This window comes from Biomphalaria glabrata, chromosome 11, assembly GCF_947242115.1.
Source record: "Biomphalaria glabrata chromosome 11, xgBioGlab47.1, whole genome shotgun sequence".
NCBI lineage: Eukaryota > Metazoa > Mollusca > Gastropoda > Planorbidae > Biomphalaria > Biomphalaria glabrata.
Window position 1 is genome coordinate 26934934 of NC_074721.1, and position 72089 is coordinate 27007022.

The 72089-nt window shown below is 35.3% G+C and overlaps 2 protein-coding genes and 1 long non-coding RNA gene across 7 annotated transcripts in view; 2 read left to right on the forward strand and 1 right to left on the reverse strand.

The window, feature by feature from the left end:
- Positions 1 to 11880: 11880 nt before the first annotated feature.
- Positions 11881 to 35548, forward strand: LOC106065548 (uncharacterized). 5 transcript variants are annotated; one of them, XM_056045743.1, is made up of 6 exons: positions 11881 to 12959; positions 30779 to 30839; positions 30955 to 30996; positions 32983 to 33060; positions 33963 to 34195; positions 35324 to 35548. In XM_056045743.1, exons 2-6 carry the CDS (start codon positions 30833 to 30835, stop codon positions 35444 to 35446), a joined length of 483 nt encoding a protein of 160 aa, XP_055901718.1. In that variant the 5' UTR covers positions 11881 to 12959; positions 30779 to 30832; the 3' UTR covers positions 35447 to 35548. The 5 variants fall into 5 exon arrangements, with proteins under 5 accessions (XP_055901718.1, XP_055901720.1, XP_055901719.1 ...); XM_056045744.1 differs by lacking the exon at positions 11881 to 12959 and adding an exon at positions 12967 to 13553; XM_056045742.1 differs by lacking the exon at positions 11881 to 12959 and adding an exon at positions 26576 to 27687.
- A 12497-nt stretch (positions 35549 to 48045) lies between these two features.
- Positions 48046 to 56100, forward strand: LOC129929014 (uncharacterized). The gene is made up of 2 exons (XR_008780453.1): positions 48046 to 50408; positions 55638 to 56100. It is a non-coding gene; the product is annotated as an uncharacterized LOC129929014 (long non-coding RNA).
- A 9493-nt stretch (positions 56101 to 65593) lies between these two features.
- Positions 65594 to 72089, reverse strand: part of LOC106065546 (uncharacterized) — a 6886-nt gene continuing 390 nt past the window's right edge. Inside the window, exons 2-9 of the mRNA XM_056045741.1 lie at positions 70731 to 70793; positions 70528 to 70590; positions 70333 to 70395; positions 69677 to 69739; positions 66791 to 66853; positions 66418 to 66480; positions 66227 to 66289; positions 65594 to 66107 (exon numbers count right to left, since the gene is read on the reverse strand). Of these exons, the coding sequence (XP_055901716.1) occupies positions 65977 to 66107; positions 66227 to 66289; positions 66418 to 66480; positions 66791 to 66853; positions 69677 to 69739; positions 70333 to 70395; positions 70528 to 70590; positions 70731 to 70746 (525 nt within the window). The 5' untranslated portion in view covers positions 70747 to 70793 and the 3' untranslated portion in view covers positions 65594 to 65976. The remainder of the gene's footprint in view (positions 66108 to 66226; positions 66290 to 66417; positions 66481 to 66790; positions 66854 to 69676; positions 69740 to 70332; positions 70396 to 70527; positions 70591 to 70730; positions 70794 to 72089) is intronic.

Below are 72089 nucleotides of genomic sequence, written 5' to 3' on the forward strand. Positions count from 1 at the left end.
TTATCTTGAACGTCAGCGGGTTTTTCCGATTGTAGACCATAATCTTTAAGAGTATAATAAATACTTTTTCATTCAAGAACATTTTACGAACCGTCTTCCAAGTCTACATGTATAAGCCAATCATTAGAATTGTATTATATACTCTTAGATGTATACATTCTCTTCACCAGGATTTTTGTTTCCTGGGGGAGGGAGAAATGGGGCGGATAACAAATTTTCCATTTTGTTCAAATAAATTCATTAGTTATTAAAACTAATGAGTAATCTCTCTTAAAAAAAAAGACATCTTCAAAAGGGGGAATTGTTTAATTAAAAAACAACAACAATTGTATTAGTTGTTCAAAAAGGTAAATATGTACCAACTATTTAGAGACATCAATTTAATCATATAGCGAACTCATCTAGCGCCGGTTTTTGTTCTCAAAGATAAGAGACTTTAGTTTGGAATGAACAAAAACTTTTCCCATTAATCCAGTATTAAATATATATTAAAGGTAGACAATCCCAAGATTTCATGATGTGTTGGAAAAACCTGGATCGTGAGAAGTTTCTTCCTTCAAAGATGAACATTTCAACATATGTAACATTTGAACATTTCAACAGATGTAACACTTGAACATTTTAACAGATGTAACACCTGAACATTTCAACAGCTGTAACATTTAAACATTTAAACAGATGTAACACCTGAACATTTCAAAAGATGTAACACCTGAACATTTCAACAGATGTAACACCTGAACATTTCAACAGCTGTAACATTTAAACATTTCAACAGATGTAACACCTGAACATTTCAACAGATGTAACACTTAACATTTCAACAGATGTAACACCTGAACATTTCAACAGATGTAACACCTGAACATTTCAACAGATGTAACACCTGAACATTTCAACAGATGTAACACCTGAACATTTTAACAGATGTAACACTTGAACATTTTAACAGATGTAACACTTGAACATTTCAACAGATGTAACATTTGAACATTTTAACAGCTGTAACATTTAAACATTTCAACAGATGTAACACCTGAACATTTCATCAGATGTAACACTTGAACATTTCCACAGATGTAACACTTAATATTTCAACAGATGTAACACCTGAACATTTTAACAGATGTAACAGTTGAACATTTTAACAGATGTAACACCTGAACATTTTAACAGATGTAACACTTGAACATTTCCACAGATGTAACACCTGAACATTTTAACAGATGTAACACTTGAACATTTCCACAGATGTAACACTTGAACATTTCCACAGATGTAACACTTCAACATTTCAACAGATGTAACACTTGAACATTTCCACAGATGTAACACCTGAACATTTCAACAGATGTAACACTATACGGACACTAAAGATCTCTAGCTTGAGGACTTTATTGTTTTTGTTTTTTTTTCTCTTTTAGCGAGTTAATGTGGATTGTTTGCCTAATGCCAAAGTTATCGGTCTTTGGAAATGCAATCTGACATAAATACTGAATAAAAGAAAATGTAAAGACCTACAGCGACTGCAGCTATTTGTTTAAAGTACTTATTGAACAAAAACATCGAATCAATAGAATAAACATAATCTTCTCTATTTACCATGATATGAATGAATCACTAGTACGCTGGAACTGTCTTCTGTCTGCCTCTCTCCCCTCTTAGTGTAGGATCGATCTCAGCCTTTAGCTCAAAAATATTTTTTTGTTTAAGAATCAATTTCTCTTGAATTCTGCCTACAGCTGTTTTTTTTTTACGTTTTCCCTGACAATAAAAGCCTGAACTTTGTACCCCTTGGGGGACTGACTTGCATTCACTAACCTCTCGCATCATTGCATGCTTCACTTGGGTGGAATTGTGAGGAGTCCAGAGTAGTCACACAAGGTTTGGAGCTATAAATAGCACTTATTTAATGTATGTACAAGGAGAAATTAGACAGCTCAGTGCTTATACATTGCATGACTATCTAGTTATAGCACGGCCTTATGTTGAATGTCGAAGTAGCCTTAATGGAGTTTTAGAGAAATATTTCATTATATATTTCAATAAGTACAATATTCAGGTGCTCAAAATGTTTCTGTGCATTGAATGTAAAAAAAAAAGTTGCTGATATACACTCTATGTCTCATTGTATTAATATGTATAATGTTAGGCGCTTCCGTGTTGTCCAATGCAAATAAACCAGATGGAGGTAACACTCAATGTAATACGTAATACAATAACACCAGCGAAAGGCCGAAAATCAATATATGATAGTTTACATTGATACTGAATGTCAAACAAGTTGAATACCAATGAAGGGAACCGTCGAATGCCAGATACTTCTATACGTTTATAAAAGGTTTCCGATCTGTAATGCGTCCTGTTAGTAGTCTGTTGACGTCGGCTGATATTTCGTTCTGTACAAAACCTATTCTTGTTTTGACTAGTCACGTCATTGTCTCAACGTCCCCTATTAGCGAAACAAATCATTAGTTCCTAGTCGTGACATAACAACCAGTACTGATTCTAATACATAAGTATAACTTAACAATGTCCCACGGAACTCTGGTAGTTCTAATGGGGTTATTTCATTCCAGAGAGAGATAGTTTGTCTAACGACACAACACCACTTACCTACATTTCTTTTCAACAACTTGTTGGACATCCTTTACAACAGAGTAAGAACATTTTTTTTTATTTAAATAAAGAATCTTACAATTTGACAAAAGTTTTGGAAATGACTGTCATGGATTCATTTTGCTGTCTTTATGGCCTTCGAAAGAGGAAAAACCGCTATTGGTTTTGTGTTATCTGTCTGTCCTTCCGTTCACTAAATATATATAATAAAATAAACAAGAATACCATTTAAAATACTTTTTTGAAAAAATACAATACCTCCTTTATACTGCTTAAAGAGCTACTGTTTATCTATTAAATATAATGTATGTGACAACAATGTGACATTTTGAGATCTAGACCTAGAAGACGATGTGCCAAATGTTCCTGAACATTAATTTGTTCAAATGAACGTTTACGTTGAATCCGTTCGAGGCCAATATTTTCTTGTTCTCCAGACAAATTTAAATTTATTTCTTTTTTAACTTTGGCAAATGATAAAGGTCAAACTTAGAGTTTTCATCATGTGGCCAACTAGCTAGTAATTGTTTTCTCAACGATATACTTTAACTGTCATATTTCTAGAATAATCGTTAGAGCCGTTTTTGAGATCAGTATCCGTCCACCAAGGTTTTTAAAGTTTCTACTAAGTTTTGAATTAAATAGAAGTGTTGTAATGAATAAAGTAATAAAATTCCGATTTCAAGATATTTTGTGTGTTTCTTAAATTAAATATGTTAGACATGTTTCAGACAAATTTGAAGTTAATTACAGGGATTATATTATCTTTTTCTGTCTGTCAAGTCAAAATCTTGTACACATGTTTTGTCTAGTTTGCCAGTCTCGAATCAGGTTGAAACTTGACATAATTCATCATTGTCGATGCCAATTAAAAAAATAACCAATTAGTTTATAAATCATAATGTTTTATACCATAAAATGTATTTTGCTAATGGGAGATAAGACTTGTTGTAATGAGAGAAATGGCAGCAGGGAATGAGACTGATGTCAACATCCTAGATAGCAGAAACATGAAAGACCATTTAATAACATTATTTAGGACAGGTTTACACTGGTCTATACTTTCAAAACAGTAATAACAACATTAATATATCTCCAAACATCGGTACCAAGCTGTCACCTGGTTTAACAAACCCCAATTTGCAAGAAAAGACAATTAAAATTAAGAAGAAAAACATTGAAAAAATACATTTTAAAAACATAATATAAAACTTAAAATGTTTTTAAAAAATATTTTTTTTTAGTTCAAACCGGGTATCGAACCTGTGATTTAGATACTGTCAGCTGCTTGATCGAAATGATTCCGCCAGCAGGTAATGCATACTTATGCGATTATTCATTGGCATTTTGATTAAATATGGACTTCTAGAACTAAAACTAGACCTAGACTTCTAATTTAGAAATAGTCGACCCACGGCGTAGCATACGCCGCTATTCTGCAAGGTCGGCCTTAGGCCATTGCAACTTATGCGACCGCAGTGGGCCCGTACTTCCGTAGGACCCGCGCTAATTCTAGGTGTACATTATTAAATTACACCATTTTATAACTTATAACAGATTTCCCGCGGCCTCTTAATTTACCAGGAGCTCCTGGAAATCTCCTGAAAATGCAAAATATATGAAAAAGTCCTGGAAATTATTAAAATCTTTTGAAAACTCATTAAATTATCCTGAAATATATAGACAAAAATATTGTCATTTTTGGGTGTCATTCAGTATGGAAAACGCCATTCCTAAGTGCGATAAAAAAATGGCATTATGCAATACCCGAAATTAAGGAATCTGGTGAAATAAGCTTCTCAAGCCTCAAACTAATGAAGAATTACTTGAGGTCAACGATTCTAGAAGATTGAAACGTTTGGTAATTCTTGCTATTTAGCTTGATCTATGAAGGAAAAATAATTCTTATGATATACTGTATTGTCGCGATCTATTATGTGCTAGATGTCATGTTAAATATGAACTTGATATAAACTGCACAATCAATGATCGTGATTGCCGAGGATCTAGACATCGTCAGTTGATAAGATGATCATAAGAAGTCGCTAGTTGATAAGATGATCGTCTAGAAGTTGCCAGTTGATAAGAGGATCATCTAGAAGTTGCTAGTCGATAAGACGATCTAAGTATGTCATTATTATATTCAATGAAGAAACTTCTCCTCATCAAATACAAATACTTTAATTCAGAACTTGGAAAAGCTATTCACAATAATTACAATGATATACTGTGATAGAATAAAACACAAATTATATTTCTACTAGTTTAAATAATCTACACAATAATATGATCATGTCATCTTCCTTTGAGTTGCAACACGAGACTGGCGGTAATATCTAGAATCTTTCAGACCTTTGGGCGTTTACCATGTGACTAACATATTTTTGTCGCTTGGTTAATCAATTGACCAATAAAATACAGATTATCGTACAATAATTAATATTTCTAACCAATCACATTTATTCCAAAACAGAAGGTTGCTGCATGCTTGAAATCCCCCGAGCTAGCTGAAATCTTGCCGACAAACCTAGGGCTAAATATAGACTAAGCGTACGTGACATGTATGACTTCGCTACACGCAAGGCTTGTAAAGTAATTCTGTATGTAGTAAAGAATGAATAAAATGCAAAGAAGATTTTATTTTCTAATACAAACTCTTAATTTTCAATTATTATCCGTATTCTTACCCAAGCTGGGCCCAGCGAAATCTGTTTCGCATTGGGTCCCACAATGGTTAAGTCCGGCCATGCTATTTAGTGGAGGGTGAATACAGAGTAGATTTCTTGTCCTCTTTCCATGACTTCTTGGTCACAATGGTTAAGGCCGGCCCTGCTATTTAGTGATGGGTGAATACTACATGTTCTCCACCCCCCCCTTTTTTTTTCGCCTCTAAAAATACGTGGGGTAACTCTAGTCCGTCCGACTTGAAGAAATAAAAGAGTGATCTTTCCATTACTTGGTGTTAAGACTCTTGAGCCATGAACGGAATTATATATATATATATTCTAGATCTAGTTGAAATCTATATTAGATTTAGGTAAAAATATAAGAGAAACATATAAACTACAATATAATTGAAACAAATTTAATTTACTCAGTTGTCGCATATTAACGGTACACTAATAATTACTAAGTCTTTTTTTTTATAAATTATTGAATACTTCCAATGATAGGCCTTTAAATCTAGACTTAGAAGAGGATACGCACAATTTTCCTGAAGATTCATTTATTAAACTCTTAAATCAACAACACATAGATTATGAAATTCCCAAACGCGATAGTTCTTTCAAGAACGCGATAGCGCGAGCACGTTGCCCTGCCTCATCGTGGCGCTTGCGTGGAAACGGCCATTAGAGGAAGTGGCTAGGCTAAATGGGTAGCAACACAGGACTCCCGTGGGGATGCCCACGGGTAGACGAGAGTCCACTCATTGCACGGGCGGAGTTGTAAAAAAGTCCCCACGAACACGTCCCACATCCATGCGCTGTTCCTCAAAGGGACCGTTACATAAATGGCCGGTCCCGCACAGCTAGCTTGGTACAACGAAGGAAAATGGCGGAGGCTCCCGGTGCCCTCGGCCTTAGGCCATGTGCAGCCAAGCATGCGTCGGGGGCCAAAGGCATTGGAAACAGCAATGTTTTACATTAGGCATTGACTTGGGTCTCTCTCAAACAGAACTGTGTTCTTACAGTTTTTTTTTTTTTTTTTTTTTTTTTACTGTTTGGCGTCCAAACAGGTTTTTTTTTTTTCAAACTTAGGGCTCGAAGAGCCTTCGGCTCAGCCCTTGGACATCAACAAGAACGCGATAGTCCTTTCAAAACCAATGTTGCGGATAGATATAAGATTATTACTCAAACGAAATTTACATTTATTATTTTTAATTGGAACAAATTAAAACGGTCCAACTAGAGTTTTCCCAATACGGCCAACGAGCTAATAATTCATTTCTCAAACTGTTACATTTTTAGGAGAATTGTTTTTTAGATCAGCGTCCATTCAGGTTTCAGGTTCCTGAAGGTATAATGAGAGATTGTCTAGACTCGTTTTTCACACCGCCAGAAAGTCCGCCGTCAGTGTGGCGAAAACTGTCGCCCAGTACCCAGACGATATCATTAAAGTGTTCTCAGATGGTTCCATGAGAGAGAACCTAGGCCAGTAAACTTCTGGGTTTGGTGTGGTGGTTCGATTCCCTAGCTCAACTGAAATCGATGAAATTCTGGGTCCGTGTTCTGGCAAGAGCAATTACGTAGCAGAAATGGTAGCAATTCAAAATGCAGGACAGGACATTGAAGTACGACTAAAAGAGAAAAAGGCACATCCTAGACCAATTGTGTTATTCACAGACTACTCCTTGTCTTGCCTACAGGCCATTGAAAGCTCAGCCGACACACTCCCGTAACCACTGGCAAAAACACTGGCGTGTGCGGGACGCCTCCAAGAAAAACACAAAATCGGACGACACTGCAGTACATACCAGGACATGTAGGCGTGGAAGGCAATACGAAGGCTGCCTTATTAGCCAAGCTCGGCACAAAACTGGACCCTGTGGACGAGCCACAGACATTTGAGCAGGCTAGGGCAATTGTGGACGAGTGGACGAGAAAAAGTGGTGTAAAAGCTGGGAAAACGGTACCACGGGCAGGGAGGTATGGTAAAACCTAAAAGGGCTCTCTAAATCGGAAGAGTGGTGTCGGCTGAACAGGGAGGAACAGGTGACAATCGCTAAGTACAGAACAGGACACTGTCCAATTGGTGCCTATTTTACTAAATTTAAACCAAATTTCGATTCACGCTGCAGACACTGCCAGGACGATGTCGAAACGGTTAACCACATCCTTTACGAGTGCGCAACACTACACCCCAAAAAAATCACCATTTGAGTGAAAACGAAACTGGAACGCATGACGAGTTGGTCCTGTACGGAGACATGACGAGTTGGTCCTGTACGGAGACATGACGAGTTGGTCCTGTACGGAGACATGACGAGTTGGTCCTGTACGGAGACATGACGAGTTGGTCCTGTACGGAGACATGGCGAGTTGGTCCTGTACGGAGACATGACGAGTTGGTCCTGTACGGAGACATGGCGAGTTGGTCCTGTACGGAGACATGACGAGTTGGTCCTGTACGGAGACATGACGAGTTGGTCCTGTACGGAGACATGACGAGTTGGTCCTGTACGGAGACATGACGAGTTGGTCCTGTACGGAGACATGGCGAGTTGGTCCTGTACGGAGACATGACGAGTTGGTCCTGTACGGAGACATGGCGAGTTGGTCCTGTACGGAGACATGGGAACTCTGCAACGAACTGCCGCTTTACTTGTCCATGTTTTCAGAGAATAGATTTCTCAACACGGTGCCCAAGTGCGATGAGACTCACACGGTTCTTGAAGGTGTCGTGAAGTTCTGACGAGATGTATTGTACAAGTTGTTTAATAGCCTCCTTTGTGAGGCTGCTGGTTGTCTGTTGTGTGCCATTGTATTTATTTCCTATAGTTCTTCATTATTACAATAAAACTTTGCAGTCAGCTCTGCATAAACATATTTGTTTGTTATTTAAGGTTGTGCTTTGATCTTTTTTACCATAAGACTGTGATTATAATGTTCATGTCCGTCTATTTATATATTATGGAAAACTTTTTACTGAATTAAAAAAAAAAAACAATAAATATTCCAGTCGAGTGCATGAGTTCACACTAATCCGATTTAAATAAAGAAAATAAAATGTAAATTTAATTTTAAGATGAAAATTAGGCAATTATTTATAAGAGATATTCATGAACTGTCCAATTTCTGAGAAAATCGTTACAGCCGTTTTCCAAAAATGTGTCATGTTTCCAGTTTCCACGTAGTGTCCTTTTTGAGTCCATGACAAATGTGCAAGGTAATATTAGATCTTATAGATAATAAACTCAATTGGTCGTCTGTCCTAGCGGGTACTTCATAGAGTCACACCTACATTCATGGGCGTAGCCAGGATTTTTTTTCGGGGAGGGTTTTGGGGGGGGGGGATTTCCCCCCCCCTTACCTACCCCCCCCCGGCGGAAAAAAAATATATATGTGTGTGTGTGTGTACATAATTAATCTTTATTACATTCTGACCTTTTCGGAAGACGTTTATTGTTTATTGTATACTCCCCGCCCTTGTTAGCAAGGGGTTCTGGGGGAGTTCGCAGCGCTCCCCCAGCGCGGGGCGAAGCCCCGCCGCCCAGCACTATTTCTGGTATTGAAAGCCTACAAAATGCATATTCTGAGGTATCTACAGTGCATTATCTTGCTATTAAAAAGTTTTATTTCAAAAACTTAATGTGCTATTCTTACTGACTTAGACCCTCTCGCGCCGTTAGGCGCATTTTCCGGCAAGCTGTTTCCGCAACTCTTATTTTGCGTAATTCATTTTGTCGGAAAACATGTCCCTCAAAACCTCATGCGACGCTCTGTCACAACCTTACTAAGGATTCGACTCCCAGTTCGGCATATGATTTCTTTGATTTAGACCCGATCTCTATGACTGACTCCTAAAATCTGTCTTAGCCATCTTTGTTGAGACACATTTAATGATTTTCAATTTCGGCAGAAGACTATTCACACTTAATTAATGGAACCCAAGCCACTGGTAGAAATTTGTAACCTTTCTTGACTACGTTCTTGGAATTACATGCCTGTATTTCGCTTTAGAGTTTATATCGAAAAGGAAAGTTTTTTCGTCAAATCATCTGTTGAGGGGTTTTAAACTAAAAAATCTCTGGTTTTTTGTTTGTTTTGTTTTTAATTCAAAACCCGTTTAGCTACGATCATAGAATTTGGTGACTGTAGTTTGCTTTAAAATAATATTGAAAAGAGAGGTTTTCAACTCTAACGCTCTGTAGGGGAATTTTAAACTCAAAACCATCTGGAGGGGTTTTAAACTTTAAAGAAAAAGCCATCTGGAGGAGGGGGATTTAAACTCAAAACCCCTTTGGCTACGTTCATAGATTTTATAGTGTGTAATTTGCTTTTTTTTTATATTGAAGAGGTACTTTTTAGCTTCAAACCCCAACTGGAAGGGGGAGGGGGGTTAAACTCAAAACCCCTTTGGCTACGCTCATAGAATTTTTAGTGTGTAATGTGCTTTTTTTCTATTGAAGATGGGGTTATCGTAAATTTTGGATGGGTTTTTTAAATCAAAATCTTCCTCAACTGTGCTGTTGGAATTTGGGGATTGTTGTTTGCATTTTTTTGTTTTGTTTTATAGAAGAGGGGGATTTAACTGCAAAAACCTCTGGTAGGGGGTTTAAAATTCAAAACCCCCTGTAGGGGGTTTTAAACTCAAAGCCCCATGGTAGAGGGATTTGTATCTCAAAACCCCCTGATAGTGGTTTTTTAAATCTCAAAACCCCCTGGTAGGGGGATTTAAACTCAAAACTGCCTCGGCTGTGCTATGGTAAGTGATGATTTAGTATTAAAATCTCACCTAAAATAAACAAAATGAAAGCAAAATTCAGTCACTTAATTCCGTCCCCCCCCCTCCCCTGCGGGGGGGATTTCATTTCGGGGGGGGTTTGAACCCCAAGAACCCCCCCCTGGCTACGCCCATGCCTACATTACATTCACAGCTGTTACCTGAAAATAAACATATGGATATACTGCTAGATGTGTATGTTGACATACAAGGACAATTTGTGTGGAAATAATCTTTGATGGGTGAGGAATATCTTGTTACATACAGCTGTTTACATGATTTTGTCTGAATTAGTTGATATAGATTATCATGTCTCTTACAGAAAATATGTTAAAGAATATGGCTAATTAATGTTTATTTTTTAAGGAATTGAGATAAAGTGCTGTTTTAACAAATTCCATCCTTCAATGTGAATTCTGATTTGAGAAGCTGTTGTAATTTCTGACGCCAGAAAGTGGGGGAAAAAAAAGATACTATCTCTTGTTAGATCGACATGCAAAATTGATAAATTATGTTTTCTAATGGTAACATTATAACAAGCAAGTAATAATTTTACAGCTTTCAGTACAGGGGAAATAACTTTGAAAACACATACACGTTCATTGAAAATGTTATTGTCTCCCATTTTTGAAGAAATACAAATGTATTGTAAAACTGTTTACTTGCTTAGTGACAAATTATAAAAAGAAGAGAGATACAGAGAAAGAGAGACAGAAAGAGAATATTTAAAAGCGTTAATTCATAAGTAGCTCTTATCCAGTGGCGCACAATTTGTTTCTTCATGGGGGGGGGGGAGTAGAGACGGAGCAGTTAAGCCTTCATTGTGAGTAGCATCTTGCGATTATACAAAACATATTATTGGCCGCATCTTCGCTCTAACCTAGTGCAGTATAAGAATCTCTCTCTCTCTCTCTCAATCTATCTTTCTAATCCAGAAGAACAGGCTGTTCTAGCTCAGTTTAGAACATTTCCCAATTGGCGTGTACTTTGAGTGTTTCAGAGAGATTTTGTTACTCCCGAGACCAAGACGAATGTCAATGACTTTTCAACCGGGAAGGTTCTTACTGGAACCAAGTCTACAAGTAGTCTTAGGGTCTTGGTCATTCAAATGATTGAACCATGTTATACCTTCCTCATTCTCCAACACAAGATCTCTAACAAAGCCTACGACAGCACTAACACACGGACATAAAGAGAACTAACAGTTGACAAAAGCTATATATATATAGTAGACTTTTTTTACGTTTGTTCTAAAATACAGAAATATTCTATTTCCCCTACATCTGGGCACAAAGACGAGGTGTTGTTAATATTCAAAGTTGTAGATTGTTACTGAGTTTGTAAAGCTGTGTCCTGTTGAAGTTTAGGATTTCCTAACGTTATAACTGGCACTGATCCTGTGCGAAGGGAAAGACTATGACGGTTCGTAAATACTTGAATGGTCTCATCAAAGACTTTATCAGACATTAGATTTTCGTATTTACTGCCACTTAGTCGTGATTGTAAGTCATAAAGTTACACGTCTTACACGTCTTCACAGATTCGCACACGCTAAGCCTGTATTGAACTAACTTCACACAATTTAGGTGTGACCTATTTGAAAACCAGTTAAATTAAAAACCTATACTTATACCAGGTAGATAACAGATTTCTTTCTACATTTCTTTTATGTTTGTAGAGAGTCAGCAAACTTTCAGGGCAGTGAGTTCAAACCCACAATTAATGTATTCCAAGAAAACTCTATTTTTAAGTCTTACTCCCATAGATCTATTGATAAGGCTGCGTTTTTAGAGATCAATGACATTCTCTACCATTGATTAGAACAAGTACATGTGTTCTTGTAACGTTTCAATAAGGCTGTGACAATTATTTTAGTAGGAAATTCTGGTACTATACAAGTGAAAGTAAATGTTTACAATTAGTTATGCATCTATTAAGTAAGTTGAATAGAGTTTAAGTAATGAAAAGACGACATTACTGTCAATGGCAGACATTTCATAGGAGTATGAACTTTATAAGAACAATAAATATCTTCAACATTCAGAAAAATGATAAGACTCTTTGTTTTTTTAATTGATGAAACTTTTTTTTTCAAATGCCATTTCAATGCAGAAACTGATTTTACATTTATTTCAATTCTGGGATGGCTACTTCTTGTTTAACGTCTGCGGCTAAGTCTCAAGACTATAAAACATTGATCCAACTCGTACAGAGCGGCGCAGACGTGAACATCAAGGACAAAGAAGGGAATACATCTCTTTACATAATCTTAGTTCTTCTGAAAAATACAGCCATCAATGTACCAGCGGTCAAAACCTTATTAGAGAACGGTGCTACATTTGAAGAGTTCTCAAACAAGGATATAAGTGAATTCTTTATTAAATTACCTACCACAAATGAGTGTGACCTTTTTGAACTATCTCTTCATCAATGGAAGCAAAGAAAACTTTCTCCAGACGATGTGTACATACATCGCACTACTTTCACAGAGGGTAAGAGGGAGACAACTCAAGTCACTTTATTCAAATACTGCCTGTTAAAAAACAAGAGTTATGCAAGAGAATGTGTAGAGACAAACTTCCTGACCAAGACCGACACACTGTTCATTTTGGAAGAAAACGCTTCAAGAAAGATCTGCTCAAAAAGAAGTTTTTTGTATTCATTGCAAACATTAACCAGATGTGAACTATTCTTAATCTCTAGGCCTAAATTTCCGAGCAAGAAGGTAGATGTATTGACCTTGCCACAAGTATTACAGGATTCATTATCGATAGATTTTTTAATACGTAGATTCGAGCAACTAATTACACCATAAAATGTGTACCAACTTTCCAGACGACTGGATTCGTCACGCATGACCTGTGGACACGTGTTCTTACGACCTTTTTGGCAATCAGGTGAGAGGTGCTTATCTGATCTGACTATCAGTTTGTTTATTTTGACCTATGACGTAACGGATGCATCACATGTTTTCCGGTCAAATCCCTAGCGGCATATAAGTGTTCAGTTGCTGCATTTTCTGTAGAACCTTGAGTAGCGTCCATTCACAGATTCTATTTATTGTTCTCCAGTATTCCTTATTTGATTTATTTGGACTCCGCATGATTGCCCTAAGACTCCGACTGGTTCCTACTATTCCTGTTAGCACACCTTAATGCCGTACACATTCCTGTTCCTGTTTCTATTCCTGCTAATGACTCCAGCTACATCAGCGCTTGTTACAGCACCAGGAACAATAACAAACACTTAGTATACAATGGGAGTTTATTTTTAGCTTCTGCAGTCTTACCTTTTCATCGTTCGAGTTGAGCGACGTCCCCGCTACATTCCCCACCCTTCACGAGGGCAGCGACTGGACCATTCAAATCTCACTTGGGAGTTTTCCAAGCTGACTCCTACCAACGCTGATAGCCTAACGGACTTAAACTGTTTACAGCACTAAGGCTGAGAATAAGCATCTAATAGGAGAACTAATCACAGGAACATTTAGAGTTAAGTTTTAAAAACAATAAGGCAGTCATACCATATGTTCTATGATGATTCGAACTTTACACATATCTTATACATGGGCGTAGCCAGTTTTTTTTTTCGTGGTTTGGGGGGGGGGTATATACATGTGTGTGTGTGTATGTGATTTGTGTGTGCGTGAGTGCGTGCGTCTGTGTGTGTACGTAATTAATCTTTATTACATTCTGACCCTTCAATCTTTCGGAAGACGTTTATTGTACCCTAGAATAGGTTCTTCCTGGACTTCGTGAATAAATTGTAGACTCCTCGCAATTAACAGCAAAGAAGTCTGGAGTATTTTATTAGATTTTGTTTTTGTATTTGAAGATTATGGTTCAGTGTTTTATTTATAGTTGCTACCATGGGCGTAGCCACGATTTTGTTTCCGGGGATGTTTTTATGCGTGTGTGTGTGTGTGTCCGCAAGAGAGTATGTGTATGTGTACACACACACGTAATTAATCTTTATTACATTCTGACATTCATTCTTTAGGTACTTTAGGTTCATTCTTTAGGTTCTTCCTGGAGTTAATGGAAAAATTGTAAACTACCTGCTCTTGCCAGCAAGCACTATTTCCCGTATTGAAAGCCTACAAAATACATATTCTGAGTTATCTACAGTGCATTATCCTGCTATTAAAAAGTTTTATTTAAAAAACCTTATGTGCTATTCTTACTGACTTAAATCCTCCCGCGCCGTTCAGCGCATTTGGCGGCAAGATGCTTGCACAAAAGTCTGTCATTAGCTATGCCTGAAGCCTGTTCCCACCTGATCTGAGGATCTCAATGAAAGTGTGGCATCAAGTTGTTCTAGGATGTCCCTGTTTACGCTTTCCTCGTAATGGCCTCATGTCAACACAACTCTAATTATGCGTAATTAATTTTGTCGGAGAACATGTCAAGCAAACCTCAGGGGACGCTCTGTCACAACCTTACTAAGGGTCGACTCCCAGTTCTGCATGGGGTTTCCTTGATTGAGACCCGATCTCTATAACTGACTCCTAAAATCCGAATTAGCCATCTTTGTTGAGCCACATTTCGTCTTTTTTACATTTCTGCAGATGATGGAGCCCATAGACTTGTAAACATGGCTAAGATCTTGGAATTAGTTGACTGTAGTTAGTCTTAGATTTTATAGCGAAAAGGAACGTTTTATCGTCAAAATCATCTGTTGGGGGGTTTTAAAATTTTTTTAAAATTCAAAACCCCTAGCTACGCTCAAAGAATTTGGTGACTCAAAACCATCAGGAGGGGGGTTTAAACTTTTAAAAAAAGCCTTCTGGAGGAGGGGGTTTAAACTTAAAACCCCGTATGCTTTAGCTTCCAACCCCGCTGAAAGGGGGGGATGATTAAACTCAAAACCACTTTGGCTATGCTCATAGACTTTTGAGTGTGTAATTTGCTGTTTTATATTGAAGAGGTATTTTTTAGCTTAATGCCGGTGAAAAGGGGTTTAAACTCAAAATTAAGCTCATAGAATTTGGTGACTCAAAACCATCAGGAGGGGTTTTAAACTTTAAAAAAGCCTTCTGGAGGAGGGGGGGTTAAACTCAACCCTCCCCCTTGACTTTAGCTTCCAACCCCGCTGAAGGGGGGTTTAAACTCAAAACCACTTTGGCTACGCTCATATATTTTCGAATGATTAATTTGCTTTTAATTTTATTGTAGAGGTATTTTTTAGATTCAAATTTCGCTGAAGAGGCTTTTAAACTCAAAACCCCTTTGGCTACGCTCATAATATTTTGAGTGCGTAGTTTGTTACTTTTTTATATTGAAGAGGTATTTTTTTTAGCGCTAAACACCACTGAAAGGGGGTTTAAACCCAAAAACCCTTTGGCTACACTCATATAATTTTTTGAGTGTGTAGTTTTCTTTTTTATACTGAAGAGCTGGTTTTAAGCTCTAAACCCAGCTGGAGGGTAGTTTTAAACACAAAAAAAACCCTCTTGCCTACGCTCACAGAATCTGGTGACTGATATATGTATAGTCTTATATTGAAGAGAAGGGTAATTCGTAAATTTCGGAGGGGTTTTAAAATCAAAGGCTTCATTAGCTATGCTCTTGGAATTTGGGGATTGTCGTTTGCATTCTTTTTGTTTTGTTTTGTTTTATAGAAGAGGAGGATTTGACAGCAAAAACCCATGGTAGGGGGTTTTAAACTCAAAATCCACTTGGCTGCGCTGGGGCAAGTGATGCAGTAGTATATTACAATTTCACCTAAAATAAACAGAATCCATGCAAAAAATCAGTCACTAATTTCCGTCATTTTGGGGTAGGGGGGTGAACCCCTATCCCCCTTGGCTACACCCATGTCTTCATATATATATATATATATATATATTTATGTTACTTTAGGTTAATCATTTTCTCTTTTACATTTGTTGCATTAATTATTTTTAAAATAAAGCATTTCCTTTTTTTTTCCATTGTATGCTGCCTGTGTGTTTTGTTTCTAAACCTATAGGAACACAATCGAGTCGAAAACCATGTCCGCTTAGTAAGGCTTTGATATGACTAGACATCTGTAATTGTCTAGTAGAGTTGTGCTCCGCACTTGGAACCAACAAAAGAGAAGGAGAGCTCCATTCCACCGGCCTAAAATGGGGTCGAGTTCCTCCTTCTCGACATTCTGTCGGATGAGGGGGGGGGGTGAGAATCTGGGTTAAACCTTGATTTTGATTTCTTCCAATGGAAACGGATACTGCGGACTCCGGACTAGAGACGTGCGGGACACGCCATTTATATAACGGCTTCTTGAGGGATGGCGCCTGGACGTTGACAGATCGCTGCGGGAGCCCTTTTACATCCCTGCACAGTGCAATGAGGATGCTCTCGCAACCTCTTTGGCACTCCCTCAGGAGCCTTGTTTCGCTTGTCTTTGGCCTAGTCGTCCCCTGTCACCAGTGCGCCACTATTAGGCAGAGCAGCAAGCCCGGGTATGACTAGACAACAAACGTCTCTAACATTTTGTGAATATATTCTCACAGACGAGTTTCAAGCATATGTTAACATAAGAAAGATAACCAATATGGTGTATAATTTCCATAACAATCAACACGAGTTAACTTTGTGCTTACTAGTATTCGTTTTGGAATTGATTCATGTCTTGCCTGCGCCAATGAATCATTGTGCAAAGTTTATATTTCATCTGCAAAATAGGTGTTAGAGAACTAACGTGTCCACACTGTGACCAGACAGACAGACAGAGTTGATATAAGCTTTGTAAAAAGATTAAAAATTCCTCACAAAATGAAGTTGATGTATTAAACTGCTTAAAAATAACCGAGATGTTATATCGCTAGCGAATCCAGAACTTTTTAAAGGGGGGGGGGAAGTTGTCACATACTCGTTTGAGACTCACTGTGACATGAAGTGACTTTGTAATCATTTGACTATTTTGTGCTATTTTCAAGAGGAAAGTTATAGGTCTGTAACTGACCACGAAGTGAAAACCGCAGCTATTTTTTGGCCTCAGGGAAGTAAGGGCTTGACTTGACTTAATCCTGTGCACTCCCAGGGGAGCGTAGGGCCGCAACCACACCTCTCCACCGAAATCGGTTCTGAGCAGCTTTCTTCATCTGCTCCCATGTCATTCCAGTACCCTCAGCTTCACTGATGACTGACCTCTTCCATGTTTGCTTGGGTCTGCCCACTTTTCTCTTTCCTTGTGGGTTCCAGTCAAGTGCCTGCCTTGCAACATTGGTAGCTGGTTTTCGCAGGGTTTGTCATATCCAGCTCCATTTTCGTTTTGTGATGTCTTGGGCTATGGGCTTTTGTCTAGTTCTCTCCCACAAATCAATAGTAGTTATCTTTTCTGGCCACCTAATTCCTAATATCCGGCGTAGGTATCTGTTAACAAAGTTCTGGAGCTTTTCCATATTTGTTTTAGTAACTCTCCAAATTTCTGAACCGTATAGAAGGACAGACTTAACGTTTGTATTATAGATTCGTATCTTGTTGTGTAGAGATAATGCCTTAGAGGGCCAGATAGTTTGAAGAGTTGAAAAGGCAAACCTAGCTTTATTGATCCGAATTAGTATATCATCATCAGCTCCGCCGTCTTTACCAACTCTACTTCCCAGACAAGTGAAGTGGTCCATATCAAGGATGTTCTCTCCCTGTAGCATGATTGGGTTCTCTTGTCTGTTGTTGATCCTCATAACTTCAGTTTTCTTTTTGTTGATTAAAAGTCCAGTCTTTTTCGCTATTTCTGAGAGTCTGGTGAGTTTAGTCTGAACATTTTGTTGTGTATGGGAAAGGAGGCAAATGTCAACGGCGAAATCCAGGTCCTCTAAATGTTGTGTTAGTGTCCATTGTATGTCGCTTTTATTATCTAAAACTGTCTGTCTCATGACCCAATCAATCACCAGCAAAAATATCAAGGGCGAAAGCATACATCCCTGTCTTACTCCTGTTTTTACTTAAAAAGGGTTGGTCAGCTTACCCTTGTGTATTACTTGGCATGATGAGTCATCATATATAACTGTTTAATGATATTGGTGACTTTTGTTAGAATTCCGTAGTGATTCATCAGTCTCTAGATTACGTCTCTGTCAATACTGTCGAAAGCTTTCTCAAACAACAAAGGTCATATACAGAGGAGATTGCCACTCGATAGATTGTTCTATGATAATACGTAGTGTAGCAATGTGGTCAGTGCATGATTTTTCTTTACGTAATCCAGCCTTTTCTGGTCTTAGTCTTTTGTCTATGGTATCTTTTAGGCGTTCCAATATTATCCTAGTTAAGAACTTGCTGAGGGTTGACAGTAACATGATTCCTCGCCAGTTGTTGCATTGAGTTACGTCACCTTTTTTGGGTAATTTAATTAGGTAGCCCAGTTTCCAGATTTTATGGACATTTTCTTGCTCCCAAATTTTGCATAGCAGTGGATGCAGCATTTCAGCTGATATTTTGGGGTCTGCTTTTAAAGCCTCTACTGGTATACCATCTTGGCCTGGCGCTTTTCCCTTTTTTTTTGCATTCTTGATGGCCTTGATGATCTCCCCTTTAGTAGGAAGACCCGTGTTAACATCTATTTCTTCTGTTGTTGGGAGAATGTTCGGAATCATTCTGTCCAACATCACTGGTGATGATATTTCCTTGTTTGTCTTTCACTGGCTTGTTGGTGTTGGTATTTCTTCCTGCTAAGGTTCTTGTTATTTCGTACAACCTTTTCATGTCCTTTTGTTCTGCTGCCTTTTCTGCATCGACTGTCATTTCATGAAGGAAGCATTTTTTGTCATCTCTTGCATTCTTTCTTATAGACTTGTTTACTGCACCATACTGGGTTCTAAGATTAGCTTTTTGTTTTTCATTCTGGCATTGGTTTATCTTTTCTTTTAGCTCCTTCCGTTCCTAGATTTTGGCCCACGTCTCCGCAGACAGCCATTGCTTGTGTTGTTTCGTTTTCCTGCCTAGGACGTCTGTACATGTGCTTTTCCATATCTCTTGGAGAGTGAGGCAGTGCTGCTCAAAGGTTTCATCTGTCACTAGTCCAGCAAGTACTTCAAATTTATTTTTAACCTCACAATTAAAGAGTACCTTTTTTTTTAATCGCTCTTTAAGTACTGAGTGTTGAATTTGTAGTGTGGTCTGTCTGAAAAATCCTTAAAGGATTTAAGTTTGAACCTCACTGTTGCTATTAGCAGATGATGATCAGAAGCTACATCTGCTCCTCGTCTCACCCTAACATCAAGGAGACTTCTCCATTTCCGAGGTATGGCAAAATTGTCAATTTGGTTTTCCGTTTTACTATCAGGCGAGGTCCATGTTGTCTAGTGTATAGTTTTGTGTGGAAAGATGGTTCCTCCTAAGAAAAGATCATTGAATGCGCAGAAGTCAGCTAATAAGTCCCCATTTTCATTGCTTGTGCCTGCACCATGTTTACCCATCTAGAGCTCCTTTCCAGCATTGTTTGTACCTACTTTAGCGTTCATGTCACCCATAATAAGCTTGATATCATTTTTAGTGTTTTTTCTAGTACTGATTGTAGAGCGTTATAAAATTCTTTTTTCTCTTCTTCTGGTGCTGCATTTGTTGGTGCATAGCACTGGATGATGGTTGTTTTCCTTCCTTCCCCTTGCATTAAATCTGGCTGACATTAATAATACTCGTTTGAGACTCACTGTGACATGAAGTGACTTTGTAATCATTTGACTATCTTGTGCTATTTTCACGGGGAAAGTTATAGGTCTGTAACTGACCACGAGGTGAAAACCGCAGCTATTTTTTGGCCTCATGATAGTAAGGGGGTACTTGTAATTCTTTTCTGTGGTATGCACTTTGAGAAAGTTTATTTTGTTCTAAACATGGAAATGTACGTATATCTTAGGATATTGATGTGTACATTTGTGGCTAGATTGGACAGGATATATTTGCCTTCTAAAACTTGTCGTCTGCTGCACCTGCCTTTATTCATTATATTCAATGTGATAACGCATATATATATATATATATATATATATATATATATATATATATATATATATATATATATATATATATATATATATATATATATATATATATATATATATATATATATATTGTGATGGATGTTTATCCTGTACTGAAGGCAACTGTAGATGTTTGTTAGATTTCAATCAATTACTCAGCAAGCATTTGGGTTTCATGTTCGGGTGTATTCAATGTAGTTGAACAGCAGCACAAAGATAACACACATTGAATTTAACTTGTGAAAAGATGTGGTCAACTTTGACGAACAATGAATAATAAGTTTAATCCACTAAAAGGCCACACTCAGAGTCTCTGTCAAATAAAAAACGTCTTTATCCAAGAGAATCCTATTGCTAACTGATTTTCCAGTCTCTAACCCAAAATATTCCAAAAGTCACTAGACCCGTTCAATATACGTCTTCTATGGTGCGTCGCTAAATAACTAATACTATAAACTAAGTGCCTAACAATATATATATATATATATGTTGGAAAGAGCGCGAAGAGAGAAAGAGAATGAGAGAGAGAGAGACAAGAGACAAGAGAACGCGAAGAGAGAGAGAGAGAGAGACAAGAGAGCGCGAAGAGAGAAAGAGAAAGAGAGACAAGAGACAAGAGAGCGCGAAGAGAGAGAGAGAGAAGGAACGAGAAGTCGAGCCGGCTCTAAAATTTCATTACAACAGATACAATAATTCAGAATGGTCAGTCCATAAAATTTCATTACAACAGCTACAATAATTCAGAATGGTCAGTCCATAAAATTTCATTACAACAGATACAATAATTCAGAATAGTCAGTCCATAAAATTTCATGACAACAGCTACAATAATTCAGAATGGTCAGTCCATAAAATTCAAGATAAAGTCTGGAAACAGATAAATGGTCTTAACAGTTGTGTAATGTTAGTTGTTAAATAATTTTTAAAATTCTAATTAATAATAAACTTAGATCTAGATTGACGCCATAAACGTTTAGACTGTCATTAGTGGCGTCACTAGGCAGGTGCGAAGGGGTACGTTCCACACCGGGTTGCACCACCCAGGGGCGGGGGGTGACTGGTCACTTCATCCCCGGTCACTTCATGCTCCAGTCAATTCATCCCCAATTAAATATTTATCTTTTTGTGCTGTTATGTCTTTGACTTTAAGCCCTCATTTCATCTAATATATAAATATGATTTTGATATTTTTTGACATGTTTGTGACAGGTGGTGAAATGTGATGTGTGTTTGGCGCGTTTTATGTCTAGGGGATGATTATATTTAAAGCTATCACACCCCAACCCGTCAGCATATAAATCGGAAGCAGGCACGCAACGTGACAAGCAATGAAAGAAAGATACTAAGTTAAAATGAAGAATATTTATTTACATAAATATTTACAGATAATAATAAAAAGGGGGAGGGTTTGCATCTATCTCTAGTGAATACTATGTTTAATCATCACTCTTGCACCTAATAAAAGAGTATGTCACTTTGTCCTCTGACTTAGCTGATTTTCCTGTTGATGTCGCAGCTGGCTGTGTCCTGGCTTGAGGTTCTGCAGCTGGAGGTGGCGCTCTAGCGGATAGAGGGACGCCGGTGATTCAGTTCTCGTGGAGTCTCAATCCAAAGTTCTGATATCTGTAGTGGGCACAGTAGGGAGGGTGGCCGGCTACCATGGGCACAAGGTTACTGCGGGCAGAGCTGATCTGCCGTGGGCAGCGTAGTTGACAGGATATGTCCAGTGAGTTGCAGAGGGTTGGCGTAGCTATGACGTCTCACACAGATCTGGGTCTATAGGGACGTCGCACCTAACAAGTTGACAGTTGGGCTGTCGAATAGGAGGGCAAGGCCGATAGTGCCAAGTAGTAGAGTTGAGTAGATCCACGTAGGCAGTAGATGATACTCAATAGCAAGTGGACAGGAGTGCTCCAAACAAATGGGCAAGTAAATAGTTGAGTAGGGTCGAGTGGACACTAAACAGCAACTAGCAAATAAATAGGCAGACACCTGAGGGAGGCACCAGGTATTCCTCTAGGAAAAAGAATAAATGAAGCAGTCCAGACTCGATAGCTCAGCTCGAATGAGAAATGAAAGAGAGTCTGGCCTGATTTAATTTACTTTATATAAGCCTGGAAAAGGCGGGCGGAAACAGGAAATGTCCTAGGCTAAGAATTATCTTACACGACAACAGTCGCACCTTGGAAGGTCAATGGGCGTGTTTTGACTCGAGTAATCTCCAAGATCAAAGAGAGACGCGGGAAAAAAAGGGGGGGGGGTCAGACAGACATCCGGCGGGTAAGACAAAAGAGATTGTGTGTTTACCTTTCCCCGATCAAGGGCAGATAAATGAAAGGACGCGCCTTAGCTATCTCCAAGGTGGTCAACTAAGTCTAGCTTGGAGGGGAAAAGGTGGTGCGGGTGAAGAATTTAGGGGAAGGATGGGGAAATAATTAAAATAAAATAAATAAATAATGAAAAATAATAATTAATGCTGTGATAAATTTGAGTGACTCTGACAGCGAGTTTTTGACTTGTCACACTAGGATCCTTCTGTAGCATCTCAATTCCATTGCTAGGATCCTCCTCTCTAGCTCTATAGCGCTACTATTGGATGTGGGGGATGTAATATTATAATACTATTAGCGCACGACGTAATGATCAAACGTCAAGGTGTGGTGGAAGCAGTGAAAATCTTTTGAGAGATAGAAGTGTGATTACAATAATTATGACGGTGCCGCTGATAACTTATCATCAAAGGAAAAGGTGTGGTGAAAGTACGACCATGTTTCACTTTCTTTTATTTTTCAATCGCTCTCTCTTGAAATTGGACGCGTCATTTTTAGCCTTGAAATAAGTTTTTTTAACTATTTTTGTTCTAATATCGGCTGATTTCACCTATCCTCAGCATATCATGTCGCCTATATAAGTTTTAATTCCATTTAAGAGAATAACAAATATTGTTCAATATAATATGAGTCGATGGATCGTCTTCTGTACTTACAATCAATAGCCAATCTATCTTACTGATGTAGATGAACACAAAAACACTTGTTTACATTACTCTATATTTATACCTGTTAAATTTGTATAGCTTTTAATGGCAAGTTTTATTCTTATCTAATGTACGTTACAGTTTTTGCCATTTAAATAAAAAAATGATTGTATTAAATATTCCTCATTTCACGATTTTTACAATGACTATTTGTTGGATAAAATGATCAGAGGATAAAAATAACAGGGGTTTAAATGACCAGGGGATGAAATGACCAGGGGATGAAATGACTGGGGGATGAAAGACCGGGGGATGAAACGACTGGGGATGAAGTGGCCGAGGATGAAATGACCGGGGATCAAGTGATATTGGATGAAGTGACCGGGATCCATCTTCATATATTCATTTAGCGTACACTTAATTTTTAAAAATATATAATTATTACACTTAATAACATGTTACATTGTAATAAAGAAAAACTAAAAGGATTTATTCTCTTAACAAAATTAGATAAATTCCCCGAAAGGGGAAAGACGCTATTAGTTTTATGTGGTCTGTCTGTCCGTCTGTCCTTCCGTCCCGTTTAGATCTTAGAAACTAGAAGAGTTCTGATTCAACGGCTACTTTTTTTCTTTTCCGAAAGTAAACTGTCTAATTTTTTAAATTATATATGCAAGCATATTTTTCAAAAAATTACACCACTCTTCAATGAAAAACTTCAGGAAAAGTAAGTCTTATTTAAAAGTTCACAAGCTTCTTCTTTAATAATCAAGCTTCATTCATAGATTTGCGCATTGGTACAAAAAAAAAAGCATTTGAGGTCACGATTTAAAAAAGTATCAATGGATCATTATAAAATAAATTTTCCATTTATTAACTAATTCATTAATAGAATACTGATTCAAATGTTGTTTTTAAAAAGAATTTTAATACGAACTTCGTTTCAATTGTAAGTTTAAAAAAAAAATTATTCCGCGCAGTTTTCACATATCGTAATTAGGCTATACACTTGACAACAATATAAATTACAATAAATAGAGGCCAGACAGTTCTAGATTTAGATTTTATTGTAGTAAACAATTTGAACAAAATTTACACTTATAATCAATTAAGAAAATTGTTTATTTTCTAACAACTTATGGGTGCAGATTTATTTATTTTGTAAGCAGTAGTATTACATCAAAAAGAGAATCTGATGCGAACAGCATAAGTGCACTATAACCCATTAGTAGGCATATAAATCCTGATCATAATATTGATCTAGATCTAGCAGATCTAGATTCTATTTATTTCTAGATGTAGTCTAGTTTCTAGTCTAGATTAGGCTATAGATTTACTTCTGGATCTTTATCTAGAGTCGATTTAGTATAGATCTCAACATAGTATAGGATGGCTGCCTGGTCGCGCGGTTCGTGTTCAAACCCCGTAAGCGCACATCCCTCGTCGTCCCGTTGGAGGTTTGGACTAGGATGTAAACTATCTTCAACTGTGAAGAAACATACGAAACATGTTAAACCTTTTTACAAACATTTTAGACCTAGTCTAGATTCCAGATCAAGATCTAGATTTTAGATTGAGATCTAGATAGATCTAAATCTTCAAGAGTCTAGATTCAGATCTAAACTAGATCGATATCATATCTAGGACTAGTTAAGAAATCTAGATCTTGTCTAGATGTTGATTCTATTAAACGAAATTGTTGGGAAGAAATAGGTATCTGGAGCAGTGGCGTCATTGGGGTGGGCGGCAAGGGTGCGGTCCGCACGGGTCTACACCATTTTGGGGGTGACAACCAAGTTGGAAAAATTATAACTTGGCAAAAGTAGAAACATTGAAAAAGATAATAATAAAATCTTGAGATATATCTTGGAACAGTGGCGTCACTAGGGTGTGGGTGAGGGGTGCTGTCCGCACCAGTCGACCCCATTTTGGGGGTGACAACCAAGTTTGAAAAATAATACTTGGCAAAAGTAGACACATTGAATGATAATCCGTCCTCCGTAGTCCAGCGAACATCCAAAACATGTAAAGCAGAAATTATTTTTTTTTACAGAGGTAAAGGAATCTTTGAAAAATTATTACTTTTGACAATCAAAATTAAATATCGTCTTGAATATTCCTTGCGAATAGGTGGATCTGACAAGGATCCGACTCCGACTGGGGCCGCCTTTGAGTTTGTTTGATAACACAAACTCTCCTTGTAATCTTTTTTTTTTGTTATAGTAATTAATCAATGAGCTAATATGAACCCAGTCAAATGTCTTTCTTAGGCCAGAAATTCTCTCAATCTTGTTTTTTTTTTGTTATAGTAATTAATCAATGACATAATATGAAGCCAGTCAAATGTCTCTCTTAGGCCAAAAATTCAGAAATTCGTTATTTTGTGACAAAAAAAAAAATAAAAGCGCCGCAGCGTCAGTCCTTTCCTCCAGATGGTTTTGAGTTTAAAATCCCCCTGCAGAGCGTTTTGAGGTGGAAAACCTCTATCTTCAATATTACTCTAAAGCAAACTACAGTTACCAAATTCTATGATCGTAGCTAAATGGGGTTTTGAATTTAAAAAACAACAACAAAGTCCTGAGATTTTTAGTTTAAATCCTCCAACAGATGATTTTGACGATAAAACTTCTCTTTTCGATATAAAATCTAAAGCAAACTACAGTCACCTAATTCCAAGAGCGTATCCAAGAGAGGTTACACATTTCTACCAGTGGCGGGGCTCCATTAATAAAGTGCAGTGAATAGTCATCTGCCGAAATTGAAAAACACTAAATTTGGCTCAACAAAGATGGCTAAGACAGATTTAAGGAGTCAGTTATTGAGATCGGATCTAAATCAAAGAAATCCTTTGCCGAACTGGGAGTCGACCCCTTAGTAAGATTGTGACAGAGAGTCGCATAAGTTTGCGGGACATGTTCTCCGACAAAATAAATAATAAGAGTTTTGATGACATTTTAGCACAATTTGGCGCCACACTTTCATGGTAAGAGGCTTCAGAAATTACTAGTGACAGATTTTTGTGGAAACAGCTTGACGGCAACTGCGCCGAAATGCGCGACAGGGTCTCAGTCAGTAAAAATAGCACATAAATTTTTGAAATAAGACTTTTTAATAGCAGGAAAATGCACTGTAGATACCATTTTGTTAGCATTCTATGCCAGAAATAGTGCTTGGCGGTGGGCCTCCGCCCCGCGCTAGGGTGAGCTCCTAGAGCTCCCCCAGAGCCCCTTGCTGGCAATGGCGGGGAGTCAACAATTTTTCCACTAACTACAGGAAGAACCTATTCTAGGGCACAATAAACGTCTTCCGAAAGAATGAAGGGTCAGAATGTAATAAAGATTATGAACACACACACACATACATATATACAAATATTTTTTTTCGCGAGGGGGGAGGGGGGCGGGGGGGGGGAGAAAAAAAATGCCCCCCCGCCCCCCCCCCCCGGAAAAATCCTGGCTACGCCCATGATAACAGTATTGACTCCTTCTTTATTAGACTTAGCTTGGCTTGTGACTTTTTCTTTTAAGTTTGAATGAATAGTGCACTCTAATTTTCATTATTTTTTTAAAAGCCTTCTGAAACCCAAAGTTAGAGCCTTCATTAGTTTCCCCTTTTAGTTACCAAAGCTGACTAAGGTGGAGCGATAAAGCAAAATGCCTAGAAAAAAAAAACAGAGGAGAAAGGTTGAGAAGCACTCTGTATTAGCCTAGAATTTTTCTCACACATAAAATACAACCCGTCCACCTCTTCTTAAAATGTATTAATTAATTAATTTTTTAACCTGCAACTTCTTACTAGTAGGAATGATGCTATGTAAAAGAAAGAAAAAAAAGTGAGTTTCTAAAGTTCAGAAACACTGATAAAAAGTTTCACCAAGAAATGACGAATGGGGCCGCAAACATTTTTTGGTGTAAATTCTAAAACATTTTAGATGGTAATCAAAGTTTGAATAAGGTTAACATGTTAAACAGAAAGAAACAACATTTTCTGTAAAGTCTTATTTAATAAACTTACATTTTTATATAAGTAGTAGCCAAGCATAAAATGTCATAATCAATCAAAATTAAAATAGAATAGATACTCATTTCACATTTGTGTAACAATATTGGGAAATGTTTGGAGACTATTGTTGGGGGGGGGGGGTGACACCCTGAGCCTACAGCACCGGGTGACACCGATCCTAGTGACGCCACTGGATGTCATTACAGCACGTTTAAAAATTAATCACTTTTATATGCTAACAATGAAAGCAAATGTTTTGGAAAAATTAATATTTTACTAAATACATGTGCTAATTCTAAATGAAGTCATAGGTATCCATCAAATGTCTGTGACTATGATAAAGACATATCTCACCGACCTCCTTTATTTAAAAATAAATTCTTGTACAATGAATTAAAAAATCAAAACAAAATTGACTATCAAAGAAAAAAAAGCAGCCTTTGCAACAGAAAGGTTGAGAGATCTAAAATTTCATAATATCGGATTTTCAATATCTTTATAGTTTTTTCAGGACAGACCTACAGCCAGACAGACAACAAAAAAACTAATAGCGGCTTTTCCCCTTTTGGGGGCAACTAATAATAACTCATATGAACTATAGTTGAGGGGATGACACTTCACAGATAGTCTCAATTTGACATAACGTTAGTTTTGTGTTAGTATTTTAGAATTCTACGATCAGGTAAACAATATTTGAACATTATTCAACAATATGATATTTCAATATAGTACACAATCATTTTTTTCCCTTACAAATATTACGTGAATATTAATTTACATTAACTTTATATTGCTTCTCTATTGCTCGCATTGTTTTTTTATTTATTAAGAAATTGAAAGTGAAACTTGTTGAATTAAAATTAGACAACAAATAGTTATTTCATGATATATAAATACTACTTCTTTTATTGTCTTGAGTGTTTTATACACACACAAAATTAATAATTTTAACCTTAAACATAGGAAATGATTATTAACAGTAAATTGAAACCACATTTTAACCGGCATATATCTGGAAATAACCCACATCATGATCATTTTGACTGATAGTGCGCTTACATTAATAAGGAATAAGAATTCAATTATTGTCATTTCAGATTACTATCTAAGTCTGTACAATAGAATAATTTGTATTAAAGAAATTTAGATACATATTCTATATTCTTTATATATATAATTTTTTTTTAATAATTTTTTTTCCATCTCCGGTATGTTTCAACAAAATATAAAGTAAAACTAAAAGTAAATATAGATTTTTAAAAGTAATATATATATATATATATATATTAAATATAACATTCTACATTTCTCGCAAACATAATATTGGAAAAACCCGAAGATTTTTTTTTTTTATGCTAGAAATATGTCGTGAAACTGTGTTCTGGTTCTTTCCTAGAGCTGTACACACCAGTTGGGTCTTCATGGAATTCCATTGAACTAGATAGAATGTTAATCGAAACTATTGGCCCCAAGATTGACTGCATCCTACAGAATATAATAATATACTAGCTTTAATTTTACCCGGTTTTGCTCGGGTTTTTCTTTCTACAAATAGCATGCATTCAACATTGTAAGAAGTAAAATACATTTCAAACATCAAACATAAAAAAATGAACAATAGAAACGAAAAATATTTCGACATTTTCCACATGCGATAAATATCTTGGGAATTAGAAGAAAACAATCTAAACATATTAATAATAGCGCCATTCGTCATAGTTTTACATTCAAGCATTCGCTTTACTTTGTTAGACATTTAGTTAGTATTTTTAGATTGTATCAAGACGTACCATAATTGACGGACTTGAAACGCGATAGTGACGTTAGTACTTAGTTTGGTTAGAGGCTACCTAGAGACAGAAAATCAGTTGGTGATAGGATTTCATAAGTGTAGGACGTATTTATTGACAGAGACATCGACTGTGGCCTTTTGTTGAATTAAATCTTCATATGAATTGTTCAATGGTTTTTGGACTCAGTTTCTATACTTGTTACTCGTGAGTTTCGTCTGTCCTGTTGGTTAGTCGCATTGAAATACACCCGCACAAGGAACCCAGATATGTCCAGAGTAATTGTGTCGAAGTCAGAAAAAACATCAAATAAATACAAGACGTATAAGCATCAACACAACGTATAGGTCTAACAGAATTATTGTGTATAATTTTCTCTAATTAACTATATCACTAACTATTGAAGTGATACGCAAATCGAGATCTGTGGGCCGCGGGTAATATATGTAGCTTAAGGTTCCTGAAAGGTTCCACTTCAGCATAGCTACTGTAACAATAACAATATAGATGCAAATATTAACATCACCTACTACTGAAACACATACACAGTTACATCACATACAAACACCCTGAAATTGGGATTCAAGGATTTTGAAAATCTGTTTTAGCCCTAATGTAAACGAGACCAGCTTGTCTAGATCTTATGTTACAAGGTCTTTTGTTGAATTCTATGTTACTCGCAAAACTTAACTAACACCCTTCCCCCCCAAAAAAAAGTTTTTTCACGATGTTTTTCAAACACTTTTTAGTACCTCAGTTTTCAGTGATATAAATGTCAAAAAGAGTCACACATGATTGCATCACATATGAACTTCAATGCCGTGACCAGTAGTATGCCCTTTGGCGACAAAATTGGGCATTTAGAAATTTGTTAAGGAAAAAAACTTAAAACATCAAGCAAATTATTTTTAGTGTGGTCATGCGGCCCGTGATAAAAGTGTGGGGAATTCATTTCGTCCGCGTGTTGAAGAACTTTGGCCATCTTTGCCAAAACGAATTCTTGACATTTTCCCTCGCTACATTTTAGTATCTCGTACCTCCGCCATCCGTGACCAAACAAGTTCGACACTTATTGACGTGTTTTGTACAACTTTGGAAATACAATCAACCATAAATATGGATTTCTTCTTGGATTGTGGGGCGATGAATAAATCTCAGATTGTTACTATAGAGTAAGTGTAATGGCGAGCTATTGTTTAATGGTTGGTTACTTTTATATTTTTCAAAATTTGTATAATCAAGCTACTTGGCCACTTTCGCAATTACCAAACAAATGTTATTGAAGGGCTGCTTTTAAAGACAAACTTGAGTAAGAATTTTCATGTAAAAATATATATTGCAATGACACGCATTATCCAGGCTCTCTGCAAACTGCACCAAATGACACAACCAATTCAAAGAAATTGACAACTTAGGGCTTCAAAGTAACGTAACACTTTAATGTCCAATAAATCAACAGCCAATACTGTACCATTGACAACAATGTAACACTGACTGTACAAAAGCTTGACTGTAGATAACACTTCTGCCTTATAAAAAAATGTAGCTCTGAATCAAGCTCCACCGGCTCTTCGTCTCTACCTCGAGAGGTACTTGATTCTCAGTTCCAGACCGAATTCACACTGAACTGGTTCTTGACTTTGAACTCGGCTCGTAATTGTAAAGTTGTAAGATAACGTGAAGAGTCTTGATTCGGACACCTTCGCTCTTATATAGGGGACTTAAAAACGTTTTTACAACCTTACGGAAAGTCACTCATCTTTTCTAGTTGATCACATGACTGTTTCTGACGTGAATGCCTAATATTCTGTCCTAATAATCTCTTTAGTTGTTTCTTGAAACATCGCCAGTTATCGCTGTTGACCGTCGCCACCCGTCACCACTAGGCTGGTCACACACTACTGCCCCTATCAGCACCACCACCAAAGTTCTAACATTATACATATGTATGCAGCTTATTAATTATTAAATACTTTATTTCAGTTTACTAATAAGAAAAAACAACAACATATTTAGGAGCTACAGCTAAATCTAACAATGGCAGGTATATGTTATAGCTTTTAAGACTGTTTACACAAATTTTAATGTCTGATTTAATTATTTCAAAAATTTAAAATATAAAAAGTCCTAGGGTCTAACATTTGTTGTGTTTCTCTCAGAGGCGGCCCCAGAAAGTTATTCAAATGATGTTTCCGACACTGGTAATAAATTACTTTAATTAAATCAATATTGATATTTTTAACTACACTTCTTTTGCATTTCTCACCACCATAATTGAGACATTTAGAATTATACTTTTATTAATATCTTAATTATTTTAAAGATTATTTTTAAGAGTAGTAATCTTTACGGGTAGCATCAACGCATCAAATAATCATATACGGAAATAGTTGGTGTCTGAACAAATATAGCCATTACATTTTTTTCAAGGACAGCACGCACGACATGAATTGCTATAAAAATAATAGGTTCTTCGATCTTGTATTTCTATTGGGACCTCAATGCTAAAAAGATACTTTATAGTAACCATACCCCTGCGTGGGCGTATATAAACAATGAAAGGAGGGTAAAGCAGGTCAAATTATATAAGAGTATTGGAGACTAATAGATACAAATAATGTTTTTTAAAATTAAATACAAATATCCTTTTTTAAAAAAGATAATTCCTCTTTTTATGAAGCTGATCTCTTTTTGTAAGAGCAACAGTTTTGATAATAGGGCGAATTTTAACTTAATCGGAAGTTCAATAGGTTTCTTTTGCCATAAAGGTCACCGGCATATAAATATAGATCTAAATCTATCTCGATCTCTTTAAATAATCAAAAGCGATAATTTTTTAAAATTTGATCGTGATTTTGTACATAGTAAAAAAGGAAAAAAATGCAATGAATCTTAATTTTGACTAATTATCCTAAACAGACCAGGCCCCGCGAAATCCGTTTCGCATAAAATCCCGCAAATGTTAAGGCCGGCCCCTGAGAAGATAAATAAACACGCGGCAAAAGACGGCAAAAATATGCAGTTCGCAATTGGGTTTCGTAGTCATGTGAAACACTGCTTTCATCCTTAATCTTTAGACTTAAATATAATACAATTGATTGTTAGTAGTTTATGATAGATAGATAGATAGATAGATAGATAGATAGATAGATAGATAGATAGATAGATAGATAGATAAATAGATAGATAGAGGGAGAGAGAGATAGAGAGATAGATAGATAGATAGATAGATAGATAGATAGACAGATAGACATATAGAGATATAAATATAGATATCGATATATAATTCTCTTCAAGGCTTAACAGTTTGTGCACCAAGAAGTAAAGAAAAGATCAGTCTTTTATTTCTACAACTCTGATTAGAGTTCCCCTACGTAACTTTAGTGGTGACAAAATAAAGAGGGGGGGGGGAAACAAGTAGTATTCAGCCGTCACTAAATAGCATTGCCGGACATAACCATTGTGGGGCCCTTTGCGAAATGGATTTCGCCTGGCCAGGTTTGGTTAGGGACACGAATAGTAAGTGAAAGTTAATAGTTTGTAGTAGAAAATAAATTCGTCTTTGCATTTTTATCATTCTTTACTACATACAGAATTATTTTAAGAACCTTGCATGTAGCGAATTCAAACAGTATATCATACAAAGTATGTTTCCTACATAAAATCATGCTCAATAGCAAGAATTACCAAACGTTTCAATCTATCTACGAGAGATGTTCACCTCAAGTAATTCTTCGTTAGTTTGAGATGCGAGACGCTTATTTCACTAGATTCCACATTTACGAGTATTGCATAATGCCGTTTTTTTTATCGCGCGTAGGATTGGTGTTTTCCACATTGAATGGCACCCCAAAATAACAATTTTGTCTATATATTTCAGGAGATTCTTATTGTTTTCAAGACATTTTAATAATTTCTTGAGATTTCCAGGACTTTTTCGTATATTTTGCAATTTCAGGATATTTCCAGGAGCTCCTTGTAAATTGGGAAATCTGTTATAAGTTATAAATAGTTTAATTTAATAATTACACATAGGATTATTGTGGGGCCTATATAATTTCGGGGCCCACTGCGGTTGCATAGGTTGCAGTGATCTAAGCTGGCCCTGCTAAATTACTACGCCGCCGGTCGACTAGAATATCTATATCATCTATCTTCATAGGTCTGCTTTGTATTTATTTATGTAGGTCATCAAGATAAACATTGGGATGATAACAACTTTGATGGAGAGACTGATGAGACAATGTACAGTAACACACTATATGGTAGGTCATAAACATCAGGGTCTATTTCTTTTTTATATCAACTGACCTACAAGTGAAGAATTAAATCCTGTTGTTTTTTTCAATTGGTCAATGTACATACGTATCATTTTCAGCAGCCACTAAAGGAGGTAAATCCGCTATTAATTTTGTTTAATATCTTCTTACCTCATTATCTCTCTTAGTCACGTAGAGATAAAAATGCTGAAAAGTTTTTTTTTTGTTATATTCTCATTCTATATATTAGAGGCTTGGTATGAATGCAGTAGTACAAATACTTACAGAAGTGTAAATTATAATAAATACGTTTTCTATTTAAAAATAGTAAAAACATAAATTTAATATCAACATAATAAGCATTTCGTACATTTGTAGCATGTATGCAGAGTGATCGCTGGATATCACATAATACACGGTTCTTCTCTCTTGGCCACGCTGTAGTTGTCGCTAGGTTTGGCTATAACGGCTACGCTTTTGTCTTCTGAAAGAGAACTTTGATGCATTCTTTTAAAGTCAAATCTGTGTCTTTTTCAAAATCGAAAACATATAAGACAGGCCAAAATTGATGGATAGACCTAGCCTAGCGTTCTCTGGACGGCTGCTGATGGAAGCAGCATAGCTCCAACTCCTTACTACTGAGATAATAGTAGCAGATTAACCAAATCATTTACCACGAAGTGTTTATGAATAAAGAAATAGATTAGAAATGTCCAGGAACAAACAAATATCATTAGAACAATTAAGTGAAAAATTGTGTAATATTTTAAAGATTTTTCTTTCATTCAGTGGTTTTATTTCAACAAAATATATTAAAATACATGATAATAAAATTTAAAAAAATTGTTGTAAGCCCTATATTTTAAATTGTAACAACAAGGAAACTCTAAAAGTTCTTCATTCTACAGAAGAAACGGACCTTCTACAAATAGTCGACAAAATGGAAACAAAATTACAAAGTTTAAGTAAACGAGTAATTTTTCTGCAACAAAAACTTACAGATCAAATGAGGCTGGAGAATCTTATACAAAAATGTCAAGAAGAAAGATCTGATTTAGCCAGTGAGATAGAGGAATGGGGCAATTACTTAAAAAGAGAAATCAATAAATTGGCAAAAAAGAAAACAAATCATGAAGCAAAGGTAAAGTTGATGAATTGGGTACTGCATGAAATACAGTGGCATAGCTAGGAATCTGCCATAGTTTGGGGGCCCTGAGGCTTGACCTCTTTTAGGGTCCCTTGCATTTTGACATTCGACATCAGGACATGAGATAATATTTGAAATTCAATGTAAAAACAATTTCAAACACTTAAATGGCGGCCCTTTGTCAATATTATAAACATCTCATCATCCTCCCCAACATAGCTACGCCACTGATGCAATATATAGCCTTTTATTCACCTCCTACGTCACCATTACTGGACTACTTTGTACGTTTATCAATGGACCCTGATATTACACCTTTGATAGCGCTGACCTACTTCGAAACATCTTTCTAGTCAAATTTCTCCTGAACCTTATGTCTAGACACCCTTAATGTTAATGGAGATCAGCCTTCTTGCTATACATTTATCTTATTCGTAGCTTTCCTCAAATTTTAAGCTCAAAAAATTTAGTAAAAACATTATTTACGAATAATTAATTATCTATATATATTTTTAAAAGCGGGAAAAAAAAGTTTATTTTGCTGAACATTATTTTTAAGATAAAAATTGCTCTTAAAAATAATTTCAACATTGCTTACATATTGTTTAAACAAATCTGATTGGTTTATTTTGTTTCACGTTTAGTAGTAAGGCGTGGTGGCTGAGCGCTTTTCTTCCGAACTTGGCGAAGATTGAGATTTTTAATTTCGAGATTTTTGGGCAACTCTGATTCCACCCAGCTCTAATGAGAACCTGACTCTAGTTGGGGAAAAGTAAAGGCGGTTGGTCATTGTGCTGGCTACATGACATCCTCTTTAACCGTGAGCCATAGAAACAGATGACCTTTACATTATCATCATCTGAAAGGGGGAAACTTTCAATTAGTGGGATTGAACTATTTAGTTTCATGCTTCAAGTACTGTGATAGGTTTATTTTATAAAGTTTTATAGTTATTTATAAAGTTCATTTCTTTAGATTTCTTACTTTTCGCTATTAAACAAAGGTCTAGGGTTAGAATGTTAGGAATATGATTTTAAAAGTCAAGTTGTATGTTAGATATAATAGGTCAATGTCTTTAAAAAAAAATTCCATTTTATTTTACTTTTCTTTGTTTGTTATTAGATTAAAGAACTTGAAAGGAGCATTGATCTGATCAAACATTATACAGGTTTTATTTGCTTAGTTTGTTTTGCAAACCTCCTCTTGGCTATCCTCATAGTATTTGGTGACTGTTGTATGCTTTAGTCTTATATTGAAGAGGGGGTTTATCATAAAAAAAAAAGATTCAGATGGGGTTTTAAACTCAAAATCCCCCTTGGCTATGCTAATAAAATTTGGTGACTGTCATTTGTATTATTTTTTTTTATAGAGGAGGGGTGTTTAACTTCAAAACACAAAGCCTATTTGATGCGCTGGGACAAGTGATGGTTTAACATTAAAATCTTACCCAAAATAAACAAAATCAAAGCAAAAGATCAGTCATAAAATTCAACCCCCCGCCGGCGGGGGGGGGGGGATTTCAATTCGGAAGACGGGGTTGAACCCCAAGAACCGTTCTTGGCTACTCCAATTATTGATAGATAAATATAACCTATTTGTTAAGATTACCATTTTTATTTTTATTAAAGACATACAAAGTATGTCTATACGTATAGGCATATGAAGCAAATAGTTAGAGACATTCACTCCGTCAAATTAAATAGAGTTTCCAGCTGATGTAATAGTTCAGCATTAAGTTTTGTCAAATGAAGAAAGTCGTCCACGATCAAATATATAGGTTCTAAATAGTTAAGCACTCTTCCTTTTTAAAAAGTTAATATTAACTCACCCTGTTAGTCTGTCTGGTCAAAAGTTTGTACATGTTATTTCTCTCATACACATTTTTGGATCAAGTTCAAACTTTGCACAAATATCCATTGGCAGACCGATTAGTCAATTAATTACTGGTAAATAATTATTTTGTTTTATACAGACAGTGGAAATTAATCCTTTGCAACTAAATATGTAGTTTTCCGTAAACATTTGATAAACTGAACAAGTCATTTCTCCCATAACCATTCTCCAATTAAATTGAAACTTTTAACAATCATGTATTGTACCCAACAAAACATAAATCAATTTAAAAAAAACTAACACAATAGTCAATTATTTTTATGCGATTAATTACTTCATTGGACATTGATAAAGGAAATTAGATTCTACATTTTTTAAAGATATAGCTGCAAGTACAATTAAATAAGCATGTCATTACAAAAAAAATATATAATTATCAATGAGTGGAAAAACTAACATATTAGTTGCGAATAGTATTATTAGTAAAATTATATAATATAAACAAAAGTATTTAGATCCAGCATTTCGAAATCTCTGGAGAAGCTGAAAAAAAAAAGCATTAATATAATTAATCTTTGTGGAGCTGATTTAGTTTAAAAAGACAGACACTCATTTATTGGTTTTTAGTAGCCTAATCGTCTAGCTCTCACTTGATGTATTTCTTAAAGTTTTGTAAACATTAAAAAAAAAACATTATAATATTGCATCTTTTATAATATAAGATAATTATATTTTCGGTGGCCAAACAAATCAGAAGGTTTGCAATTAGTTTTGTGTAGTTTGACTATACTTTGTGTGAATTCTCCATTAGACTAAAAAAAAAAGGAAACGATCATGTAAAAGTAAAGAAATATAGTGAACTAGTTGACCAACGGCGTAGCATACGCCGCTATTTAGTGACGGGTGGACACTTCCTGAAAGAGACTGTGAGTGAAGGAAAAGAAGGAACTCTGGAGAGAGCAACATACAATTTTATGGCTTTTATATAGTGCTACTTATTTATCAGACTTATAGCATGCTCAGAGCGCTATGGTCCAATCTCACTTGTGGTCCACTGGGTGGAGGGGTATCTGGGAGAGGTTTTCCATGCTGCCGTTAGGCGCTTAGTAAACACAATTCTGCTCGAGTCGGGTGTCGAACCTTGAGCCTCCATCATAGGTAAGCTCAGCCAAGGTAGGTTCAAGCGTACTTAGCCTCTTGACCACGCTTTCCAACAACTGACCTTGACTGAAAACAGGTTTTGGAAGATATTGGCTTTGTGCTGTATTGATTGTCATGGCAAAGACTACTAATCTAACAGGGAATTGTATGGGCGCAAATTAGAATCTGATGGAGTAAGGGATATCCAGGCAATTTGTGAGGTAGCAGCTGCGAAAGTTTTACACTCCAGTACGATGAGTGAATGCCACCGCTAAATAGCAGGGATATGGAGATACGTTGACCCGGATTGTAAACTCGAGAAGGGTCATGCGGACGTTCTCGAAAGTAAATAGTGATAGTAGAGTGAAGTATTTGAGACATCGCCACAATTTCATCCTCGCCACCATAAACGCCGGAAGTAGACAGCGTATTGTCGAGCAAACTGTATGACTGTTCTGCCGTGAGTAAAAAAAGCAATCTTGCGAAGTTCGAGAGCAACAGTTTCGTCGATGACATTTTTCCAGAACTATGCGACTGATAGAAATAAACAGTTACCTGATTCAGGAATTTCGACTACATTGAAAGCCCTGTTGACTCCACGAAATATATGTGAAGCGTTGGCCATGGTTAGGAAATGAAATGCAATACGAAGGATCAAAATCAAAACAAAGCTACAGATTTGCACTATTTTAATGACACCAGATATTGACGTGTGTAAAAAAATACACACACAAATATAGTCAAGTGTATAGAATGTATAAAGAGAAAGATTTTTTTGGTCTCCCCCCCCACTTTTTTTTTGACCCGTGCTTTCTGTCGCCTCGATAGTTACGTGGGGTATCTCTAGTCCGACTTGTTACTAAGCGTGATCTATGTAGGAATCATAATTTTCATGTTTACTGAATGAATTCGCTACACGCAAGGCTGGTAAAGTAATTTTGTACGAAATATAGAATTAATAAAATGCAAAGACGAATTTATTTTCTAATACAAATACTTACTTTTCACTTAAATCCGTATTCCTACCCAAACTGGGGCCCGCGAAATCCGTTTCGCATAGGGACCCACAATGGTTAAATACGGCCTTGCTATTTAGTGACGGGTGAATACTACTTGTTCTACACCCCCCCCCCCACCGCTTTTTTTTTTTGGTTGCTAAATTCACGTGGGGTAACTGTAGTCCGAATAGCAGAAATAAAAGAGTGATCTTTCCATTATTTCTTGGTGGTGTCAGGAATGCTTGAGCCATGAAGAGAATTATATATTTAGATATTTACAGCTCAGAGCTAACCCTTACCTATTAAAAATGAATCTAAAATTTAAAAAAATAGTATAGTATAGTATAATAGTATTACTTTTTTTGTGAAAGTAAGTATGTAGTATGTCTGTTATGTGGGATTGGCAGAGCTATTGTGTGTGACTTTTTAGGGACAAACACATTGAGCTTTATTGTTATCATTGAATTCTCTGAACAGGTACTACAGTGTGTTATGAAATAACGACCATAGAGAAGGGATTAGAGTAATACTCCCATCCCTACACCTAATCCCTACCCTACCACTTCCCCTAACCATACCCCAATCCATAAGTCTGACCTTAACACTCATCTCTAACCCTAGCCATAAACCCTAAGTCTAATTCTAAACTAACCAATCAACTTTAACAATGCTACATAACAAGGTAATCTGCACATTAATTGATTTCGCACATTATCGGTAAAAGGCGTTGTCAAGAACATTCTATTTACGACCTACATAATGAAGATATTCTCTAAGATTTTAAATGAAAAAAAAAATTAGACATGAATCTTTAAAATTATTAATCTAAACAAGACAATAAAGAGAGTTTGTGTTATAACAATAACTCAGAGGCGGCCCACCGTCGAATCCATCCATGAACCAAAAATAATCATGCTTGTTTCGATCGTTTAAAGGTTAAAGTAATACGATTTCAAAAAATCGTTTGGCGTTATTTTTCAATTAAAAGAAAACAGGACAATACGTCATCATTAAAAGACTTTTCTAACTATTCTGGAATAAGGAATTGAAATAGAGTTTGCTTGAAAACAGAGCAGCGCTTACTGATCACTTAAAAGCAACACGCAAAGCTATCAGATACGTGCCCTCCCCAACTATTTCGCTAAATTTGTTGGAGTAGCTTACAGCGCACTGAGCATATATATATATATATGCATATATATATATATATATATATATATATATATATATATATATATATATATATATATATATATATATATATATAAGAACGATAGTTGAGGTATATAAATGCATTAAAAAAAAAGATAATGATTCAAATTAAGGGCACTTTTAAATTCGATCACACAACTCACTTTATAATTGTTGATTTCTATTTCGTATTTTTACGAAACCTAATGTTCTGTTTCTCTACATTGTTTTTTTTTTTTATAAAAATTTTAGTTTCAATGAAAAGAATAGCAAAAAATTTTATAATGCAAGTATGATTCTTCCAAAATTGAAGCTGATTTCAATCAAATGTACTTAGTTATGAACAATTTAAGACACATGACTTCATCTTTAGAGCCAAGGTTTATATATATATATACCGAAGAAATATTTTGTTTATTTACCTGTATTTGAAATGTATTTCTCTGGTTCAGTTGAGTTAGCTGAGCTTGTTCTTAAAAAACAAAAGTCAATTATATAATTTATTGTGTTCACATTTTCTTTAGACTATCTTAATGAAATAAAAAATTAATGATGCACTAATATATTACAATGGATTTATGCTGCGTCATAGTATTTTAAGAACGCTTTATACATGTGTGTAAAATGTTTTGTTTATATTTTGATTTCATAACTAAAATAAAGAGTCAATCAAAAACTGCACAAAATGTTTTGTGGAAAACCCGAGTTAACGCATATCAAACTTTGTAGACATTTAGTTCAATACAAGCAATTGATAACGTTCAATAGAAGAAGTCGGATATTTTAGACAATGTGTCATCATCTGTAAGAGGCTGTCCTATGTGTTTATCATCATAGATTGTATGTGCTATAAGAAGACATTGTCCTTGCTATCATGGGCGTAGCCAGGATTTTTTTTCGGGGAGGGTTTTGTGGGGGGGGAACCCCCCCCGACCCCCCCCCGGTAAAAAAATTATATATATATATGTGTGTGTGTGTGTGTGTGTGTGTGTGTGTGTGTGTGTGTGTGTGTACATAATTAATCTTTATTACATTCTGACCCCTTCGGAAGACGTTTATTGTTTATTGTAGACTCCCTGCCCTTGCTAGCAAGGGGGTCTGGGGGAGTTCGCAGCGCTCCCCCAGCGCGGGGCGAAGCCCCGCCGCCGAGCACTATTTCTGGCATTGAAAGCCAACAAAATGCATATTCTGAGGTATCTACAGTGCATTATCTTGCTATTAAAAAGTTTTATTTCAAAAACCTAATGTGCTATTCTTACTGACTTAGACCCTCTCGCGCCGTTCGGCGCATTTTCGGCAAGCTGTTTCCGCAACTCTTATTTTGCGTAATTCATTTTGTGTGAGAACATGTCCCGCAAAACCTCTGTCACAACCTTACTAAGGATTCGACTCCCAGTTCGGCATATGATTTCTTTGATTTAGACCCGATCTCTATGACTGACTCCTAAAATCTGTCTTAACCATCTTTGTTGAGACACATTTAATGATTTTCAATTTCGGCAGAAGACTATTCACACTTTATTAATGGAGCCCAAGCCACTGGTAGAAATTTGTAACCTTTCTTGACTACGCTCTTGGAATTACATGCCTGTATTTCGCTTTAGATTTTATATCGAGAAGGAAAGTTTTTTCGTCGAATCATCTGTTGAGGGGTTTTAAACTAAGAAATCTCTGGAGTTTTTTTTTTGTTTTGTTTTTAATTCAAAACCCCATTTAGCTACGATCTTAGAATTTGGTGACTGTAGTTTGCTTTAAAATATTGAAGAGAGAGGTTTTCAACTCTAAACGCTCTGTAGGGGAATTTTAAACTCAAAACCATCTGGAGGGGTTTTAAACTTTAAAGAAAAAGCCATCTGGAGGAGGGGGATTTAAACTCAAAACCCCTTTGGCTACGCTCATAGATTTTATAGTGTGTAATTTGCTTTTTTTTTTTATATTGAAGAGGTACTTTTTTGCTTCAAACCCCAACTGGAGGGGGGGGGGGGTTAAACTCAAAACCCCTTTGACTACGCTCATAGAATTTTGAGTGTGTAATTTGCTTTTTTTATATTGAAGATGGGGTTTATCATAAATTTTGGAGGGGGTTTTAAAATCCAAATCTTCCTCATCCTCAACTGTGCTGTTGGAATTTGGTGATTGTTGTTTGCATTTTTTTTTTTGTTTTGTTTTCTAGAAGAGGGGGATTTAACTGCAAAAACCTCTGGTAGGGGGTTTAAAATTCAAAACCCCCTGTAGGGAGTTTTAAACTCAACGCCCCCTGGTAGAGGGATTTGTATCTCAAAACCCCCTGATAGGGGTTTTTTAAATCTCAAAACCCCCTGGTAGGGGGATTTAAACTCAAAACCCCCTGGTAGAGGGTTTTTAACTCAAAACTGCCTCGGCTGTGCTGTGGTAAGTGATGAATTATTATTAAAATCTCACCTAAAATAAACAAAATGAAAGCAAAAATCAGTCACTTAATTCCGTTCCCCCCCCCCCCCCGCAGGGGGGGGGATTTCATTTCGGGGGGGGTTTGAACCCCAAGAACCCCCCTCTGGCTACGCCCATGCTTGCTATATCGACTGTTAACCTATCTCTTCTAGTACTTAAAGTAGGTGGACGGCTGAGCTGGCCAGCAGAAGTGAGACCCTCAGCGTCTCTAGCCATGAGGCTTTCTCATGGAAGGCTGTTTGATGTTATGACGTCACAAGCAGAGAAGTGCTAGAGAAAGGCAAGTTTGAGATCAATTGAAATACATGCAACGTTCTGATAAGGAATTGTTGAGGTGGATATGAAGAGATTTAGCAAGTTCACTCAAAATGGGAGCGCGGTGGCTGAGTAGAAAATCTTTTGATTTTGATCAGAGGAGTCTAGGGTTCTAATCCCGTTTAAGACTTGGATTTTTTAAATTCGGGTTTTGTAAGGCCCCTTCCTTGTGTTAGCTAACGTTTATTTATAAAAACCCGTAAAGGGGTTGTGCTGGACACATGACAAACTTTTTAACCGTGGGTCACATAAACAGATAGACTTTCCATCATCTGATTACAAGGTCTGAACGTGGTGCGACTGATTAGTTAAACTTCTAATCGAGTGCAAAAATAGTCAGTAAGGTGGTAGTCACAGTGTGGTAGTCACAGTGTGGTAGTCATAGTATGATAGTCACAGTGTGGTAGTCACAGTATGGTAGTCACAGTGTGGTAGTAACAGTGTGGTAGTTACAGTGTGGTAGTCACAGTGTGGTAGTCATAGTATGATAGTCACAGTGTGGTAGTCACAGTATGGTAGTCACAGTGTGGTAGTAACAGTGTGGTAGTTACAGTGTGGTAGTCACGTTGTGGTAGACACATTGTGGTAGTCACATTGTGCTTGTCAGAGTGTGGTAGTGACAGTGTGGTAGTCACAGTGTGGTAGTCACAGTGTGGTAGATACAGTGTGATAGTCAGAGTTTGGTAGTCACAGTCTGGTAGTCACAGTCTGGTAGTCACAGTATGGTAGTCACAGTATGGTAGTCACAGTCTGGTAGTCACAGTATGGTAGTCACAGTCTGGTAGTCACAGTGTGGTAGTCACAGTATGGTAGTCACAGTCTGGTAGTCACAGTGTGGTAGTCACAGTATGGTAGTCACAGTGTGGTAGTCACAGTATGGTAGTCACAGTGTGGTAGAAACAGTGTGGTAGTTACAGTGTGGTAGTCACAGTCTGGTAGTCACAGTGTGGTAGTCACAATATGGTAGACACAGTGTGGTAGTAACAGTGTGGTAGTTACAGTGTGGTAGTCACAGTGTGGTAGTTACAGTGTGGTAGTCACAGTGTGGTAGTCACAGTATGGTAGTCACAGTGTGGTAGTAACAGTGTGGTAGTCACAGTGTGGTAGTCACAGTGTGGTAGTTACAGTGTCGTAGTCACGTTGTGGTAGACACATTGTGGTAGTCACATTGTGCTTGTCAGAGTGTGGTAGTGACAGTGTGGTAGTCACAGTGTGGTAGTCACAGTGTGGTAGTCAAAGTGTGGTAGTTACAGTGTGGTAGTCACAGTGTGGTAGTTACAGTGTGGTAGTCACGTTGTGGTAGACACATTGTGGTAGTCACATTGTGCTTGTCAGAGTGTGGTAGTGACAGTGTGGTAGTGACAGTGTGGTAGTCACAGTAGGTAGTAGCTATGTGGTAGTCACAGTGTGGTAGTCACAGTGTGGTAGATATAGTGTGATAGTCATAGTGTGGTAGTCATAGTCTGGTAGTCACAGTGTGGTAGTCACAGGGTGGTAGTCACAGTGTGGTAGTAGCTGTGTGGTAGTCACAGTGTGGTAGTAGCTGTGTGGTAGTCACAGTGTGGTAGTAGCTGTGTGATAGTTACAGCGTGGCAGTCACAGTGTGGTAGTCACAGTGTGGTAGTCACAGTGTAGTTGTCACTGTGTGGTAGTCACAGTATGGTAGTCAAAGTGGTAGTAGCTGTGTTGTAGTTTAAGTGTGGTAGTCACAGTGTGGTAGTCAGAGTGTGGTAGTCAGAGTGTGGTAGTCACAGTGTGGAACTCACTGTGTGAAAGTCACAGTGAGGTAGTCACAATGTGGAAGTCACTGTGTGGTAGTCAATGTGTGGTAGTTATAATATTTTAGTCGCAGTGTGGTAGTAACAGTGTAGTAGTCACAGTGTGGTAGTCACTGTGTGGTAGTCACAGTGTGGTAGTCACAGTGTGGTAGTCACAGTGTGGAAGTCACTGTGTGGTAGTCAATGTGTGGTAGTCACAGTGTGGTAGTTACAGTGTAGTCGTCACAGTGTGGTAGTCACTGTGTGGTAGTAGCTGTGTTGTAGTTTCAGTGTGGTAGTCACAGTGTGGTAGTCAGAGTGTGGTAGTCAGAGTGTGGTAGTCACAGTGTGGAACTTACTGTGTGAAAGTCACAGTGAGGTAGTCACAATGTGGAAGTCACTGTGTGGTAGTCAATGTGTGGTAGTTATAGTGTTTTAGTCGCAGTGTGGTAGTAACAGTGTACTAGTCACAGTGTGGTAGTCACTGTGTGGTAGTCACAGTGTGGTAGTCACAGTGTGGTAGTCACAGTCTGGAAGTCACATTGTGGTAGTCACTTTGTGGTAGTCAATGTGTGGTAGTCACAGTGTGGTAGTCACAGTGTGGTAGTCACAGTGTGGTATTCACAGTGTAGTCGTCACAGTGTGGTAGTCACTGTGTGGTAGTCACAGTGTGAAAGTCACAGTGTGGCAGACACATTGTGGTAGTCACTGTGTGGTAGTCAATGTGTGGTAGTTATAGTGTTGTAGTCACAGTGTTGTAGTCACAGTGTGGTAGTCACAGTGGGAGGGAAATAAAAAGTTTGATTGAAACATTGCAATTTAATGACGATTTTAGGTGGAAATTAAGCCAGGTTACACCTAATTACGAATAATCCCCAAGACAAAATGGAATCACCTGTTCTGGGTGAGTTGTAAAAGTATATTAGTCTTTTGCTGAATTATTGAATTGGAAAAAAGGTAGTAAAAGAAATGGTTAGATGTGAATCAAATGTTTGTAGGTGAAAGAAATATTTACAGGTGTAACAAATATTAAGCGATGAAATAAATGTTTAGCTTTGAAACAAACATGTGCTAAACTTTATTGATTGTAATTGATAAAATATAAAAAAAAAACTTGTTCTCTGAGTCTATTTGCTTGAGTTTCTTGTTCCATTCTGTCCTTAAACGAAGTCAACAATTCTGTCAATGGAAATGTCTCAATGGTAGAATTTCAAACTACATTACTCTTAATGCATACTATTTCTTTTCAGTCAATGAAGGTAAGGTAAGTATGATGGTATATAGTTTTTTTTTCTTTAAATCTTTAAGTAACTGTGATTCCCAACTAATCACACGTGACTTGTTGTGAGGCCAATTGAACCATCGGAAGCCTCGTATAAATGAATACGTTCAGAAGCGATTCAATGGACTAAACCATTTTTTAAACGCTGCTTATATAATCTGCGGTTTAAGATCAATTATGTCAGTCTGTCTGTCAGTCTGGGGGGAATCCTGGTCAAGTTCTTTCTCCCAGTTTCCACTTTCGGATCAAATTAATAAGTGATAATTAATTAATTTTGTTGTATTTAGGAACGATGGGATAATTCTTGCTAAAATTAAGACATATGGCTATAAATGTGCGGATCTATTCCTTTAAAAAAGCTAGTTTATTAAAAAGTATGTTTTGTTTTTACTTGTTTTCTCCAGACAAGCTGAAAGTTATAAACATGTATTCTACACGCTGATTACATCAAATTATATATATATATAACATATAGAATTATTGTACATTAATAACAACAAAGAAACGATGCTATAAATCTTTTATTAGCGTCATTTTCAATTTGAATAATGGGATTTAAACAATATTTTAGCCAACGTAACAACAACAAAAAATGTATACTTCAACTGCCGACAACATGGAAACTATTTTTTTTAAAATAATATTTAAAGAATAAATAAATTAAAAAAATAATTGAATTTTTACAAACCATTTTGAGTAGAAAGTTGAAGTCGCAAATTTTCTTTTACATTCCTCAATAGATCTACACACAAAATAAATTCTATTTACAGCATAGAAAAAAAAAGAATTTAAAATTTTTTAACTGTTTTTTTTTTCAAATACATTGTTAGACACCTTATTTATATAGTTTAGTTATTTAGCGACGCACCATAGAAGACGCATATTGAACGGGACTAGTGACGTTTGGGATATGTTGGGTTAGAGACCGGAAAATCAGTTAGCGATAGAATACTCCAGGGTAACGACGTGTTTAGTGACAGAGACTTCTACTGTGGCCTTTTATTAGAATAAATATATGTGAAGTTGTTCATCAGTGTTGACTACATCTCTTCACTAGTTAAAACCGATGTTTGTTTGTTTATCTGACTTGTTGGTCAACTACACGGAATACACCTGAACAATTACACCCAAACGCTTGCAGAGTAATTGGCTGAAATCCAAAAGTCATCCATAGTTGACTTCAGGACAGTCTGAACAAGCAACATCACAGTGGCGACCCCTGGTGAGGCCGAACCTCGAAGCCGAACCTCGAAGCCGAACATCGAACCGGACCTCGAAGCTGAACGTTTACTCAGGTGAGGGTCGTGCACTCGAAGATATAAAGTTTCATCGGAGTACGGCTGAACACAGCATCATCGCAGAGTGACTTTGTTCTAGATCTACATGCAGTCATCGCCTGTTTGATCGTACGTTCAACGAGCCGTTAACTCAGGGTGACCTTCGTTAGGACAGTAATCATGGCAACGTCTGGTCTACTTAACCAGTATATTATCAAAGCCTGATCTTCATATGCTGAATCGACCTACAACCAGAGAAACCGTTCATTCATAACGGGTGAGAGATCGTTAGTGAACCTGTTGGACATATTTTTTCTTCGCTTGAGAAAACAGTCGTAGGAGCCACATCGAGTATCAAGTTTTACCTCGTCAGTTTCGAGAAGGACAGTTTGCCTGCTGTCAGAAGTATTGTGAGTACTACAAGTTTGGTAGCTAACTAAATCGCTCTGTCGTCTTACCCTTTGAGAGATTCTTGTGGAGCAGTTTGCTCATTGAACCGGTTGCTTGCCACTTTTATAACGGTCACTGTGTTTAACCTTTGGAAGGTTAGTGAAGTTATAGGTATCGTTGCTGAACATTGATATATTTAGTATTCGTTGGTCTAGACCATATCTAGACTTGTTGATATTGAAGTCGTGGAAACAGCTACATCCACTTAATTTCGTTGAAAACCGTTAATCGTATAACGGAACGTCGTCGGAGGTGACCTTGGTCTCACCTAGTCTACATTGGACATTTTGGTCTAGTGAAGCAGCATATAACAGCAAACTTCGTCGTACTACCAGAGTAGCAGCAGAAGCAGTGAACTATTTTAGAGAACCGTTATTCGTCAGCCCAGATCAAGTCATCGTCAAAGTCGTTATTCGTCAGCCCAGATCAAGTCATCGTCAAGAAATTCGTTATTCGTCAGTCGTCCAGATCAAGTTGCCGTCAAGAGACTGTTATTAGTCAGTAGTCGTCTACGCAAATCAAGTCATCGCCAGGAGAACCGTTAACCTATTCGTCAGTAACTGTGTACACAAAGTCGTCGGAACTACACATACGGTCATCAACAGTCGTCGAAGGAACTGAAACATTTTGCTGTGGCATATCAAGACATCTGTGGCATTACGTGGGATACTCGACACGGATTGTATCCACTGGTAGCACCGGAGAACAGAGTCAGAACTGGAAGAGAGGCAGTGGAATTTGTTGTGATCTAGCATATTCGGGAATCCGAACAAAGGGATCTTTCTTATCAAAAGCTAAGTGCCATTTTTCTTATTAGTATATGTTTAGATTGCCCTTAGAAATAGATTTTGTCTAAATTTGGTATGTTAGCCTGAGTAAAATTCAGGTGGTGGTGAAGCCTTAAAACCCGTTCGGGGTAGAAGACATAATTTAGATGAAAAGCTATATTATACGTTTACGATTGTGATTGTTTTGTTTGTGTAAACGTCATATCCGTTGTTGCTTGGTTACTTCGTGACGTTATCAATGTGTGCCATATTGTCATATCCCAACCCATAGCGATAGTCTCATTTAATTATTTCATTTGTGTATATTATTTTAAATTATCTATTTTTATTAATTTAATTAGATCTGTATTTTTTTCACTTAATGATAGAAAGTACAGGTAGGATTCTTTTATTGTGAATCAGACTAAAATACATTTTAGTTTGAGCGGTTAAAATGAAATATGATTTTGCCATGAGAATAATGCCGAAACTGGCTATGTAGTCAAACACTGTCGTCTGGCTAAATTTAGATCTACAAATTGTTGTACATCTCTTTGGTACATTTAATCATCTAGACCAGTGATTCCCAAAGTGGTCTATATAGACCCCCAGGGGTCTACGAAGACTTCCAGGGGGTCTACGAAAGTGAAAATAAAAATTGGGGGTCTATGAGATGTCCACGGGGGTCTACGGTAATAGATTTCATTTAAGCAGATCGTGACTTTAATTTTTACATTCATTTAATGTAATTATTTTGTAGACAAATATGTGATGTGTACCTTGGTAAATCCTTTAAATATTTATCCTGCTAATCAAACCAAAGAATTGTAGTATTTAGTCTCAATACGTATTTAAAAAGCTTCATTTTGTCTACATGTAACAAATGTTTAACAACAAGAAATGTACACTGTCCAGTGTTGGTTATTTAAAACTGGGATTCATTCCTTCCTTGTCAAACAAGCGGTTGCCTAAGTGACTTTTTTTTATATTGATACGAAACTATTACGCTGTAGGATCATCTGAGACAATGTCACCCTGACAAAATAGATAAAGATTTGAAAAATTTTCTAACCCTCAAAGATAAAGTTCTGAATAGACCCATACAATCTCTCTTCAACATCATATAGAGAAGATGTTGGTTTGTGAGTGTCTTACAATATCTATTAACTTATAGCAAAATACGGAAAACACTATTGGTAAAACATGGATTTTACCAGCCGTTGTAGTTGTGAAAACTGTTTTACACACACCTAAATCTGATATTATTAAAATAATTTCTTTAAGCAACAGTTCTATGACACATCGGTGGCAAGAGTTATCAAATTAAAAGCTTCTTATGTGATTCTTTGCAAAGGAAATATATATAGGTTGGGATCAGTGGCGTCACAGGCTGTGACAGGGTGTAGCGCTGTGTGCTGCAGACTGCCTAAGGGTCGCCAGCTCCTTATTTTTCCTCAGGTTAACCCACGTACTGGATTCTCAGACAATAGACCAAGTAGAAAATTTTATATACCTTGGGAGTGTAGTCAGTATATGAGGTGGAACAGATGAAGACATTAAACGCCGTATAAATCTAGCGCGTCAGACATTTACACAGCTAAAACCAACCTGGAAATCTCCTCACATCTCAAACAAGACTAAACTATGAATCTTTAACTCTAATGTCAAGGCTGTCCTACTGTATGGTTCTGAAACATGGAGAATTACGGAGGGGACAATAAAAAAGTACAGACCTTCATCAACAGATGCCTGAGAAATATCCTAAAAATACACTGGTACGACAAAGTAGAAAACACCAAACTGTGGGAGATGAGTGGACAAAAAAATATAGAAGTGCAGATCTTAGAGAGGAAGTGGAGATAGATTGGTCACACCCTTAGAAAAGATACCAGCAACAGAGCTAGGCAGGCCTTAGAGTGGAATCCCCCAGGGAACAAGACGCAGAGGAAGACCAAAAAGAACATGGTGACGCAGTGTACTAGAAGAAGCAGAGAAGACCGGGAAGAGCTGGGAAACCATTAAAAAAAACTAGCAAGAGACCGTGGAGAGTGACGTGTTTTTGTCGAGGCCCTATGTTCCATGAGGAACTCAAAGGAATGATGATGATGATGAACCCACGACAGCTTTCCCATGTTTCGGTATAGTTGCAAGGCAGCAGCGTTTTGAATTCATTTTTCCTTCTGCTATGTGGCTAATGAGCCCTTCCTGCTTGAAGCCTACTGGCTAAGGCGCCAGTTACTCACCTTCACCCTTCTCCTTTAGTAAAAAAGGTTACGCGGACACGTGAAAGATCAAGAAATACACGAGAAACTCTTTGCGAAAACTTTTACACTGATTCTTAATACAAATAAATGAATTAATATTTAATGTTGGTATGTCTTCTTCATAGAATATATGAAACATGACATCAGTAGGAACAGATGATAAGCCTGGGTAAATAAACATTTCCAGTGTGTTTGATGATTCTAGCAATACATATTAATTGCTAATTTAATTGGTTTACATTTCATTTGAATTTAATCAATAAAAATTTGTTATTATTTAATACTTAATTTGTAGCTTTAAATTGCATTTTCACTCTTCAACTCACTAAAATTAGAAATTAGTTTTTTAAAAAATTGCAAAAAAAAAATGCAATATAAGTTAAGCAGGGGGTCTACCGAAAAGCAGAAAACATGGCAAGGGGTCTACGAGACAAAAAAGTTTGGGAACCACTGATCTAGACTCTAATTTGGGAATATTATTATTAATTGAAAGATGAATGAAGGTAGTACAATCTAGATATATATATCTTGTTGAAGATATATTTGACATTGTATAAACATATTTGTTTCATATGGTTAAATAGAACCATAATTTCTCGATTGGATCTAAGAAATCTATCTTATCTACTCTAGATCTATATCTAGATCTAGACTCTAGACAGTCTTAGAGTCTACTGAGTACTCTATAGACACTTCAGTCACATCAAATTTTAAAATTGATCATAGTTATTCATACTAGATCTAATAGTCATAGTGCTCTTGATAACTATAGATCTAAATGGTACTATTATATATACTATAATATACTAGATTTAAATTTGTGTGATACTAGACCTAATATACAGATTTGAATATAACTCAGACTAGATCTACACATTTACTAAATCTATAGATAGAGACATAACACTTAAAACTTGTATAAAAGTGTGTAAAAACTTAAATATAAAATAAGTTTAAAGTATAGCTATAACCAATATAGGCTAAGTAAAAATATATATAAAATATAAAACACAATGGCTACATCATCATATGTGGACCTTAAGGAGGTTAAGGCAGCAGCTATGCAGGATGGAAAGGCCATGGAGTTAAAAGGAAAGGACTTAGCAGCTTATGTACAGCAAGTTATGAGGGAAGAAATGGAGAGACAGAAAGAAGAAAAAAGACAAGAGATAGAGAGACAGAAAGAAGAGATAGAAAGGCAAGACAAAGAGAGAGAAAAAATTAGAGAACATGAAGCTAAAATGGAGAAGATGAGATTGAATTGCAGCACAAGCCAGAGCTCAAACTGAACAAAGAAATAACACAAATAACTCAAATAATATTACCACACAAAGAGACAACTCTAATTCGCAAACATGGCTAAAGAGAAAGATACAAAGTTTTGATGAACAGAAGGATTACATTGGTGATTTTCTGAAAAGATATGAGGCAAAAATGTCTACATTTAATATGCCAGAAGAAGAATGGTCTGAAATACTGATAGAATTTGTTCATGGTCAAGCTCTAACAATATGCCAAAATCATGACCATCATATTGATGATAGCTATCAGGTTTTGAAAAGAGAGTTATTGAATGCCTATGGTCATAATGCTACAACTTTCAGAAAGAAATACTTTGACAATATACCATCATTAGGAATAGAACCCCAAACTACTATTAATATGGAAAAGGATTTTTTCAATAAGTGGGTAAAATTAGAAAAAGTGATAAACTCTTATGAAGGATTAAAAATTTTTATTCTAGTGGACAACTTTGTAAATAAATGTGATCCTCAATTACAATCTTTTATTAGAGAAAGAAACCCAAAAACTATAGATGAAATAACAGAGATAATGAGAGTATACAAAAATGCCTATCCAAATAAACCATTTTCTGATAGGGATAAGAGCAAAGTAGATTTAATAGGATACACCAAAGAAAATGTTGATAGAAGTAGAAATAGAAGCAGATCAAATAGTGGAAATAGAAAATATAGTGAAATAACCTGTTTTAAATGTCAAGGAAAAGGTCATATAGCAGCTAACTGTAGAAGAGGGAATAGTAGGTCTGGAAGTAGAAATAGATACACTGAACAAAATAACAGTAGATATAGGAGTAGAGATAGGAATGACAGGGGAAATTATAGAAATAGGAGTTACAGTAGGGAATACAAAAATAAAGGTACAGATAGGGTATATTTCATGGAAGGAAATAGGAACAATTTTGCAGTGTACCCAGGGTTTGTAGTTAGAATTCCGGTGGAATTAATCAGGGATTCAGGTTGTAACACTTTGGCAGTAAAAACTAAATTTGTCAAACCTCATTGGTATAAAGGGTTTACTAAGAAAGTAGAAATAGCAGATGGCACTGTAAGGGAATTTAAAGCTATAAGGGTATACATTGAAACTCCATTTTTCACTGGTTATTGTGATGGCATTGCAATACCAGAAATGAGATATGATATGTTAGTAGGAAACATAAAAGGAGTTAAAGAATGTTCAAGAAAAGAATTAGAAGACTGGCAAAACAAATACAAAAACATAAGAGAAAATCATGAAAACATAGAAACACAAAATATAACAAGTATGGTAATAACAAGATCAATGGATAAACAAGATGAGAAACAGGAAAATACAATAAATGTAATAAGTAAGGATAAAGAAAAAGAAACCAGTAATGTAATACAAATAGAAAATACAGATGTTAAGGAAAGAGAGATAGAAAATGAAACACAAAATAGTCTTGAAACACAAATATCTCAAAGTGAAAAAGAAACAACACCCACATTTGCATTAGAACAAATGAATGACAATATTATTGGGAAAATATATTCAAGAATATCAGATAAAAACAATAATAATTCAATGGAAAAATTTTGTATAGAGAATAAAATATTGTTTAGACAAACAAGTAATGATAACAAAAAAATAAAACAACTTGTCTTACCACAGAAATATTGGAAAGATGTTTTAATCATGACACATGATAATAATTTAGCAGCACATAGGGGAGTAAAGAAATGTTATAGAAATTTGTCAAAACAAGTATTTTGGCCCAAAATGAAAGCAACAATCAAGAAATACATAAACTCATGTGACATATGTCAAAAGAGATCTAACAAAAGCTTAGTGAATAAAGCACCCATTCAAGAAATGGATGAACCTACAGAACCATTTCAGAAAGTATCTATTGATTTAATAGGTCCATTAATTCAAACTGAAAATAATAATAAATACATTCTAACAGTAATAGACATGTTTAGTAGATACCCAGAAGCAATCCCATTATCAAATACAAGTGCAGAAAATATCATTAATGCCATAACTCAAAAAGTAATTACAAGACATGGTATACCTAAAATTATATTGAGTGATCAGGGATCTCAGTTTAAGTCAGAACAATTTAAGAAATGGACTAAACAATATAATATACAACACATATACTCTTTGGTTTACCACCCAGAGAGTAACGGTTTATGTGAACGGTATGGTGGTTCATTAAAAAGATCACTAACAAAAATAATTCAGAATAATCAGAACAAGTGGGATCAGTACATTAACTATGTACTATTTGCTCATAGAAACAACATCCATGAAGCAACACAATTTTCACCATATGAAATAATACATGGAAGAAAACCTAGAGATGAATTAGATGTTTTTAAAGAAAATCTAATAGACAATGAGAATAAATTAAATAAGGACAGTGAAACAACAATCACAAGAGAATTGAAAGAAATATGGACTCAAGCAAATAACAACAATAAAAAATACAAACAAAGTGCTCATGAGAATCTAAATAAGAAAAGACAATTGAAAACACTAAAAGTAGGAAACAATGTATTAATATTAATAAATGACCTGAAAAATAAAATTGGTAAACAATGGAAAGGTCCATTTAAGGTGATAAAACAAATTAGTGATGTGAATTATCAAATTGAAATAAATGGCAAAATTAAAACATATCACATAAATAATTTGAAACTGTATCATGATAGAGAAGATGAGTTGATACAAAACATTCAGGAGGAAATAGAAAATAAATTTTCAAAAAGAGAAGAATGCTTGATGATAATAACAAATGAAAATCACAATGAAAATGATATTAAGGAAATACCTGTAATAGAAACAAAAGAGAATCAAACTTGGCAAAAGATTAATCTTAATAATTTAACTAAGGAAAAGTCAAAAGATATAACTAGAATAATACAGGAATACAAAGAAATTTTTTCCAGCATACCAGGAAAAACAAATATTATTAAACATGACATTAAAGTAACAGACCCAAAACCTATCAAGCTTAAGCCATATAGAATACCGCTACATTTACAAGACAAAGTAAAGAAAGAAATAGACAATTTACTAGAATCAGGTATAATTGAACCATCAACATCTCTTTATGCTTCACCAATTGTGATAGCCAAAAAGAAGAATGGAGATATACGGTTTTGTATTGATTATAGGAAACTTAACAACATCACAGAATTTGACCCATATCCAATGCCAAATATAGAGGATATTTTACATAAATTAAATGGAGCAAAATTTTTTACTAAATTGGATTTAACTAAAGGTTATTGGCAAATACCTTTAACAGAAAATGCAAAACCTTACACAGCATTTGTAACACCATATGGTATTTTTCAATGGAATTATATGAGTTTTGGATTAGTAAATGCACCTGCCACATTTAATAGAATGATGAACATGATAATTGGAAACAAAGAAAATGTTATTTGTTATTTGGATGACATATGTATTTTTAATAATAGTTGGGAGGAACATTTGGTAGATGTAAAAGAAGTGTTCAAAATAATAAAAGAAAGTGGACTTACAATTCAGGCAGAAAAAGTAGAAATAGGATTGGAGGAAATAATTGAAATACCTACAACAAAAAGACAAATTAAAAGCATATTAGGAATAGTAAATTATTACAGAAAGTTTATAAAGAATTTAGCAGAAATAGTGAATCCATTAAATGACTTACTTAAAAAAGGAAAACCTCAAAAAGTAGTCTGTAATGAGGAATGTGTGAAAGCTATTGACAGAATTAAAGATGTTTTTAGTCATGAATTAATATTAAGACTACCCGATAAGGACAAAATATTTTATGTCACAACTGATGCATCTAGTAGTGCCATTGGTGGTTGTCTAATGCAGAACTATGATAACTTACATCCTATATTATATGTAAGTAGAAAATTATCAGAGGCAGAGAAAAAATATAGTGTCATTGAACGAGAAGCCTTAGCTGTAATATGGGTAATTACTAAGCTAGAGAGTTATCTAATAGGAAGGAAATTCATACTATTAACTGTTCATAAACCTATTCAGTATATACAGGAAAAGAGCATGAAAAACAGTCGTGTTTATAGATGGTTCTTAGCACTACAGGAATATAAATTTGAAGTGAAAGCTATTTGTGGATCTGTGAATATTGTAGCTGATCTATTGTCTAGAATGACATTGAAATAAAATAATTTTGTAAATAAATTATGATTATATTGATTATGTAATATATATTAATATATTAGCACAATTTATATGTTATGGAAAAGGGAGATAACTAAATTTGATGTTAAGCATTTGAAAGTAAGTATGGATATTTTTGTGTGTGAATCATTTCATATATCATTGACGAAAGTTAGTTCTATGGAAAAGGGTGAGTATAAAAGAAAAATGGACAAAAGCGTATAAAAGGGTAGTAAGGAAATAAAGTCTATAATTGTTTTTGAAATATTGTATTTTATCAGATTACTGCCAGTGAAGAACATTTGTGAGTGTATGACGTGCCCATAAGATGCCACATTTTCTTTCATGATGAACTGTGTACTAATGAAGATGATTCTGGAATGTTATGAACATTGACATGAATATGAGGAACTGTCAAGTCAAGATGAAGATGTCAAGATTTTATGTTTGTTGTCTTCCCCTTAAATTGAAAAGCCCTTGTAAGACTTGACAGTAGTGGAAAAATATTGACATTTTTTTTTTTCAAGGGGGGGAGGAATCTGTTAGACACCTTATTTATATAGTTTAGTTATTTAGCGACGCACCATAGAAGACGCATATTGAACGGGACTAGTGACGTTTGGGATATGTTGGGTTAGAGACCGGAAAATCAGTTAGCGATAGAATACTCCAGGGTAACGACGTGTTTAGTGACAGAGACTTCTACTGTGGCCTTTTATTAGAATAAATATATGTGAAGTTGTTCATCAGTGTTGACTACATCTCTTCACTAGTTAAAACCGATGTTTGTTTGTTTATCTGACTTGTTGGTCAACTACACGGAATACACCCGAACAATTACACCCAGACGCTTGCAGAGTAATTGGTTGAAATCCAACAGTCATCCATAGTTGACTTCAGGACAGTCTGAACAAGCAACATCCCAACATGTAGATACAGTGGATGGATTAATTATTTGGAAATAGCCGATTCAAGCTAAAATAAAAAAATGTATTTTGTTCTTCAGACAAATGAGTTAATACCAAAATGTAAGAATTGTTTATAGCATCTAGTACTAAGAAACATTAGTCACTATTTTTGTTTATAAAGTTAGAGACAAAGAATGCGCAGCGTTTGTTTCTTATCCCCAAGACTCACATCTTTCTTTCAGCCTAAACTCGTTAAGTCTCTAATTGATACATTATTAGTTAATTAAGAAAACTTTTACATTAGGATGTCAATTACTAATCCAGTGCGCATGTGTAAAATGTTATCAGTTGAGTATTAATTTGTTAAAAGCATTTGTTTCATAATGAACTAGTTAAGAAAAGTATATTTTTTAATGTTCAACTAGAATAAAATATCTCTTACACAATTAATTTACATTTAAGTGCTTATCATTTAAAAAAATACCTCTTTCTTTCTTCAATTCTCTGTTATCTATCTGTAATATTATCACATTCAATTGTATCTTTTCTGCAAATAATGCACATATATTAACATTTAAAAGACTTTTTAACAAATTTCTTTGAAAGCCAAAAAAAAAAAAATTAAAATTTAAAAAATACATAATTTAAACTTTTTATTTTAGAAATCAAACATGTCCCTTCTAGTTGACTTTGCCATAACTTGCTGGTTTGGTAGAAATTTACTGGCACAAAGACATCGTTGAAATAAAAAAATATATAATAATAAAAAGGCATCGTATATCAAACACAGCTACTATGAAGTTCATGAATTATAAATATCTAAACTATCCTTAAAGACAATTTGCACCCATCAAACAAATGTTAAATGAATTATAAATATCTAAACGATCCTTAAAGACAATCTGCAACCATCAAACAAATGTTACATGAATTATAAATATCTAAACGATCCTTAAAGACAATCTGCACCCATCAAACAAATGTTACATCTATTCTGGACCTAGTGGTCGTCTCCTCTTTCTCGGGGCTTAAACATAGGTTTAAAAATTGTATTCCTTTTTTTAGTGTTTTAAAGTCAGTGTCATCTGTCGTCACCAAAAAGTACATAAAAGCTTATTTTATAAAACGTGTGTGTGTATTCATTTAGAGTGTACATGGTTGTCGTGTTTGTATCTATATATTGCTATTGTTACTGTAGTTCTCTGAGGTGGACAGTTGTCAAACAAAATTTCCATTTGTTTGGACCAATAAAACTATCGCATCTTATCTTTTTTTCTGTTTCTGTGTCATAAAAAGAATGTCTACTACAGTGACCAACAAAATTTATCGTGCAGCTTAAAATTCATTTTATAAATTTAAGTAGCTTTTTAATTTTTACGTTTACTTCTATGTTTAATTATTTAAAGTTCTGAAAAGATCTAGAAGCTGCATCTAAAAATGTAACCACTAGAGCTTTTAACATCAAGCATCAAAAGCTAATTTTATTGACCATAATCACATTTATAAGTTTTTCTGTTTGGGTGTGAGAAATATTGCAGATTTTGTACAAGATATGTTTTAATAGTATTCACAAAACCATTTAAATTTGACACTAAAAATGAATTTAAATAAAATAAATTCAATAAAAAAGAAATATAAAAACTAACCTTTATCTGATGATAGTTCGTTTATTTTCTGCTGTAACGCTTTTAATGATGCTGTTAATTCATCTACGTAAATTTTAGAAATATTATAGGATTATAAATATGGCACACTCAAAAAATAAATCACATGTACATGTATATAGTAATGTTTCGAACATTTTTCAGCTTCCAACATTTGCTTGTCTTCCAAACTCTTTCGAAAATTTGAATCTACCTCATCTTTCAAAGAATAAAACATATTTATTATTTAGAAGTTAATTCCTATTTGTACAACGATACAAAGTTAGTATGTACAAACATTTGAGTTACATTTGAGCTCATCTCCACTGAAACAAGATTATCAACTGAGTGTTCACCAGACAAACAAAACGCATACTTTTAAAAAGCTTCATTAAGTTTACTTTTCCTTTTGGGCGCCTACTTAAAATAAATGGAAGAAACATTAAAACAAAATAATATTTAAAAAAAAGCTTATAATATGTGTAATTGCATCAATTAGTTTTGATCAGCCATGTAATTAAATGTGTAATAGCTCTAGACTAACATAATAAATTCGTGCGATTAGAAATATTTTTTTTTTTAAAGTTTTTGATTAGAGCAACGTCACGCTTAAGTTTTCACAATACTCTATATGATCCTGGACCAGTTTGGAAAATAGGAGGGGAGGGTGCAAACCATAAATGTATCTAGGTCACTAGGTCACATAAATGCATTTAACGAAAAAACAAAAACTGTATGACTTTAATTTTAACTCAAGGTCTCAAGCCCTCTCAGATCAATGCACTAACCACTGGGCCAGCGAAAAGATTTGGATAACAGAAGGCGTTATAATTATCTATTATTATTGTTATCTAATTCTCTACAACAAATATAAAGGGAACTAATTCAACATATACTACCACTTGTTTTCGATACCGAACAAAATAATTAATTACCAATAGTTAAATAACTAATTGGTTAATGTTTTTTAAATACAAATGTGTATTTTGTCACTTACAAGAAATAATTGTTCACTTTAAACTTGTATCGAACAAATAATGTGAACACACTTTTTACCAGACCGACAGAAAGACAAAGTGAGTTGATATAAGTTTGGTGAAAACAACATTTTCAATAGTAACTCAACTTTTTCTCTTGTCATGGTCTCAAGTTGAACCTCACGATCCAGAAGGTCTGTGCTTAATTGAACTAAAACAAAATGAGCAAATAATTTTTAAACTGTAAATTTTTTCTAATTCACTTAGACTTTATATATCAAAATAGTTAAAAATCTCAATTTGTGTCCATTTTTTTAACAAAACAAAACAACAATGAAATGTCTCGATGTTTTCTGATTTCTCTCTAGCAGATTTTTGCCAGGTATCAAGGAATTTATCACAAATTAAAACATTTTAAAAATATAAATTAAGATCTAATTGTAAAGAGAAAAACAGCACCTTTCCATCATAGAAAACGAATGAATTAGTGACATCTATTTATTAACAATAAGAAAAGTATTTTATAGGCAAGTTGCGCGATTCATCAAGATATAGTTCACGTTTAAGATTGAAACTAGATTCATTTTGGTAATAATCGTTACTGCCTTAGAATGTTACGGTAATTTAAAACTGTAAAGTATACAAATAATTTTATAAATTCACTAAATTTAAAAAAAAATCTAGTTAAAGAAGTTACAAAATTACTTTTTAAAATGTGTTTTTTAGTAATGCGAACAAATAATTTATTACAACTATTATAGACATGTTGAATGCAGAAAATTCGTAAACACTTTCATACAAACAAACCTTTGTCTGATTGCAAATTTTCAATATCTCTTCGGCAACTGTCCAGATATGAAACAAATTGATCTGTAAGCACTGGCGGATCCAGGGGGGGGGGGGGCGCGGTAGGAGCGATCGCTCCCCCCCACTCGGCCGACCCCCCCTCCGAATTTTAGCATAGAATTCACACAATTTGTATACGAATTCATTACTTATGTTAATAATATATACTAATTATTTATATTTCAACCTATTTTCAGATTATTTCGCCCCCCCCTCTCTAGTATGTTGGCCTATTTGGTGGGGTCGGGAGGGGGCGATGGTATCAATCCCGCCCCCCCCCCCTATAAACTTTCGAGTGGGGGGGGCGGTCCAATTTCTTTGTAGAAATCACAGCTTGCTAACAGAATCAATTAAATATCTATGTGATTAAAACTTGTTACTGATATTTTAACCGATCTTTGTATTATGTCGTTCCCTGTTTGCCAATTTATCTCTACTGCCCTTCCCACCTAAACCCTTTGAGGGGGGGCGGTCCTACTTTAATGGAGAAATCATAGTTTGTGAACAAAATTAGTTGAATTAATATATAGATTTATGTTATGTCGCTCGCCTTCTTGTATCTTGGGCGTTTCGGTGAGGTTGGGGGTAGGGGGAAATTGCATGTACTGTCCTCCCCACTCTAGCCCTCTGAGTGGGGGGGGGGGCGGTCCTATTTTTATGGAGAATCATAGTTTGTGAACAAAATTAGTTGAATATCTATATAATATAAACTACATATTGATATGTGAACTCATTGTATATTATGTCGTACCACACTATAATCTCAAATTTTATCATTAGTAAAATTTAAATGAAAAAGGGTTGTACCTGGTGGGAGGGGCGATTCATGCAATCGCCATTCCCCCATCGGACAAACCAATACTTTTTCTTTTTGTATTACAGTTAGGAAATTACAAAACAAAAATATCTGTCACTAATATAATTTATATATTTTATAAATTAAATTCTTATATCGAGTCGCCACACCCCTATTCTTTAATGCCAAATGCAATCTTTAGCAGAAATTATTAAAGGAGCGAGGATTAATCGTTTTCACTCTACCGCCCCTCCCATTTCCAGACAGAGTTTATGTAATTTCACATGAATTTATCATAACTATTTTAAGAAAGACTTTGCATTCAAAAAATTAGAATTCAAACGAAATTTTTCAGTATAAGAGTCACGATTGAGATGAGTTCTAAACCCAAATGACGTATTCATAGTCGCCTTTTTCTAACCTTTACTCAATCTGATATTTTTCTAGTTAAATAAATTTGGGACTATAACTCACAATTTATACTTTGATTTTATTGAATATTATTTATCAAATATTTTTTTTTCGGCGGAGATCCTCAAAGCCAAAATCTAAATATGTGGGGTATCTTATCTTTTCAAGGAACAAATCGGATTTTTTGCAATGTATTAAGGGCCTATAAATTCATATTAGAATATTTTTCAAGTACAACATTATTCAAAAGGTAATTTTTTAATAGTATGAATAATTAGTTTTAGGTCAGGAAAATACGTTTCTACAGTGAAGAATGCAAAAAAACTCTTTTGGGGGCGGGGCTTCCCCCCCATACTCCATTGATGAATAATGAGCTGTAGATGTCAGGAGAATGAGTTACTGCAATAAAGAAAGCAAGAAAACGCTTTTGGCGGCGGGGCTTCGCCCCGAACTCCATTGATGAATAATGGGTTTTAGATGTCAGGAGAATGCGTTTCTACAGTGAAGGATGCAAGAAAACGCTTTTGGCGTCGGGGCTTCGCCCCGAACTCCATTGATAAATAATGAGTTGTAGATGTCAGGAAAATGCGTTTCTACAGTGAAGGATGCAAGAAAACACTTTTGGCGTCGGGGCTTCGCCCCGAACTCCATTGATAAATAATGAGTTGTAGATGTCAGGCGAATGCTTTTCTATAGTGAAGAATGCAAGAAAACGCTTTTGGCGGCGGGGCTTCGCCCCGAACTCTATTGATAAATAATGAGCTGTAAATATCAGGAGAATACTTTTCCGCAATGAAAAAAGCAAGAAAACCCCACAAGAGAACCTTATAGCGCTGCCCCAGTTGTTTTGTTTTTCACCGAAGGTTGAGAAATGCTGCTTTTGAAAAATTCTCATATCTATCTATATATATCTATCTATATCTATTTATCTATCTATATATTATCTCTCTCTCTCTCTATATATATATATATATATATATATTTAAATATATATATATATATACGCACGTTTATGCATAGGGTTAGGGTTTACTGGGCATTAGGGATAGGGTTTGGAAAAAAATCGCCCCCCCCCCCCCACTCAAAAGTTCTGGATCCGCCAGTGTCTGTAAGATGTTAATATTAATATTAATAAAAAAGAAAATATAAAAAAATATATCAATGACCAGCTCAAGATATCCACTGTTTAGTAGCGCGACCATTTTTTTCTTTTGTCTTCCAATCGCTCTCCCTTTCTACCTCTTTTTCTTCTTCCTGGTTCTGTTCTCTGAAGGAATGTATTGCTGAGTCCTGAAGACCATGTTAAGTGTTTTTAGCGTTTTAGTTTCCTTTTTTTGATAATGCCATCTATGTATATATCTAGGATCTTTCAGAAGCATCTAAATTCCATTGCTATGATCTTCCTCGCTAGTTCTGCAGTCAACGACCAAGATTTGCTAGCATTAAAGAATGTTGCCATGACATAGGAGCACATCAATCTGATTTTTGTGTCTAGGTGTCTAGGGCTATGCCTTGTCTTTCCAGATTGTTTTGAGTTGTGCAAGTGCTGCTGTGGACTGTGCAATTCTGACCAGTAGTTGAGAACTAGATCCTTCATCTGAGAAGATAAGTCCGATATATTGGAAACATCAATTCAGCTAATTGCAAGTAAAATATTCTTCTTCATCCAATGCTTTCAGTATCTTCATTTCTCTCGATCATCTAGTCAATTAGTCATTCGTCTTCTTGAAAGCTCACACTATCTTTGTAGTCGCCAAGAGCATCTTCCATTATCCTTTCAAGAGAAATATTGAAAAGTGTTGTTTTTCCAAATTGCAATCTTTTAAACTTTTGAAATAATGTTTCGTGTTTCCTGTCTCCCTTGACTTTTGTCTTATAGGTGTCGTGACATTTGGCGTAACACTTTTACCAGTCAGCTGCTGTTCTTAGTAGGATGTCAAGAGAGAGGCCAGTCCATTCTTTTATATTATATAGACAAGTTTTCTTTGGATGACCTTTTCTTTATGCTCCCTCTACTGCACCTTCAAGAATGACTTTTGACATTGAGTCATGTAATACAATATGACCAAACCAGCTCAGATTTCGTCTTTGCACAGAATAGAGGAGTTCCTCCTTTTGTCAGCCAGAGTGTTGACTTGTAACAGTACTAACATATTTTTTTTCGTATTTACTCTCAAAAGTTTGATTTTTTTTCATCCTTCCATGTCTACCTCTCACATCCACATATGAGTAAATACAACACTAGCGAAGAATACAGCTTTAATTTTATTTGGAAGCTGATGTTACTGTATTAGATTTCTACAGTTTGCTCATGTCAATCTTAAACTGCTTTGAACTTTTTTATTGATCGTCCATCTTTCTGCAATGATTATCATGCCAACTGATCTTACTGCAGCATCCAGTTTGAATTAAGATACCTGGTCTGCATTTTCTTAAAAGAGGTTCATATCATCTTAAAGGGTGACTTGTGCTCCTGTATCCAAGGAGAAAAAAACGTAACTTGTTTATTTTTAACAGTAATGAGTGGGTTCCATTCGTCGCTTTCATTCAGTGAACCAATATATCAGTGAAACAATTTTTCATCAATTGAGTCATCTCGACTTTCTGATTTCACTTACAGGCTTTGATCTGCACACCGACGAGAAATCGCCTGTTTTATGACACTTGCGACATATTTCATCATAAGCTGGACACAAACGTGGTTTGTCTTTCTTGCTACAGTATTTACAACTCACATTTTCTTTTGTTTTTTAAAGTAATTGGTTGCTGAATTCATAATTTGTACCTCACTTTAACGTTTATGGTTTTAAGCAGCTAATCAGAAGCCCCAGCTGCCCGGCATATAGTATTTGCCTTTTCAAAGTCTAAGTTTGGTTCTCTCAAAAGTATGGCATGATTGTTCTCATTCTTATATTTCCCCAACTATCCTATCTTTTATTAGGAAATCCTTTAGCATGTCAAACTCACATGTCTTTTTATTGAGTTTGATTTTAGTGACAAAGCTGTCAAATTACATTCCTTCGTGTTGGGATCACTGGAAAAAAAAAACATGTCTTTCAATGGTAACTTTTTCTCTTGGAAGACTGTACTTCTCAAACTTAAGAATGCAGTGACGTTTGTGAAGAACGTGCTAATCTTACATTTAATAAACTCATTATTCGTCCATTGAATAATGTTATAGACTACTACCACTTATTGGTCGATCACATGCAATAATGTCATAGACTGAACTTCTCTGCTTTTTGTGTCCAATCCACTCACTATTGTATAGATCTGAAAGAACTATTAAAACCGTTTACAGATTTCAGCTACGATGCCATTTCATTCCAGCGGTTGTGGCGGGCGTAGTCGGGCCTTCTGACAGATAATAGATATCGTATATACACTGAGAAGACTATAATTACACATATCTTATTCTATAAGGTTCAGTACATGCTGTCCACTCCTTTTCTTTTCTACAATAACTAGTGAGTTGACCAATGCAGAGGCGTGATCTACTTTTTTATGACATCTACTACCTCGTTTTCATAATCGGACGTTGAGGCATACGCTTGAATTATTGTTACTTGGAGAGGTCTAGCTTCGACTTAATTGGCAATCTACTATTGAAAGGTTTACAGCTTATAATGCAGTTAGCTTTCTCTTTGGAGAGCATAAATCCAACACCGTGTAGATGGTTCCTTTCATCGCCAATATACCGAATAGTGTGACCTTCTTCTGTTGTAGTTTCTCCACAACCTGCCTATCTGATGCCTGAGAGGCCAAGAATGTCCAATACAAATCAGTGAAGTGTGTGAGTTTCTTTTTTTTTGTCACATGAATAGAGATTTCAAGTAAATGTGCCCATGTTTGGTAACTTTATTGCTTCAAGGTGCTGTGTCTCAGTAGCAAACGTCTCGCTTCTAAAACCCTGCACAGTCTTTAAACTGGGCCTACAAAGATCCAGCAATTTAGTCTTCTACTTGTAAACAGCATATAGCTGGCTACACATATCGGTCTCAGTGCAAACAGTTTATTACCGAGGTAAGCCCAGTTATTAGCGCGCTAAGCACATTTATTAGCGCGGTAAGCCCGTTCTTTTAGGCTTTCAATTTTGGTTTTGTGCCTCTATTATAAGCTAAGTTTGCTAGAATCAACTAAATCATTGCAAAAATCCAGATAAAATTATGAGGAAAACAGTGTCAGTGCATTTCATTTCCTATTAAGTGAGTCACTAATGGCACACCCTAGAAATTCCCATATGTGTAGGATAACTTTGTCTGGATATGTTTAATTAAAGGGACATCAGGCAAAATGTACAGTAAGATAGAAGAACATTGGCGAAGAGCCACTGGAATCATGTGTAGTGATAACAAATAAGAAGAAAGAGGCATGTTCGATTCTCAAATTGATATCAAAGGCAATAATGTTTGCAGAGGATAACTCTATTGTCACTATTAATTCCATCATCTGTAAAGTAAAGTTTCCCTTTTCAGACCTTGCGATCTATAAGGCAGATGATATTAAGGTCATCTGTTTCTTTGGCCAACGGTTAACGAGCAGGGTGTTATGTGGCCAGCACAACGACCAATCGCCTTTACTTTCCCCAACTAAAGTCAGGTACCAATTAGAGTTGGTTTGACTCAGGGGTGCCCTAAAAATCAAGAAATTCAAAATCCCAGTCTTCACCGGGATTCGAACCCAGGACCTCAGGTTCGGAAGCCAAGCGCTTAACCATTCGACCACCGCACCCCCATCATTTGTAGTTGTTGTGTATCCTCTGATTCATAACAATTTTTTATTTGTGGAAACATGCGCATTATCGGATATATTGAGCTAAATTGGAGAAATCGACGGATATAGCCATTATAAAGACAATGTTTTAAATTGAATTAATTTTTTAAAAGCATAACATAGGGAAGAGATAGTTTGAAGGCCAAAGTCAAAGAAACAAATTTATTCAGTCATCTTAACAATTAGAGCTATTGAACTGTCTAATCTCAGGCAGCCTCCCAGCTCGAAAAATTTCTTAATAACAGCCAACAACTTCCAATGTAAACCTAATACTTCAAAGAGACTCCGCTTTTGGTTAAGAGCACTGTTAAAATAAAGGAATGGAAATGCTCACCTTTTTCCAGGGTTACTTCTGAGATGACACTTTGAGCGTCTCTTAAAGAACTGTTTAAAGTATCTAAGGTACAAAAAAAAACATAAACATATTTTAGCTAAATGATATTTCTAAATTAATTCCATAAAATAGAAAATATTGAAAGAAAACACAACATATTTGAAAAAAACCTTCAGACTTACATTTTTCGAAAGCCAATTCTGCAATCTGCATTTCAGTGGTTCTTAGCTTTGTTACCAATTCATCTAATAAAAAGTAATATTATAAATTTTCAGTGTCGTTGGGAGCTACATTATAAATATTATAAATATGTATACAAAAATAAAACTAGATCTTGTTTATAAAAGAAAACAATTAAAATGTAATGACTAACCTCGGTTTACCGTCAACGTATCAACCTCTTGACGAGATTGTTTTAAAGATGTTGCTAATTTATCTATTAAAAAAATAGTTTAAAATAAACTAAGTGGTCAAGGCAAGAAAAATTCAAATAGTTATGAAATAAAATTTAAAAGGTTACGTTCAAATTAATTATTAATGTAATTTAAAAAAAGAAACACATTTTTTTAAAGTCAGCTTTGAATTTACAGTCTGTAAGTCTTCTACAGATTTGGCTAATTCCTCTGAAATTCATACCAGAAAATATTTAATAGTAATAATAAAAGAAAAATCATCATTAACATATAGAAATTGAAACTTAGAAGAATAAAAAACAAAATGCATTCGAATGAAATATAAGGACTAACCTTTTTCTGCAGTTACTAATGAAATTTTAGTTTGCAAAACCTTTGAGAATTTTTCTAATTTCACTAAATGAAAAAAAAAAGAAAAATGTCCGTTATTCAGGTCCAAATAAAATCATTTTATTATACCAAGTCTATTGTTTCATGAATCACTTATACAAGTGTATGCATTTAAAAACTCAGCTATCTTTGACTTAACAATATAATGCTAGTCATAAATATACCTTACTTTGATTATTTGGTGCCGTAATACAACTGGTAGGGCGTAAAATAGTATATTTAATTAAAACATTTGACCCGTAAGTAGACCAATATTTTCACCTCCATAGTATTGTCCTTTGTTTTATCTCAACTTATATATTACAGACGTTACTTCAAAAGAGAAGATAATTACATCTTACTCATTTCATGTCAATCTAGTCAAGCAAGTCATCAAGTTAAACTCTGCTATGTTGGTTATTTTGTCGCTGATTCAGGCAACACGTTCCTTTCTCTAATGGCACTAGGGATGAAGTCGCTCTTATCTTATCTTATATAATACAGACGTTACTTCAAAAAAGAAGATGATTACGTCCTACGCGTCATGCATTTAGTCATGCATATTAACCAATGAATTAAATTCTGCCAAGTCACTGGTTTTCCTGGCTAGCTCAGGCAACCCATTCCATGCTCTAATAGCACTAGGGAAGAAGGAGTATTTGTACAAATTTGTCCTAGCATATGGGACGAGGAATGTGCCTTTATCTTTGTGTCTTTCAGAGTATTTATTAAATTTTGTTTTTGTATTTGAAGATTATGGTTCAGTGTTTTATGTATGATTGCTACTTTACTTTTGAGCCTTCTGTCCTGAAGGCTTTCTAAATTTAGTTATTTTACTAAAGGTGTTACTCTAGTCAAATGTGAATATTCGTTTGTTATGAATCTCACTGCTCTATTTTGTGTCTGTTCCAGTTTCTTAATGTTTTCTTGAGTTGAGGGGTCCCAAACGGAGGATGCATATTCTATTATTGGCCTAACCAAGGTTAAATAACATTTTAGTTTTATGTTCTTATTTGATTTATAGAAATTTCTTTTAATAAATCCTAATGCTTTGTTAGATTTTTTTGTAGTTTCATCAATATGTGGTTCCATGATAGTTTTTCATTTATTATAACACCTAGGTATTTTGCGTTTTTAGTCTGTGTTACTGGTTTGCCATGAATAAAATAAGTGGAATTAATTTGTTTTAGTTTTTTTGTTACTCTTAACAACTGACATTTTTCTGGGTGGAAATACATGCTCCAATTTGATTCCCATTTCTGTAATTCATCTAATTCTCTTAGTAAAATATCTGTGTCTTGTGTTGTTTTTATTGTTCTATATAGTATGCAATCGTCTGCAAATAATCTGACTTTTGTTCCTGAACTAATGCAATTTGGTAAATCATTTATGTAAATTAAAAATAGTAGTGGACCCAAGACTGTTCCTTGAGGTACACCTGAGTTTACTGTTATCGGTGTTGATTTAGAGCCATTTATTATTACAGTTTGTTCTCTCCCTATCAGAAAATCTTTAATCCACTGATGCAGTGGACCATTAATGCCGAAATATTTTAATTTTTTAAGCAAACTATGGTGGTGAACTTTGTCAAAAGCCTTAGAAAAATCTAGTAAGATAGCATCTATTTGTTCACTATTATCTAAACCTTTTGAAAAATCATCAATTAGTCCTATTAGTTGTGTTTCACATGATCTATATTTCCTAAAGCCATGTTGGTATGGTGTGAGGACATTATGTTTGTCTAAGTGGTTTATGATGTTGCTACATATTATGTGTTCTAGGATTTTACATGTGATGCTGGTAAGTGATACTGGTCTGTAGTTTCCTGGGTCAGATTTTTCTCCTTTTTTAAATAGGGGGGTGACATTAGCTTCTTTCCAGTCCTTTGGTACTCTGCCCTGGTTAAGTGAAGCCTGAAAGTGTATTTTGAACACTGGGGCTAGCTCATTGCTTAGTTCTTTGAGTAATCTAGCTGGAATACCATCAGGTCCAGAAGCTTTATTTGGTTTGGTGTTGGCTAATAGTTTTTGAATTCCATTTTCTTGTACTACTATATCTTCTATGTTGTTTACTTGGTTCAAATTCAGTAATATGTCTTTGTCTCCTGGGGCTGAGAATGCTGATGCAAAGTATTTGTTTAGGATGTTTGCTTTAGTTTCATTATCATTATGTATTATGTTATGTTCATCTTTTAATGGCGCTATGCCTGTTGTTTCCATTTTCTTAGACTTAATGTATGACCATAGGTTTTTGTTGTTATCTTTAGATATTACATTGTTTATGTATTCACTCTGCAGCTGTCTTCTTACTTTTTGGGTTAAGTGTTTAATTTTTATATACTTTTTGTAAACTCTTTCTGCATTAGTTTCTTTAAATTTTTTATATAGGTTTACCTTCTGTTTACAAAGCTTCTTTAGTCTATTATTAAACCAGCATTTTTTTTTTTTGATGTGTATTTAGTTGGTATATGATTTTCTATAATGCTTTTAAGATGGTTTTTAATGAAATTCCAGAGGTCATCGACTGGTTGGTTAATGTCTTTTTCTAATAAGAATGTTTGTTGAAAGTTTAGTGCAGCTTGGTGTAGTTGTGTCAGGTTACATTTATTCCAGAGTAAGATTTTTTTTTTGGGTTTTGTATTGTTGCTCTTGGTTCAATTTGTCCTCTATCTTTCTGTCTTACTGAGTATTTTAATCAGTTTTTATTATTGCATTTGTAAATTAGTGTTTAGCGATTTAAAAATGTTTTTGAATAAACACAATTAACTGCCTGAGCCTCTGCTCGCTGTACAATACCATGTACAAATATACATTCAACTGAACAATATACAAAATGAACGTTATGCCTCACCTTGTCGTAATGTCAGTGCTGCCAGGTTACTTTGTAATTCTTTCTCAGACTTCGCTAATTTATCTAAAAATTAATGAAATAAAGCAAATATATTTTTGAAGTCTTTCAAATATTAGCTTTTTTCCTATGTTTTTCTACAGCTTCCTCTCTAAGAGATTTGGTTGTTTATCTACAGCTTCCTCTTTAAGAGATTTGGTTGTTTATCTACAGCTTTCTTTCTAAGAGATTTGGTTGTTTATCTACAGCTTCCTCTCTAAGAGATTTGGTTGTTTATCTACAGCTTCCTCTCTAAGAGATTTGGTTGTTTATCTACAGCTTCCTCTCTAAGAGATTTGGTTGTTTATCTACAGCTTCCTCTCTAAGAGATTTGGTTGTTTATCTACAGCTTCCTCTCTAAGAGATTTGGTTGTTTATCTACAGCTTCCTCTCTAAGAGATTTGGTTGTTTATCTACAGCTTCCTCTCTAAGAGATTTGGTTGTTTATCTACAGCTTCCTCTCTAAGAGATTTGGTTGTTTATCTACAGCTTCCTCTCTAAGAGATTTGGTTGTTTATCTAAAAATAATAAATGCTGACTGAACAGGAACAAAACATCAAATTTAAGAAAAACAAATTGGACATACGATCACAAAAATGTGATAATATAGAAAAATTTACCTTTTTCTGATGTTAAATTTATATTTTCTCCTTGTGTGTTTCTCAGGGTTTTTTCTAAGTCATCTAAGGTAAAAACAACCATTTTTATAACTGAAGTAGGTGATATAAAATCGATCAACAAAATGAAGTTCTTAAAGTGAAGATCTAACGCGAAAACACAACTTAAAACAAAGAAAGACAAATCTAAAGACAAACCTTTCTCTAAAGTCAATGCTTTAAATTTAGTTTTTGCCTCAGATAGAGATGATTTTAGTTTATCTGAAAACAACACAAAATAATTATATTGTGAACAAGTTGATAATCTGGTCAGACGATAATATTTGAAAACTTTAGCTCTTTGTTTTACCAAGAAGACAAAAATTTGTAAAACACAATTACGTCAAATAATAAAGACTTACCTTTTTTTAAGTTCATTTCTATAATTTCATTTTGCGCATTTTTTAGATCTTTATATAGGTTCTCTAATGAAAAAAAACACATAGTAATAAGAAAAATAAAACTTACAGATAACGCTTATAGTTATGAATTTAAACAATAACAATTTATCATAGAAACGCTCAATGAAAATCTCTTGGCTGACTTATATCTTATTACTTTTAAAATCTCTAGGCTGACTTATATCTTATTACTTTTAAAATCTCTAGGCTGACTTATATCTTATTACTTTTAAAATTGTTCTTGATAGTGTACACAAAAATTCCTTTAATGATTGTTTGAAAGCGCACTTCTGACTTATATAACATTTAATATTTTTGGACAATACGTCACTATAGTTTTTTTTATTGAAATCAAGTTAATCCGGATTTTAACTTAAAAAAATGTTAAATGACTTATTGTACAAACATATCAACAAAAGGTTGTTCAGGGTTTTAAAAGGAGAAAGTAAAATTTAATTTTCTTGTTAAAACATTACACAAATTTTTTATCGGTAAAGAATGATCCGGATATTTTTGTCAAAGAAATTTAAATTTTAAACTCTTCAATCCAACATTTGGAAGTTCCCGAACCTTGTAGTCCTTTCAAAACCGATGCTGGATCTAGATTTAGACTTAGTTGTATAAAAAAAATATTTTGTTATGACTTTGAAAACTATAACAGTCATACTAGAGTTTTCCTAAAGTGGCCAACCAGTTTAACATTTAGAGGAAAATCGTTAGAGCCGTTTTTTATATCCGTGTCTAGGTTCCACCCACTCTGGCTTCTCCATGAAGCTCTGCATAAAAAGTGTCCATTCAGCTGAAAATTTAGATCTGTAGATTTTTTATTTATTTATTTAGAAAATCCGATACAACTTATTTTTGATCATGAGTTATGTGATGTTTAAACAAGACAATTAAATGTAACATAAGTTAAATGTTAAATACCAAAACTTCATTGGCATTGATTTGTTTTTCACAAGACCGTCCTAACAATCTATTAGAGAGACAAAGATTATCGCGATGTTTTGGAAGGAAAATTAAAAGTGATTTAATATTGTCATAGCCTATTGTTCTTCTTTTTTTTTCGATCTAAACGTGACGGACATACAGAACAATAGACAAAACTCAAAAAAGTAAGCGGCTTTTACCCTAAGGGAGGCAAACATAAATTCTGATTATTTTAAATTGTTGATGAACTAATTTACAACCATGTAACCGCGGCCGTCACGCTACCGCGTAACATTTACATTTACATCTTTCTTCAAGTCTTAATAAACAAACATAAATGTTTCCTTATTTCTTTTAGTAGCTAGTGTACCAGAAAAATATTTCTATGTG

Coding starts and splice junctions, on each gene's coding strand:
- LOC106065548 (XM_056045743.1), top strand. Junction 30,997..32,982: donor AAATGATGTTTCCGACACTG/GTAATAAATTAC, acceptor TTATTTATGTAG/GTCATCAAGATAAACATTGG. Junction 33,061..33,962: donor GTACAGTAACACACTATATG/GTAGGTCATAAA, acceptor TTCATTCTACAG/AAGAAACGGACCTTCTACAA.